Source organism: Calonectris borealis, chromosome 8 (genome assembly GCF_964195595.1).
Source record: "Calonectris borealis chromosome 8, bCalBor7.hap1.2, whole genome shotgun sequence".
Lineage (NCBI taxonomy): Eukaryota > Metazoa > Chordata > Aves > Procellariiformes > Procellariidae > Calonectris > Calonectris borealis.
The window spans coordinates 14,272,618-14,344,706 of record NC_134319.1 but is presented as its reverse complement, the minus strand read 5'-3'; the positions used below and the strand labels follow the sequence as shown (position 1 = coordinate 14,344,706).

The 72,089-nt window shown below is 40.2% G+C and overlaps 1 protein-coding gene and 1 non-coding gene across 2 annotated transcripts; one reads left to right on the top strand and one right to left on the bottom strand.

Moving 5' to 3' along the window:
- The first annotated feature begins 24,333 nt into the window (after window positions 1–24,333).
- On the top strand, window positions 24,334–24,418 carry LOC142085314 (small nucleolar RNA SNORD45). Its single transcript, XR_012674617.1, has one exon. It is a non-coding gene; the product is annotated as a small nucleolar RNA SNORD45 (small nucleolar RNA).
- Window positions 24,419–39,351: 14,933 nt separating this feature from the next.
- On the bottom strand, window positions 39,352–58,706 carry PTGFR (prostaglandin F receptor). Its single transcript, XM_075157052.1, has 2 exons — window positions 57,884–58,706; window positions 39,352–39,957 (listed from the first exon to the last, which is right to left on the bottom strand). Exons 1-2 carry the CDS (start codon window positions 58,670–58,672, stop codon window positions 39,652–39,654), a joined length of 1,095 nt encoding a protein of 364 aa, XP_075013153.1. The 5' UTR covers window positions 58,673–58,706; the 3' UTR covers window positions 39,352–39,651.
- Between the last annotated feature and the right edge of the window lie 13,383 nt (window positions 58,707–72,089).

Genomic DNA, 72,089 nt, shown 5'->3' with positions numbered 1-72,089 from the left:
CTTTAAAATCCATTATTTTTCCTTTAAAATCCATTATTTTTTCTTTAAAAGAAAAAGTTACTTTTAAACTTCAGTTTAATCCGAGCTGAGATGCAGTTTTCAATGGGGAAGTGGGATAACCTGAAAGAACAAGTTGTTTAGGGAACTTATTACATGATTTTCAACCTGTTTAAGACATGAGTTTCAACAATAAATTAAATTCCATTCCCAGGAACTTTGATTAAAAAATAAAATCCCAGAAATCTTTAGGACAGCCTCTGCCATTGCTGGCAGCTTTCAGCATCCCAGCTCCCACAGCTTTCTTCTATTGCTGAAATAAGACCATGAGTTATCCAAAATGATTGTCTAATGCTGGCAGCTAGAGCTAATGTTTCTTTAAAGCTACTTGAATGATACAAGACACTGTATCATATTGCACACATCAATATTTTGCAGATTATTTCTTTTAATGCTGATGCTTTTGTCACAGTCTTCTATTGACAGAATAATATATATCAACACAGAATCTCTCTATACCAACAGAGAATCACAGTACAAGGGAGAATCAGAAAGGAAGGAGGCTGGAGAATGTCCTGAATGTATGCCCTGCACCAAAGTATTTACCTACAAGTAAATAGGGAGAAACCAGGGCATAGTATAGTACCCTGTCATCCCTGATCAACGTTAAATGAAAACACTTTTTGACTAATCCATTATTCTTAATACACTATCTCTCCTTACTCTTGTGATAGTACAAATTGAGAGTAATGCCACTAAAATTAATAAAAGTACATAAACAAAAACTAGCATAAGTTGGTGAAAATCAGAATGAAAATTGAGTAACTTGACTGAATCTTCAGTGCAGTTGAGCCTGTGAAAATACTATATAACATCAATTACTATTGCCTTGTTCTGCTACAATTACTGTGTTTTCCTGAGAAAAATATCACAGCTTTTCATAAACATTAAAATGTGTTAGAATTACAGTCTGTCTTTTAAAAATCCACATCTTCATAATTTTGCTTGTCCAATTGGCCACTTTGAAACAATACTTTGTGAACACCCTTAAGGTCAGCTCTTGTAAAATGGCTTGCTATTCAGAGAATTCTCCTAGAAAATTATTTGCAGTGTTGTTCCCATATTCACTTCTCTGGAGAAACGTATTTTATATACATGCATGTGTATGTATATTTATATACACATCCTCATACTCTGGCTTTGTATCATGGTCCTTTGTGGCTCGTGTCCATGGAAATGAACAGTTGCACTCATTCCTGCAACATCCATCACAGGAATCCTTCTTGTTGCTGTGAACAAATAAACCAGCAGCAGCTCCCGGTTATTCTGCACTGGCAGAGGTGTGGGAAGCAGCTGACAGCAGCGGTTACACAATTTACGCTCTCCCTGTACAGGGGCCGTGAAAGCCTCCTCAGCACCTGTAGCACAGGCACTGCTGGAGTACCTTAGACTCAGATTTGAGGGTTTTGAACAAAATCAGGAACAAATTTTGGCGCTTGTTGAAACAATTTGCTCCACTAAGCCCCACAAAGGTGGTGCTCAGGGGAGGGCAGGGGGAAACGTGCCATGGTAGAAAGGGATGGGTCCAGAGCACACAGAGCACCCTCCAGAAATGTTCTTCTGAGACAGCCCTCCCTCAGAGCTGCCAGTCAGGAGCCCTTGACTATCGCATATTAACATTGATAGTGCAAAAAAGCCTGCACCAAGTGTAAGCTTATGGCATGTGAAGAGTCCAGATTAAAACCTTGGAGATATCTGCATCTTTCTATGAAAAAGTAGCTGCTTTTTCAATATTCCTGCAGCATCTGTACTTATCAGTTATTTCCCTAATCTGTGCCTTAAAAACATAGCCATACAACTTCACTGTAGCTCTAACACCATTTTCTATTTCACTGAGCATCAGCCTTTTATTGCTCCAGCGAATCTATTGTTCTGAAGTGCTATCAGAGGTGCTGCCTGGTGACAGACCAGTTCTGCTCCTGCTTTGATGCTACCAGGCCGTCAGAACAGATTACGCACTTTTCTGGGAGCATAATTTGACCTGCTGAACACTTATTACTGGTAATGAAATAGAAGTAAAGAACATGATTTGACTTCCAAGGCCAAAAATGAATTTGCTAGGCTGGCAGTTACAGGAAAAAAAAAAATCTTTTCATTTATATACTGAAGATGTTTGCCTTTAGTTCCTGGCACACAATTTGAATAGACCCCTGAAACACATTTGAGATTGAAATTAGTCTGTAATGTAGATCAAATATGGGAGGCAAGGAACCTTCTGGTTTCAATATTTCAAAGATATCCTTCCTAAATTGCAATAAATGTCCTTACTCTCTTTCCAGACTAACCCTCAGGGTTCTCGCATTAACCTATTTAGCCTCCCCTCAGACAGTGAGTAGACAAAAGGCACCATTTTTTTGTGAATGTTTGATTCAACAAACTTCTTGGGCAATATCTCCTTTGCCAAGCATTTGGGAAAGGTGAGAGTAAAACCCTGTAGAGCTCAGAGTCCAAGGACAACACACTCTACTACATCACAGCAGGTCTTCCTAGGGCATGCTAAGCATTTCTTCATTGGGGTTGAGGGAATCAAAGTATCCCTGCACATCACCATGCAATTTTGATTGCCAGTATTGAGAAGTGAGAAGATGAACCAGCCCAATTTCAGCAGTGAAGAAAACACGCCAAAATTGGGCTCAGGATGACTTCTTGGATACTCTGAATTGGTGTGGCTAAAAAAGTGGGGCTGTGGCCACGATCCTTGAAACTCATTCCTAGTGTTACATCTGTTTGACATGGTTGTGTGAGGTCCCTGAGACCTATTTATATAAAAGGGCACTATTTGCTCATCTCTGAAGACTGAACGCAAAAATTAATTGACAGGAATCAGGGAAAGATTAATGGAAAATATTATTCCCCTTGCTAAACACAAGGTTTAGTTTCAGACTGCTTTTTGTTCTGTCCAATAACTTCACAGTCAAGAAAACTGAAAGAAACTGAACTTCAACACGACATCGGAGAGTCACAGCATACTAAAAATCAAAAAAAAAAAAAGAGAGAGATAACATTATTAATTCTATTAGGAAAGCTTAGTGGAAATCCCAATACTGCCATGTTTTACTGTGCTGGGATTCAGTATTCACAGTAAAATACACAGCACTTTACTGTATGATTCCTCTTTAGAAAGGAAGCTTCTCACTTGTTTGAAAATATGACTTAGTTACGCCAGAAAGTCAAAAAACACTTTGAAGATCCGATAGCTTGAAACATGCAGCTGCTATTTCCAGGTCTGACTTCCTTATAGTTAGAGACCAGAGTTTTAAAGAGAAATGTTTGGGGGTCAATATTTGGAGAAGCACATGCCTCTGCTCCCAGCTGACTTTTCAAGTATATGCTGTACCATTCCTCACAGCTAAACAGCTGCCCAAGAAGGATCATCATTACATCTATTTAATCACTGCTTTCAAAAACACGTACTTTCCAGATATCTTATGGAACGAAGAATTTCAGGACGTTATAAGTTCTCAAAGTCTCTTTCAGTACTTTCATTTATACCACTAAATGCTAATTCCATAGATTCCTTCCTGAACTTCCCGAACTACCTAATAGCAAACCTTTTTATAAGGGGTAGTCTAGCTAAACTGCAGCCTTGGACCCAGTTCCTCCTCACCTCCTCAAGGATTTGTGGATTTTCTAGTGACAGAAAACAGCTGTCTTCAGAACAGAACTAGAGTTTTTAGGGCATTTCCCTACTGAGAGCTCACAGGAACATTGGACAAGAGACTCATTCAACTATCTATTACCTAGAACAAGAGACAACTGTATCGACCTATTTAAACACAGAGGTCTTAACCCTTGTACTAAACTATGTGACCTACACATTTACCCAGAGCAATGCTGGATACCAGAGCAATCTAGCTGGCATCTTGCTTCCAGTGCCAACACTGCTTTTACCACCTGGCACTGAAACCGTGTAAGAGGTAGCAACCTGTTTTGCAGAAACTATCTGTTTTCTGGCCACACGGGCAGTTCAACAATTTAATTTATAGCATAAAATCTCAGGGCTTAAAATGAAACTTTGTCTAATTCTGGGTGGAGGGTTTTAGTTTCATTCCCTTTTTGAATTATTTCTATATAAAACAGTAAGTTGAAATTTTGATGACGCCGCTTGCTTTTGCCCTAACCCCTCACGTAAACTATCTTTTGGAAGAGTGTTCAAGTAGAGCAGCAGTTCCTCACTTGCATGGGGTGTTTTAGGCATTACTTTTCCTTTGTGCACTGACCAGTGAGAGTTACAACGCCAGTCCCAGCAAGCTGCTTTTCCTCTTTATCTTCATTTTCCTAGTTGTACTTTTTTGTGGTGAGTTCCCTGATGTCGACCAATGTGTCGCCCATCACACGTGGGGGGAAATCATCCCTCCTCCCTGCTCAGTGTACATTTTAGCACTATATTAAGTTCTGTTAGCTTCTCGCTCAGAGATAATACAAAAAGCCCATTCACCCTTTCTTCCTCAAGGTACAGAGAGGAAGTGTTTCATGAGCACATCTCAGCCCCAAACATTTTCAAGATGACAGGGGAGTTTATGGTTCCTTTTTTCTCATTTAAACGTTTTTAAGAAGGGCCGTAGGTCACATCCACATTAACATCTTTTTCTTTGGAAATGCTCTGGTTCTTACAGGAGGCACAATGGCTCATATGACTTAATTCTACCTCAAAAAGTACTAACAAGTAAATGATCACAGAATACCTGAATAGCTTTTCAGTGATCAAACTGAGTCTTTTACGAGACAGGGTCTAACTTATGCAGCTTTCTTTTGTGTGTGAAAAATCCCATTCTTCTTTGTTCATTTAACAGGGAAAGTCACCAGTCCCAGGTTGTTACTGAGGCTGTTATTACATGCTTTAGGTTTAGAGCAGTGCTCTTAATACTGTGAAACTGAACTACCTCAAAAAGCCTTCCCATTTTCCTAGGAAGGGCCAAACAAATTATGGGGGGAAAAGGAGAAAAGAAAAAAAAGTATGGTTGGCCAGTGACAAGAATATCATTCACTATGGATTTTAAGTTTTGACATTTATTGATGTCAAATCCCTTTTCCTAAAAGAGAGAGATTCCTTATAAGACAGGTTTATATAATCCACATGGTAATTTGTTCATATAGAGCAGAAGAGATCCACATTTAAGGGCCTGCTCTGCTCTTTAGGACTGGAATCTCATTCTTTCATAAACTACATAGCTGTCCCCATTAGAGGAACATTGGCATCTCTTTCTGCTCTCTAAAAATTATGGACTATTCCTATCAAGCCTTTCCATGGAAAATATTCTCAAATATTTATTTGTGTACATGTAAAGTGAGGCTATATAAGACAAAAAATATTCCAAATAGCAAAAACTTAATTTAAAAAAAAAGGGGAAGGAGTCGGAGAGGAGAGACAGGTTTCTTGGCTTGCTGAACACTTTTAATTGAAAATTTGGCAAAAACAAGAACAACAACAAAAAAGTACATCTCCAGATGAATCTGCTCTTCCTAAATCTTGTTTGGGGGTGAGCCAACATGAAAGGGAAATTAGGAAAGCAATATGACTACACATTTCCCACAATACAGGTCACAATAAAATTCAATGAGTTTCCTGATATTAGATGCTCAGTCCCATTCCTCACTGCATCCTGATGATGTAAAAGCCCTCCCAGGAGGAAAAATGTACAGAAAGAAAACTGTTTCCACAGAACCCTGCCCACTGCTAGAAAGAGCATCTAAAACCAAAGAACTCCAAAACCGACATGAGAAAATAAAATTTGTGTGTTTTACTTTTGAAACTCACACCTTTTTTCTTCTCAGATATATCCTGTGAGGTTGAAAGAATAGAGATATCTCAAAAAATATATATTATTAACATTTTTTTTCAATTAAGTTCTGTATCTGAAGTTGTTCTGTCATGTTTTCCTTTATGGCAACATAGAAGGGGTGTACAAACATTTCTAAGGTGTAATCATTTGCCTCAGTTTCTCTGTAGGAGATATATTATCATAGCATAGTTTAGGAGAACTGTATGCATTAACGCAAATCTTCAGTAACTTAGTAGAAATAGACATATTTAATCCAAATATGCTATATGCAGCTTCCATATACACCAGTACTTATACAGCTAAAATGTGTGTTAAAACAATTTTAGATGTGTAAATTTAGCCAGCAGAAATAAGCTCTGAATAGACTATTCAGCTGGGCTAGATTCTTTTTTTCAGGAAGTAAAATAACTGCACTGAAATCTTTACAGACATGTGTACAACCAGTATACATTATACAAAAAAAAAAGAAAAAAAAAATCACATCCTAGTGGGTTTTACTCTTAAAGTATTATACGGCAGTGTCCTATTATTTGATCCATTTAACCCTCTTTATGATGTTAATTTCTGACAGTGAAAAAGACAACAATATTAGGATGCTCTTCAGTGAATCAAAATTATAACAAGATCCCACTGAAACTGAAGTCACCAGAGTTCAAACATGAAATAGAATGTATGGTTATATTGAGAAGTACTTCAAAATTTGTCACAATAATCTGGTATTGATGACTAATTGGTGACTATACAGCAGCAGTACTGGTGAACTATTTATCAGTGATGAACTGATTCAATACTGATTGTTCCTTTACAGGAAAACATCCCTTATTTGAGTCCTGAGTACTAATTTTTCATCACGCCATTTGAGGCTACACAGCTATGAAAATCCAACCCTTTTCTGAGGACTGTCCCAAGCCACAGATTCATCACAGAAATCCCAACTTTGGTGACCATCTGAAAGTTGAGTATTAAAGTGTTTAGGCTAAAATACATTAGTCCCAAGTCCTGCACCACAGAAATCAAACAGCATTTTACCAATGACGTCAAAATTTCCGTCCTTGAGGATAATCAGAATTCGACTGTGCAAGGCGCTGAGCAACCTGATCTAAGGTTAGACCTACTTAGACTGGTGGTTGGGATCAAATGACCTCCTGAGGTCTCTTCCTACCTAAATTATTCTGTGATTCCCTAGAAAAAAATCAGTAGGTAAAATGAAAAACTGCAGAAGCAGAACATGAGAGGTTTTCACAGCGACTACAACAGAATTGTGGAATAATATTGCTAGAAACAAGTTTTTGAAGTGAAGAGACAGAGATAACAGCTGAAAAATATTTTGTTGAAGAGTTACTTAAGAGTTACTTAAAATGGTCAAGTGAGTCTTTCAAGGCACATGATAGCACAGACTTTATAGACGTAAATCCCCTGCCTTTTCCAGCATTTTAAAAGACCTGTTTGAATGTTCCACTTTTTCCCTTTCCACAGATATGGGAGAAAGGACTGCTCAGATTATCTGAGTGGGTTAACTTCTTCCTTATTTTTTTTGTTTTAATCAAACAGCAAAACATTTAAAGAGTACATCATGAACGCTTTGAGCTCAGGTTGAGTTGAAAGCACCAGGACACACTAAGTACTTCTCATCTTAGCTGAGCACTAGGATGTCTGCAAAAATTCAAGGGCTGAATTGAAAACTCAAAGTTTACAAGGAAATGGTAAGGAAAGTGCATGGAAACTTCTGGTTCAAATATGTCAGACTTGGCATTTCCACTGACAAGTACAACAAACAGCAATTCTGTAAAATGCACTTCTTCACAGGGCAACACCTGCAAGCCTCAAAGCAGAAAACATTAAACGGTTACCAGCATGAAATATTGAGCTCTAAAGCACATAGTTAGGGATAACTTTATGTGTCAGTATAAGAGGAACATTTTTTCAGGAATTGCCAGTGAGAAATTTTACTCATGAAAAAAAAAAAAAAATCTGTTGAAGACTTAGATGTGAACTGAAAGAAAAGAATTGGCAGTAATTGGGAAATTAAATTGTATTGTGGAATTTCTGATTATAGAGACAGGCTGAAAATTGGATTTTTCTAAATAAATCCTGCTCTTCTGGAACAAAAAAGTTTGAACTGAGAATATTGGATAAAAGAGAGAAGAACTTTACTTTCACCTTTCCTTTCTAGCAAGCTACTTTTGCTCTTTTGTGTCAAAGTAGTTTCATGGCTCATTAGAAGGTTTAAACCGGTTGATTTTTTCATGCTCTATTCTGCGTCAGTGAGATTTGGTGTTCAGACACTGATCCTGATGCAGAATCTGATTACCAAGGCAAGGGAAGCAAAGGTTAAAACACTTGAGATGTATGAAAGTTGGGTTCAGCCTTCAAAATTTTCTTTCATTTGCAACTATAGGCACAGTTTCCTGAACACTGTGATGGATGTTTACTGCCAAGAAATATTTTCAAACTTTTGATCCCTAGCGAGTCTAAGAGCAGCAGATCAGTTTGCTTCTACAGTACAGTACAAGGCAAGAGGACATTGTGGTGAAAAATTTAAAAAGCTGGAGATAGTGCTGCACCAACTGTCTGAACCAGCATCTTCTCTACCATCTGCCTTGTACCTGGGAAACCACTATGGTTGCACCAGTGAAGAGAATATTACAAACATCTCTCAAGCGCATGTCCATTAAACACAGCTCTTTTACCTCTCTATTAGCTTGATCAAACAAGAGAACATGAGAGTTGTAACTCCAACAGCCTCGTTTTTTCTGTTTTCTGAGAAATAGGTCTTTCCCAGGGCATGTTAGTATATCGAGAGTCACAGCTCCCGACACATTTGAACTAACAGCCCTTTACCACCACTCCTTCCTGCAAACGCCTTTGGCTCAGCATCAGTGTGAGGGAATGGGATATGAACAGGACTCATGCCACTTGCAAGACCAAATCTTGCCATCTGTTAGACATACAATACCAACGTTTGAGAAAGAGGAAAAAAAGAATACATTGATTTTAAGAACTCACAACGAAGGACAGGCCAAAGAAAAAAGCCCAACTTGTTTTAGATGTAAACTACAGTCACTGAAAGACAATAAATATTAATGTTTCTTGACCTCTTCTCATTATTTTTCTGTGCTGTACTACATTGCTGAAGTACCAGCCTCAGCCTAAGAACAGTCACAGAATCATTGTTGGACTGGCACTTCTGGGTGAAAAGCCATTTGGAGGAGAATAAACACCAAAACATGAAATAAATCATTCAATAAAGAACTAGGAAGTTGGAAAAAGGTAACAGATGAACCCACCTGAAATGTTCTTTGAGAAAAATTACTATTCTGGAAAGATCCCTTCTTAACAGTATCCAAAGGTTCCAAAGTAGCACAACCAAATAACACTGGCCATTAAAAAAAAAAATTGTAACTATTAGTTATAATTCATTGTAAATAAATAGGTACAGCAATAAGGATTCATAGTAATGCTATTATTGCTATCAAAGAAAGCAGGTGGTTAATGGGTTCAATAACTGTTTGGAGCATCCTGTGGTTTGGAAATGCTCACTGCTACGTTTAGAAGCTAATCACATAGAGCTGCCAAAACAAAGTCTAGAAGAGAGGTCAGCAGCACCTTGCTCTCTCAGGCTCCAGCAAACCATCACTGAAGTACCTGAGCAGCAGAACCAGAAACAGTAAAAGCCTCAGCTATACCAAATATGAAGTAGAAGCAATCACAGCCAAAAGGGAGAAAGAGCAACTCCATGACTTTGAATTTTGGTTACAGTGGCAACTGTGACCGAAATGGAAAATGAAACACACAGAAATAAGGACGAGATCTGTGCCTTGGATGTTCCCCACGAGGCAGGACAGATTCTCACAGCAGATCCATACTCATCTGTGTGAGGGGGCTGGGTGCTCCCCACTTCTGCAGCCTCCTCACACACAGCCCTGACTTCAGAGACAGCTAAACAAATCCCTCTCTCGCTTCAGTCCCACACACCTTATTAGCTGAAACTCCTGATTAACTTGGATTTTAACTTGGATGCCAGATTGTAGCCGGGAGCTCAGACACATTCTCTGTTTGCTCGCTTGGAGAGAGGAACAGTAACATCTCAAGTCACGCCAGCTATTTGCCCTGTGAATATAAAGAAGTCCTTATACCTGCTTAAATATAGCAAGTTACAGTCATCTGTTATGACTTTGACATGACTCTAGAGCCCTTCAGAATGAAAAAACAGAATACTGAAGAAAATCCAAACGGCCTTCCCTTGACCAAGGATAAAAACATCACTATGAAATGAAATGATCATCTGATACTACAATGCCACCACTTTTAATCATCATACACTTCAAGCAGGTTTCTAAAAACATTTTCAGGTTAAAAGGGAGTTCCCTATCCAAGTAACAAAAGAGACTGCACTGGCTTATGAGTTCACTAGACATACAGATGTTAGAAAGCAGGAAAATTACATATGCCGTTTCTAAAGATCAAGTTTGGCGATATCACCCAAAAGAGAGCATGTTCCCAAAGCAAATACAGATCAAAGCCGTTCCAGCAGGATCCTAAAGTCAGAGTTCATGGCAATACATTTGTTTACTCTTGGTCCCTTACACTTTTTGCCACATCTTGCTATCAGCTCCTGAACACAACATAAGAACTACGGCATTCCCCTGCTTCCATTGCGGGGAGTATCCCAAACCCTTCAGCAATATAATAGGCAATCCCAGTACTACATTGGTTATTTTCTCCACCTTACTCTTAAGGGATTTTACACAAACAAAGAGAGAGACAGAATCCGTAGGCACAGTCTTTGGCCTTACCTATAGCTGAATGTGTGTTTATAGACTGCTGCTCCGTGTGAAGTACAGAGAAGGGTCAACTCACTGAAAAATATCATGTTAGCCATTGGGCCCAGCTACTGAACAGAGGATATAAAGAAGTCACCAAGAGAGCAGGAGAGAAGTGATCTGTGCCTGTCCATACTGTGTGACTCATAAGTGAGATTATTTTATCAGTTTTTCCTTAAAAATTGCACATGCATTCAAACGCATTTATAAACAGCAGATTCCCACTCAAATTTATGCAAGAAATGTCACATACCTTGTTTGAATTAAGTAGTCAGAAAAAAACAATGCAATTCCTTCATAAACTCTTTTTTTTGGAGGAACAGTCACATCAGAGTGGGGGAGAGCTCCCCCTGTGCCCTGCGTTCCACAGTGGCTCAGCTGACTTCAGAAGAACTGAGAGATGTTGCAATACGCAGCCTGTCCCCCAAGGAAGAAGTTTTCTGCTTCAGATCCTGTGTGGACCATTACACCAACTACCACCAAAACCGAAGGTTTAGCACTCTCCTCCACACTCCTGTGGAAATCCTATTATGTTGCTTTCTGAGCATGACATGCAAGTATATCATAGCACGCATAGTTGTGTAAAAAAAATAAATAAACTTTAAAAAAGACATCTCTGCAGAAATTAAAGTTAACATTTCCTGACTCTATTGTGTTAATTTTTGAGGTCATATTTTGATAAGGTGTGTTTGCAGTTCCGCTTATGTGTATTTAAGAAAGGATAAGAAAAATACAAATTATCATATTTACTCTGAGAGTAAATCCCCTCCGATAGGGGATTCAACAGCTGATGAAGATGCAGGGGTTGTGGGGGTTATTGGTTTTCTTTTGATTCCTTTAAGATCGTCCTAAGGCTCTGCACAGATGCCCGGAAACTGTTTCTGCTACATCTTTTTATATAAATGACAGCACAGCAGAGAACTGGGGAATGTTCTGTTATCCTCCTTCCTGAGGATGCACATCAAACAAGAGAGCTTTCCTGTTCAAAATGTATTTCTCAATTTTCAGAATTAAAAACATCTGGGTTTCCCATGTCAATCCATGACATCTTGAAACTATTCTGAAATAAATGAAAGATCATTTTTCCACAGCTGAATACTCTGACCAAGGCTGAAGAGTAATTTTACAGTAATTGGAAACAAAACATTATTGATTGTAAAAAAAGAATTCAAAATGGAATTTTTTATTAAGTCAAAGCGTTTTTCAGCAGCAATACACGACATTAGTTTAGTTTCAGTAATGTTTTCAGAAAAGGTCAGCCATCTCAGTGCAATTGGACTATTTCTGCCCAGGGCACAGGACTGGGCCCCAGTAGAACTGTGTCCTATTTCCCATTTACTATTACTGACCTTCACCACATCAGTTTCCCTCTGTGGACCAGGGATGCCGACTTGCACAGGGCTTTGTGATAAGCAGGTGAAAAGCCCTTTATCACCTCTTAGTCTAATCCTTGCTAATTAATGACAGAATAATTGGTTTGGTCTTATTGCTCATTAGGTTTTGATGTGTTCAATTACTTTATCCTAAAGGCTTTATTGAATAGAGCACTTCCATCAGATGAATTTCCAGCCAATGAATAATACAAGTAAGTGTTTTCTTACAGCCATTTAAAGCTTGTATATAAGGCTGTATAACACAGGCTTCACAAATATAGTCTGAAGAACCAGAAAGCCTAATTTAATCTGCATCCAGTTAGTTCTTTCAGAGATGAGATGTGTGAACCTCGTTATCTCAATTCATTGGCAGAGTGGAGGTGTCTCCTGCCATGATAAATCCTATCTTCCATTTCCCAAGCCAGTAATAAAGCATAGAATTCAGTAAATGAGCCTAGTTTCTTTACTGTGAGTCCTTTGAATCCTTCTTGAAACTCTACTGTTTTAAAATTTTCCTCCTGCATAAATGATCTTAAATCAATGTTATGCAAAGATATAGGAATTTACTTCCCAACATGTAATAGAAAAAAACCTGTCAGCTATAGAAACTGTTATTTTACCAATAAATTAATAGCTTTTTTCCCAAAAAAAATTATTTAAAACTACTAATTTTTTCTCCTGCTCTAATCCTGAGGAAGAAAATATAAAAAGTGAAAAATGGTATCTTCCAGCCAAATGTCCTTTCTGAAATTATTCTCTATTCACTATTTTTAAGTGGGCATCGGATATGACTCATGGCATTAAGATATACTGTTTGTCAGAGACTTTAAGGAACAAGAGATATTTAATTTCTGTTCGGCTTGAGACTACACGTACAGGGATTTGTGTATGAGAAATAGGCTGCTCCTTTGGTTCTAAGTAAGCAAGATATATTCAAATGATGGTATGGTAGCCAGGGCCGGGAAGAGCCAATTTTCAATTCCAAATAAATGCTGTGCTTCCTTCTAACGCTTTTGCTTTGTCCACCTCCCCACGTCAGTCAGCATATGGCCACCGCAGAAGCCAGAGCACCAGACCTCTCTCGATTCCTGCCCTCCCACCACAGCCTTGACGTGGCTTTCTTCTCTTCCCTAGTCCTTCCCCCCTGCCTCAGCTCATAATTGGTAAGGACAGAACTAACTGGCAAGGCGAAAGCACACAATTTTATTTATACTGGGTCCTTTGATGCCCTCTGATTCTCAGCAATTAATAGGTTTATCCTCTTCTCATATTTTACTCTATTTTTCATTACTACAACAGTTAGACACCAGAACACCCTATACTGTTTTTTGTGTTTGTTCCCTACTTACCTTCCTGGCAGTTCAAGTAGACTGCTAGCAGTCCTGGAAATTTTCTCCAAATAATTTTTTTGTCTATGTAATCCTGAATTTCTTCCAATTCTTTTTAATTCATAGCGAAGAGAAAAGATTCCTCCACGTTCTTGGAGACATTTTGAAGGAACTTTCACTCATTTTAGAAGTATCTACTATAACAGATTGAATCACTGCCAGGCCAGAGCATTGACATCAAAGATTAAAAAACAAAAGAACTCATGCTTTTTTCATAATTAGAAGGAAGCAGGTGTTTCCATTGTTTCAGGACATTACTTCAGCGCAGCACCATATTGCCCCATATTAGCTATTACAGCATTACCATAAACACTGTAACTATCCATCATGTCTATTAGAAATAACAAATACACTAGTAACTAATTAATTATAGTCAATATATTATTAATTATAAGACATAATGCATAGGAATTATGTCCAAATGAAAGCCACATACTACTAAAGAAAAAAGTAACCTGCTGTGAACACTAAGACCCAGAGTGCACACTAATGCTCAGGGAAACACGTGAACCTGGATCAGAGCAGAGTGAGAGCGAGAACTGACCATCAAGCTCCCACCTTTGGAATGAGGAAGACAGTATCTGACCAGTGAGTGTGTGTATTAAACACAAATATGAGGTATCAAACTACTAAAAGCCCACTCTGTCTTCTGTATCAATGTAATACATATGTTACTTTTTTTTTCTCCTGCTCTGATCCTGAGGAAGAGAATATAAAATGTGAAAAATTAAATATATATATATATATATATATATAAAAAAAAGAGTTGTAACATCTTTTTCCTCCTTCTTCTGTGGCTGTCCTTTGGTTGTGAAGCACAATACCTTCATACTTTCTACTGTAACACCTAAGAAGAAGGGGAAATGAAAATGAAGCAGGGAAGAGGTGAGTGAGAGAACAGTATGAAAGAGGAGAAAGGAGAGAATGAGAGAAGGGATAAAGTTAAACAGAGAGAAAAAAATAGTTTGTCTTGATGTTTTTATCACTGCAGTTTCATTTCATTCCGGTCCCTAGCATAACTGAGAGAGATACTAGCTGTGGAGAGGAAGAGGGAGGATAGCATGTTCGCAGCTGATTGGAAGAAGTATTAGCCAGTTTTAGTCTACAAAGAGGAGCAAATATGTTTACTGAATCAGCCACACCGAACACATGAAATTTGCTGTTGAGAAAAGGCACACAGTGAAACTACTGGCATAGAGAAACTCTCAAGAGAGATCTATGAAAGTGCTTGCACAAAATATAAATCCTATCACCATAACAAAGCAAGCAAAGGGCAATTGTTCCAAACACCTGCGTTCCGCTCATCAATTTGCTGGTCACACCCTCGTGATTCAATTTTGTTAGAAACCTGATGATTTCCATGACAGCCTTTCATTAAGCAGTAAGACCTCCACACCCAGACGTGTTATATTCATGCATTAGAAAACATACGGCACAAATTTGTAATTTGAGTTTTGTGTTCTTTGCCATTGCTATTAGAGGCCACCTTTCTCCTCTAACCTCAGAAGGAGGCAAGACAGACTCAGTAATTTCCTGTTGGGCTTGCCCAACTTAGTTATGGTTTTACTAATTTATTTTGTCATGTAAACACCTTCACAGATGTGCCTGACGACCTCCGCTAGTTCCATTATACGCCTTTTCTCAATAGGAGATTACTTCTGCTGAGGATGGCTTGCTCGGGGTGAACCTTTGCTCCTTTTTGCCTGGAGCACTCAGAGATGTTGAGGTTGGTATAAATTCGTATCTTAAAGGCCAAGTTCTCCCCCCATCTGTCAACCCATGTCACCCCATCTCCTCTGCACACTGAGCAAAAACAAAATCACAGGCAGAAAACAGAACAGAAGAAGTAGCAGAAAACTGAAACAGCAATAATAAAGGGACATCATTCATGGAGTAGCCAAAGTTCAATGAAGTGAAAGGGAAGTTGTAAGTTCACTTCTTAGATGGGACAGTGATTTGGAAAAAGAGATAGGACTAAACTCCACCTTCTGTCCCTGTTAGACCACCAGGCAATTGGATCTCATCTTGTCATGACGAGCAAACATGGCAAAAGAGCTGATAAATAAAGCTGCTTATTTATTCATAAAAATAAAGGATGGCTTGTGATCCATCTGATCAAATTGCCATACAGTATGCATTGGTTATTAGAGATTGCAACTAGAATGCAATATTTTAATTCATTTACATAAAGCTTCTGTGAGAAGGGAAATTGAGAGCTACCTTTTCCTGCAGAATGACCATTACCATTTATTTAGATAAATATTGACAAATTAATATAATCAAAAGACTGTCTTTACGTCAGGCACCATTCAATAGATTTGAGAATGGCATGTGTCATCTTGCTGAAGGGATGAGCCAGATGTTCAGCTTCTCTGTTCAGAGAACTTACTGAATAAATATTGATAAAAGGAAGTGGCATGAGGCAGCTGGGACCGGTTATGAAGAAGATTTTGTTGCTTAAGTGATACAGGAACTTAAAGACCCTTTGAAGCAAACCTCCATCCGACCTGTGTGAAACTATGGAAGAACATATCGCAGTAGGCAAAAGCAAACTAAGACTTTTCTTTTAAAAAAGTCCCAGCAGCATTAACATACCAGGAAATATGGGGACAGCAAAAGCAGAGATTGTATCAGCCAGCAATGGGAGTGAACGAGAAGACAAGCAGAAGGTAGCTTTATTTCTGGATATTGCTAGTTCTGGAACAGTTTTCAGTAAGCCTTGGTCTGGTTAGACAGACAAGTAACTACAGGACTGTATACTGGCATATGACATCTACCACACTCAAAATTACAAGAGAATTTTAGACAAAGTATAAAAAGGAAGTAGAGTCTGTGACTATCTTAAAAGTAAAGAGTTAGTCTTTGTGGAGCTGAGCTCTTTCAGACTGTATTACAGTTTGAGTCTACAGATGTTCAGAACTAGAAAACTTAGGAATTACTTGTTGCCAAGCAAAACTTAGTCGAGTTTGAAGGCTGAATGGTATCCTGACACCAAGGACAAGAAAAAATTCAAAATAATGTGGGAGATAAAGACAAAAATGTGAACTTCAATCTTCAAAACTGTAAAACAAAACAGACGGGTAAAATATCACTAAACAAACCCCTGTATTTGGGGAAAGATGCAAAAACCTCAAAGGATTCTATTGCTTTGCAAGAATTTGGGAATATCAACAGAGTTTTCACAGCATAAACAGAAAGGATAACAAGAGTAACAGTAACTCCAAGGAATTTTTCAGAGAACTGGTGAATAATATTACAGCAGAAGATAAATGTACTACAGCTGAAAGGCAGTACAACATTTAAATTTAAAGGCATACATTTTTGGCTTCATATTAAGTGGCCTCAAATGCTCAAGCCAAAGGAATATTCCAAAGTGCTAGAAAGTTTCCATATCATGTCTGACCTTTGCACATTTCTACCACCTCTGGTTATCTGGAATTCATAACGTTGTTCCTGCACAATAAATATAAACAATTAAGTTGTCCACCGATGCATTCTAGCAGATGTTTTTTTAAACCACTTTAAAGCCTCAGTTAAAAACAGATTCAAACCTGGAAGACACTACAACGAAGTACTTGCCAGATCTGATAGCACACCATCATGTAGTGGCATGAATTTAAGCAGTTTTTAGCAAATTATGATTTGAGACATGTGTTACTCCAGTTCTCTGACAGAATTAGTTGAACCATCTTTATTAATGTGTTAAAGTACACAGCTTTACAAACTGCAAGAACTACAAAGCTTTGTGCTAAAACAAACAATGTCATTGGCTAAGGCCTTATTTAACCAAAAAATTAAAACAGGAATGCACTGTTTGAGAAGTCTGGTCACATGACTGAGAAAATGCAAATACAGAGGAAAAGGAATGCAAAAATAAAATTCAAATGATGGAAGTCCGCACTTTAAGCTAGCAATACTGGATATATAATATAGCAAACACTGTCAACACAGACGGTAGCATAAGGTCCAGATAGACACAAGTAGCTCAAAATTAGTTTTATTCCCAGAACTGAGAAAGAAGGAAGGAATGGATACTGGTTTGGAGGTGGTGATCTCAGATGAGAACAAACATACAGCATACTTAAACAACTGAGTAGAACAACTAGTGGATTTATCTTCGCCTGACAGCTCTGAGGCTGTTTTAGGAACATCACAGTTCCTTCCACAAGGCAAGGCATCATAGACTGTAACAGTACATTAACTGGTAATTTAGGTAATGGAATGCTTGTAAGAATTTGAAATTGTGCCTTTAACTGTTGCTAGCATTATGCATACCTAGAAAACAAAGAAAGATGTGAGGAATCGCTTCTTTAAAGAACTGCTGGTGGGGAGCTGTGGGGCTGGCTATGGTGGGAGAACACGCACACTAGCAAAAGTACTAGAACACAGTGCAAGTGCATACTGTTTCTGAGTTACTACTGAACATCATCCACCAGCATTACTCATTAGAAAAGGTGCAAGAGAGGAAAATAAACTAAATTTTTAAGACATTTACTTCTGTGAAGAATTTTTACTCGTAACATCTGCAAGGAAAATAAATACCACTTGAAAAAAAGAAACAGAAGTCTGAAACTATTCCTTCTAATGTCATGTAGCGCCTTTAAATTCACAAATGGTTTAGAAGGGTAAAAGTACACTCGGGAGTTCCAAGTGAAATGTTTTGGCATGTTTCATATTCTTCAAACTAGAAAATGTGATGTCTTTGCTTGTGGGGAGCTATTGGCTTTACAAACACATATTGCATGTCTTACCTACTTACGGACCTCGTTATCCTTAAAAGAGGAAAAGTATTGAAAGTCAGTAACACTACATGGTCTTTCTTAACTCCTATTGCCAATATGCAGAAATGTCAGACCCCATACCACATGAATTATACAGGAATCCATGGAGATCATAATTCTTTGGTTTGTTTCATATTTACTTTTCATTCTGGTTCTTCATTGTCCTTAAGTAAATTAAAGACACTATACTTATTTTCCCTCTTCTCCTCCCTTACAATCTTATGTTAAAAATCCATGATAAAACTGTTTCTTTTAAGAACATCAACAATTAAAGTTCCTTATTTGTAGATAGGAAATTAAAAGCTATTTGTACAGCATTATATGTACACTGACAGATCAATGTAATGGACCACATTGGCCCAATATTTTCTAATACATCTACTAATATATTCCTTGACCTTTAAACTCATGCTTAAAAATGTAAACTACCTAGTTTGTGAACAAAATCAGGCAGGTATCTCCCAGGTGATAAAATTTCCATGTGCTGTTGCATGTGCAATTATTAGGGGATACCTGAATATGCTTCAGAGAGGAACCTTTTATACTTTATTTCACAAATTATTATAGGGATTACATTGAAATTCAGCTGCAGAGCATTTCCAAATGCCTATATTTTGGACCAAAACACCTGTACTGCACATATCACAAAGAACATACACATTCAAGAAATTAGAGAGAGAAATAAAAATAAGAAAAGGCATGTGACATTTCCGAGTCAGATTTGCCTAATAATATCTGTGACTGGAATTATCCTCTAAAATGTCAAACTTGAAGAGGTACACAGTCAGCAAAGTTTTAAGTATTACATGACCACCCACACCCTACCTATTTTGTACTTGTCAGGCACATTATTATTCAGATACTATACAAAGACAACATTATATTGGGTACATAGTTTGCAGGCTATGCAGAAGAATCCCAAAATAAAATTAGGTCAAAGGAATTTCACATTTGATTTTCCCATTCTTTTTCAAAAAGGAAGAAGAAAGTACTTCCTTACAGCTGCCCTGGTACAGCTCTGTTTACATATTATGTCAAGTTTCCAAACCTCCCTTCATTTGCTTTGTTGACACAGTGTCCAGTAAAATATTCAGGATCATTAAACGGTCCTAAATATTTTTTCTGTTTTGTTTTACATAAACATGTGGTTGGTTGGTTTTATTTAATTCAGAACTTTTCAGTCATCTTAAAAATGATATGATGTGCTTAAGGCATGCAAGGATAATTTCATGAAGAGGGATTTTCCTGTTTTACACATTAAACCTGTAGATCAGATGGAAAGTATGACCAACAGTTTGTTTTCTTGTTCTGCTCTAGACCCTTTCAGGACTTTGGAAAAAGAGGCTGATTTTCTCTTTTTAAATATCTGAGACAGAGAGCACATCTCCAGCTGTTCCTGGCATCACCCAGGCAGACTTCGGCGGCTGCTCCTCTCCACGTGAGGAATTTTACCACTGAACCAAAACGAACAAGAAGAACCGAGGGCCCCGCAAGAGCGGCGATTCATGATTCCATCTTTCTGCATGGATAACAAGTTTCCACCCCCTCTCTACAGTTATCCGTCAGGCTCTGGCTTCATAAGCCCTTGTGTCTTCCTTGCACAGAGCTGGGCTTTAAGCACCCTGTCATAATTTCAAAACCTAACAGATGTAGTGATTAGTTTGTACTGACTCCATCTGTTCAGCTATGAACTTCTTCCTGCCAGGCTTGTAAATGCGATGGAAAAGAAAATTACTCTCAATTGTTTTGGGTTTTGGGTTTGGTTTTTTTTTTTCATCTGTACAGTCTCCTCGAAGCTGAAATACAAAACAACAAAAAAACCCAAAAGACAAAAACCCAAAGGAAACAGACATAGCAAAATTATTGCCATCTAGATCAAATAAATCTAAGGAGATAATCCCCTTATGATAGTCTTGTGATGTAGAATTTGAAAGGGAAAAGAGTGTAAGCCATTAGTGGATGAAAGCTATAACAAATATATAGTAAGTAAAATAGATCAACCAAAAGATATCATCTCTCGTAAACGTATGCGCTAAGTAATTTTTTTCTGTGCTTCCTTGTCTTTAGACAGCATCCTTTAGATTTCATAAACAAAGTTCTGACATTGATGAAAGAAAAGTAATTATTAGTGTGACAAGTCCATTACTAAGTCAGCTCAGTTAATGTCTAGCTCATAGGAATTCCACCCCTACTTTCTCACTCAGCCGGAAGAACTTTAAAATGTGTTAATAAATCTGACTAAATCTCTTTAAATAACTGATCAAGTCTTATAATTTTAGAAACTCTAATAAAAGTACTATTGAAAATCATTAATAATTCTATAGCCTTATGAGCATAAACCAATTTCAGTCACAACATGAAGTATATTTCAGGAATGTACTTCGTAATACCTTTTTCAGTATAACACTAATAAAACTTACATAGCTCATCGTATAAGCAGAAGTGTCTGATGCAAAGTGTCCTGTCTGGTGATCTTGATTATACACCAAGCCCCAAAAGCCCCAGGTACATGCAGAGGGAAAGAAGAGCAGCAGCTTAGGTTTAAAGCTCTTCTCCACAGGGTAAACAATATGGGAGCAGGGATCATTTTACTGGAGCAGGGCAGGAAGGAAACCCAGCACACAGGCTCGCTGCAGAGTACTTGCATAATTTTGAGAAGCATTTTTCTCTGCCCTATGGGCAGAGACTGAATACTGGCCTGCACAGCATCAGCATGGTCCATGCACTTAACGGGGCGGACAGGAAATGGAGTGGTGTTTGCCAGTAGTTTTATACACCTCTGCTTTCTGTTGCTAGGCAGGGTGCAGTCCTGCCCAAGAATTGCATCTGTCTGCTCTCGGAAATTGTCGTATTTGTCCTTACAGAGGGGCAAAGACTTTCAGGATTCTCCTGAAAGACTACATAGAGATCCAAAAATGGATTTCAGTCATACAGATCCAATGTCGCAATCCTGAAAAACTCTTCACTTCACAAGCACCTCATTACTCCATGGACACCCAGAAGCATCTCAACTTTGGCAGAAAGATCTCTTTGGTCTCCAGGTGATGGATGAAGCTGATCAAGTTTCAAAGCTCAGGCATTTTTCTACCCATGACCCTCTCTGATATCCTATGCAATTTTATAGTATGCTCAATACAGAGGTACAGGATCAAACTCCATGCAAGTACCAGTGGCTGCTTCAACTCTCTTGATACAACTTGAAGGAAGAGCTGCTTCTTCACTTAGCCCATATTCCATTACACAAACACCTCCATAGTGCAACCTTCACCTAAGGTGAGGGAAACCCATCTTCATTCCCTTCTCTGCCTGAGCAGACCCAAACATTTGGTGATATGGGTGCTCTTCAGGAAGGTGGGAAAATAAAGTTGGGAGCCTCGCAAACAAAGCAGAATGAATTCTAGGTCCTCCATATCTGAAAGAAAGCTCTCAACTATTTAACAATTACAGTCTAATATACTAAATACTTCCTAGTTTGAAGGCAGCTCCATCTTTTCTCCCACTGCATTTTAGAAGAGTAACTGCTCAAAAGTCTGGATAAAGCTGGGAGCATCGATCTTCTAAAGAGAGGCCTGACAGGAGAAAAGTCCCTTTTCTCTTCTTCCTGCTGTGGAAAGCACCTGTGCTTAAAGGAGGGATGGGCTGAGTACATGCTCTGCCCTTGGCAGGTGAACTCCCTTTAAGGTCCTGTGGGATCCCAGTGGAGAGCTGGACACACCAGTGCCCTGCTAGTTGGTCCTATTGTCTGATGCCACCTCCCACAACTTTAAAAGCAAACCAGTGTCATCTGATTAGAGGTAGCTAGAAATTTATCACATTAGAAAATATTGATTCAGAAAGAAAAAAAAAGAAAAAAAGCAATAATTTTAATAAAGTATTTTCAGGAAAAAAACAGTTGAAATCATGATCCCTCCTATGTCAAAAATAGGCAACGCACATCCAAACACAGCTCCTAGTGCAAGTTATTTGTATATGGGCTTACCTGTAAAAGAACGCTTATCTGAAGGAATTACACAATTAGACGCAATGATTCAAAATGAATCAAAGTTCCAATAAGACAAAGGCTTGGTTTTCAGCTGCAGCATTTTAAGGTTCTTTTTTCTTTTTTTTCTGATAGTAAACAGCAAAACGGAAAGCAAACAACTTCATTTAGAAATAACAATAACAAAATAATAAAGATCAGCATGCAGGGAAGAATAAACATATTATCATGTTTTCCTGTGTTTTTAAACTGACTTAGAACACTTCAATGCATTGCAACACTATGGGCAATTATTTTAGTGTGGTGGTAACAAGGGTAAAATATCACATTTTCCCATGTGATTGCCTAATTATAGCTGAGTAATATGATGGTCAATATTGCACACAATTAAATGATGAATTAGGTAAATTTAAATCAGTGCAGAGTTAAAACAACCTTCTAAGATGAACTTACAACATAAGTAATAAAAGTATTTCAGATGAGGATAATAATATGTCAGGCTAAAATGACGAAAATAATGATCCTTTTCACAGAGGATAAAATGCTTTGTTCTTCCCTCTGCACCAATAAAAGTACCAGTGTGACTTTTGTACTGAATAGATGTATTTTATTTACACAGATTATTTTCACATAATTAATTGTTACACATAGAATTTGTTCCTTCTCTTGATATACAAGCCATTTTAATAATTATAAATGGAAGTACAAGGCTTGGAGCCTTCTTCAATTCTTATAAATTAAAACCTTTATGCTGTGTTATACATACATATGTGTGCGTGCACATCTGTTTGTGTACAGACATACTGCTAGCAGAAAAATAATGTGTAAATAATTTGACTCCTTCACTACTTCAATATTGCTGTGATGTTTTCACATTGTATATTCGTTATTATTATTTGGTGTATGATCCCAAGCAAGCATGTATTTCTGTGATAAAAATATGAACATCTACAAATAGTTAAACAGATAGGATTAGTTTGTTGCTAGCAGTTACGAGACTAACAGTATCTTATGTAAAAACAGATAAAGTTACAGGGGTTTTAGTTTGAAACAATACTGTTGTTTCTAAAATTAAAGATTCCTATATATTCCTAAATTTTTCTGTATATATGATCTGACTAAACTTGAATACTGTAGAAGTAAGAAACAGAGGAATCGGGAAAATGCATTATTTTTAAAGAGCTAATAAATATTTCCTCTCCAACAAAAAATGTTAGAAGTTTTATGAGTTTTCATAGTTTTTTTGTGCTCAAAAGTAAGTTTTATTTCCAAAAAACAAATTGCACTTTTGACTTAAAATTTTTTTCTCCTAAAAGATAGAAACCAGCTTACCTCTTCATCATAACTGCATCAGTAGAGCAACTCAGTGATGGAGACTCTCCTGTTAGGTGCTACCATTTTTCAGGGTTGTAAGAAAAGATTTTTACACCACAGTCTGCAAGTTCGGACTTCCAGCAAGCAGCACTCCAAGGGCCAGAACCTGTGTGCAGCTCTTTAACCTCTGCCCCACACCACTTCCTTTCCCACACGACACCACTGTGCTTTCTCCCACAACCTGTCCCTTTCACAGGACCTCCATATACTGTTCCCTTCATCAAAGGCACGAATGTGTTGCAATTCCAGAGAAATTCAGAATGGATACAGTCCAAAGAAAGACTATCTACTTTCTGGCTGGTGAACACCTTCTCAATTTATTTCTGATGGGATTTCATATTAATCAAGTGTGGGGAGATAAGACCTGAACACCTGGCTTAGTTGTTCCTTCTGTGAGGAAACTGTAAACATCAAGATGTAAAAGCTCACTGTTAGGAATGCTGCTTGCGGTTACCCTGAGGTGTGGCCTAATGAGTACCAGCTGATTCAAGAGCCAAAACAGGTGAAGGGAATTGTGAGCAGACATGTGATCGTTGCTAGAAGGAAGATTTAAGGGAGGCAACGGAGAGTGACAGAGATCAGAAGCTATGGAGAGAAATGGAGGAGTGAAGCAACGGAGAGAGACAGAAGGCTGAGGCAATGGTGAGAGAGACTGTGGGACTGCTCTGTTATGATAGAGGCTCCAGAGGGTCTGTGCTATCTTACACCACAAATGGTGACCCAGGTGGGACTGAAAGAGGAAAGGCTCCAGTATTGCTGTGCTTCTATATGTGAGGGTCAGTGATGAGTGCTGGCATGTATTATCTGATGTAGAGTTGATGTGTATCATCACTGTAGCTCCAGAATTACTCTGAGACCCACCTAGATGAGCTGCCCCAGGGAAGTTATATGAATTTTATACATCAGTTATGGGACAGTTGGCGTCTCAGTCACAGAAGCTTCAACCTGAAATGTTTCAATGTATTTTTGAAGGTAACAAGGTAATGGAGAACAGGAAAGGTCTCTGTATTAGAAGTGTTAAGTTTGTATCTCTGTAGTGTTAAGCTTGTATCTCTGTATTAGAAATGTTAAGTGGTAAGATAGGCTTAGTAAGTTAAGATTTGTATTAGAAGTGTTAAGTTAAGCTCTGTATTATATTTTGGAGAATGACTAAGCTCATATTGGGATGTGTCATTACTCTGGGAACGCACTCCCACTCCGACCCTTTAAGTCACTCCGACAATCAAGGTCTTTATGAAGGCAAGCTTCTCTCTTTCACATACAACTAATAAAAAACCTTCATTAAAGATATGAAGGTTTCAAAGTTAAGCACTCAGAAGTTAGGAAATGCCTAAATTAGTGTTCCCTTTGCAGCCAAAATTTATACTGCATGTACATATGCACCACAAAACAATCCTTAGCTATTTTTCCCACCAGCTGTGAGCCAAATAACGTATCATTCCCCAGTCCCATCTCCACAGACAGCTGAACTGCTTCAGCTGAATTTTTCCCAAAAAGACTCCCTTCAGGAAGCCATCCAATGTGACTTTTTCAATCAAAAGGTTAATGTTTCAAGCTTCAGCAAATGCAACTGGTCGTACTTTGAGTTCTCACGGAGTCTCACAGATGGCCCCATAGACGAGGCCACCACATCTTTGCAAACATGGATATAGACAATGAACATCCTTTGTGAGGATTCAAGGACACAGAATTCATTAGAAAAGGGTCCAACCATTGCGCAACTCACCTACCCTCCTCTGCCATACAGGGAGCAGGAAAGGGATGGGACAGGAGACTATGAACATTACACTTGGGCCACAAAGTTATTTCAGGACTGAGACTGCATTGTATGAATCTGATCCATGCAGCTGCTTGTGGCACCAGCTTGAATGACTATTACCCTACCTGACTGTTTTGAGATCCACCTCAGATGCTATGAATCCCCATTCAGTTGTGCTGACCTGTCCCACGGTGTCCTATTTCCTGCCTGATCTCAAGATAAAATACATGTATCTGCTCAGCAAGTCTGGCTGCCACTATTTTATAATCTGTGCTTCTGCTTGCTTTTTACTTCCAGGTTGGGCATTCAACATTATACTACTGTTTCATATTCATAGCAAACTAATAATCAAAGACAAGCAGGTTTCTTCAGCCATTTAAACTAGGAACATGATCTAAATTCCTGCCCCACATAACACAGTCTAACAAGAGGTCTGTATTAGATTACATGAAAAGGACTTGCAAGCAAATCTTATCTCTCTTGCATTTATTAAATCTACTACTAAGTAATATGATTTTGTATCATTTATATGACACGACTTTGATATGTGATTACATATAACTCTAGCATTTTAATTCCACTAGAATATAGAACCAAATTGGCCAATTTCACTGTATACTTATTTCTTTCACGTTCATTTGAACCATGTGCATTTATTATGAGCCAATTTCCTGAATGAATGCAAGGGCATCTCTTGAATTCCATTACAACATGCATGCCTGCCTTGCAAAGCTTCACACTGCACTGACACTGTTTCTGGTACTCCTGCTACATTATTTGAAGTTAGATAAGGTATCACTCCACTGCACACTGGAGCGTAAAGTGTTGGCATATCCTTAAATTGTTTGGGGTGGTTTTCTTTTCCCATTAAATGGTTTTTATTTCCATCATCACTGTGAGAACAGAATCAAATCCAAGACTGAATCTTTCTGCAGATTTAATCATGCTTGCCTTGTTTTAATTGCAATTTAAAAGCATATTAATACCTATCTACATACCCATCTTTATTGTACCAGCTCAAATGAAGTAATTTCTTGCCTTCAACAAATTATTTCAAAGCAGATTAAAAAAGTATAAGTCGTTGCTTTAGAAAGCACAGCTGTGGCTGAGGTGCATGTACGCTGATGGCCGCAATTAGACAGCATTTTGCTAATGACATCCAGATAAAGGATTCTCTTCTAGCTCCTTATGGTTTCCACAATTTGAACTCTGAACTTTTATAAACTGCTGTTACACAAACTGGGCTCTCCCTCCCAAGAAACCACAACTTAAGCAACGCAAATACAGGTCTGAAGTATATTCAACAGTTTCACCTTCAAGGCATGAGAAATAAATATTGCTCTATTCACCGAAGAACCTTACTGCGTAGCACACAATTGCTACAGCTTGTGACGGTAAGAAGGAGGCTAGCTTGCTTTGATGGAAGTTGGATGTCAAAGGTGTTATCTGGCCTTTGGAGCCTTAGAAATACAGCCCTCCATTCTCTGAGGTATTTGCATTTCAGCTATAAAAGTTCATAGGGCTTTTTGTAGCTAAGCTTGAATCATATTTTAAAAAAAATGAAAACCATGTGAACTTCTTTGTCTATTTTTACTGCTGTACCATTAAACTTCTGTAGATTGGCATAAGTGGGTTTACTTACATATAACTGAAAGCAGATCCCTTTATCTTCTCACCAAGAATAATGACATTAAGCTGAAGTGATCATCATTAAGAGAGATGTCCGTGGCTTCAGTGCCCAAATATATTCCTGAACGTTCAAGAGAATCAAAAGTCCCGTTTCTTTGCACATTAAAAAAAAAAAAAAAGGTAAAGGAAAAAAAAAAAGCATGGTATCAACACAGGGAACAGCACTTGAATTTCCACACCAAATAATTAGTGGAAAAATAAACTGTATTTCAGCTATCTTTGACTTCTAAAGTGTAGCGGGAAGTTGGACTTCACGTAAATCTTTATCACACCTTTCAAGTTATCTCAGGAAATGTTTCTGTTAAAATATAATACAAATAAATGAGAACTAGGTGTGAGGAAGATGAAATAGTTCAAAGGAATTCTCACTAGTGCCTTCTGAACTCTGTGTCTCATTCCACATCTATGGAGAATCCCAAGATCCCACAAGGGAAAAACCAAAGTGGATAGTTAGGGAACGTCCTGCACTTGGCATTTTACCTTGAGTGTTACAATGATGCAATGAACAGGTTATATGACCATTAAAAACAGTAATAAATGAAACTTTTTCAGCTTCTAGTGAACACAGATACTTATTATGTACTACTCATTTGTGACTGAATTGCAATTCAGTCATAATAATGTTACTAACATTATTTCAAAAATAACCAGACTTTTGTTTTCCATAAAAATGTTCATTTTCATTATTTTTCAAATTCTCTTAAGGCTGCCTAAAAAGCTCTTCATTCTGTCGTGCTTTTTCTAAGCACTCCACAATCCCAGCTTTTTCCTTCTGCTTAGAGTGCTATAACACTTTTAACTAGATGGATAAAAGCTAGTTATGTTTATCACCCAAAGAGTTTTGAATAAATGGGAAAGATATGCAGTCTGGAGAAACGAAGCTGGCTGGAAGCTTTGGGTGTTGGCATAACAACAATGTCTAGTTTTGACACTGAAGAAGGCATCTGTGTTTCTTTGTTGGGTGAAAAACAATAAAGCCTTCTGATGGGCTAATTTATAGCCTTACGATATTTTTAAAGAACCAAGTAGCTGTTTTTATGTTTTGTCATGATGTCTCAAGAAGACATTTGTCAGGTTAGTCCTTTAATACATCAGGGATTTTGCTTACATATTAATAAATTTAGAGTAACTGCAAAGATTTTGATAAATATTTGTCAGGTCTTTGTGGCTATAGGCAATTTTTAAACATAAAAATTATGTTACATATAAATAAATTGAGTTCTATCCAGTCAAACCAACTGAGCAGAGTCAAACAAAGGGGCAGAGCTTCAAACTGCAAATGTACATTTTTAATGGCACACAAAGAAAGAGTCAGAAAAGTGTGGAGCCTGTGCACTGTGACAACATTTTTCCTGCAACCCCCACATTGTTTTGGTAAATAGTTTGTTAAATAGTGGCATCTTGCCTCACACAGAGGCACACACACAGAGTTATTAGCTAACAGTGAACAAGTTTTGCATTAATTTATGTATCTGAGGGAATGGGGGAGGGAGCTATTTATTCATCTTCCCCAGATAAGTAGAAACTTTCCTCATAACCATAGCTGGAATGGAATCCCACCTAGTAAGGATGAGTTCTTCTCAAGCAAGTTGAAGAATTCACCCTGACCCTCCTTTCCTCTTGATGGCAGAACTTGAACATACTGTCTTCAGCACAAGTGACTTTACTGAGCATCGTTCTTTTAACCCTACTCACACATCCATTTTTCTCTTAGGCAGGCCATGTGGTTGTGGACATTAAAGTAGGACTAGCAGACACATTGCACTCATGAAAAACTGCAACATGAATCATCACTGCTTAGTAGCAGTGGAATCATTCACTGCAGCTCACAGTAAGAATAACTCATCCCCAAATCTGAACAGACGACTCTAAACTAGTAGCAGAGATTAAGACAATTTGAAAAGACATTGGAGAATCAACTTTAGAGTAACCACTATCATTTCTCATTTTCTTTGCAAGCAGTAAGAAATTATTGTTAATACTGGGGGGTGGGGGTGGGGGAGGGGGAGGAATTAGCAAGCGCATAATAGTCATTAAATCAGTAACCCAGTCCTAAGTTCCCCTCATGTTCTCACTGTTGTTCCTTGCAGAGAAAGCAGGTAAGATGCAGCAAAGCTGGTCTGATTCCCCTGGCCAAGCAGAACCTCATGGTGAGGGAATGGGGGCTGCAGGTGCTGTTCGTGTCCCCCCAGCAGAGAGTTAATTCTGTTTGGCATGTGCCATCCAACCAGAAATTTTCTCAAAAAGGCGACAGTTACAACGCCCAATCTTATACTCGTTGATTTGCACAGCACACAGGCTGAGAGGGTGGCAGCTCTGAATTTGCAGTGCTAAGAATACAGCGTATTGCGTTATGCTCAGTCCTCTGCCATGTGCATCTGACTGATAGCTGTTCCTGTTCGTTTATTCTGTTGGAACTCAGTCTTTTTGCATCACTCGTAATTTTGAAAGACATTATACATTGATTTTGCTGCTAACTGCTAATGCACAAAACAGTGGAGGAGATGAGTATTTTGTAGTCCTGAAGATAAGCAGTAGAGATGGACAGCTGGGGGAAGGAACTGTGATATAAAAGCATACCAGAATTGTAACAGTGGAAGACCTGATTATTTCTACCATAAATCCCCACCACCAACACAGAAAATACAAAGCAATTAGAAAGGAGAAGAAAGAGGCAGAAAAACTAGAGCAAAGATGAAAAATAGAAATTACAAGAGAGTTTGGCAATAAGAGTGCTGATTAAAGTGCTAGAGGTAGTTTTTCCTCTCTCTATTGGTTTGTTTTCCTAATAGTTTCTTCTGTATTAGGCTAGGATTACAGATTAAGCTATTTTTCCATGTGCATAAAAACAATTTATTCAGTCTCAGTGTGGCCACCATTTGAATTTAATAAATCTGAATTTGAAGGGGCACTGTTACTATATTGGGATTTATAAAACCTGAATCTGTGGTCTCCTCAGAAATGAGTCCCAATTTCATACCAAATGAAATGAAAAACAAAGTTTCTCCTATGCCGGCTAGCAGAACATAACATTAGAAATATCAGCAAAAATCACCCAGCCCTGCTTTGATTTCTCTTCCAACTAACAAAAGTAGCAATACTGCTGTCCACAGAAAATGCTAATGTTCCTTGAATTTATTTAGACTTTTTACTTCTGTGTTCTTGCGTCTCTCTGAGACGGCTACACACTTGGCATGGAATTACTGACCACTTTGCAGGTTGATTTTACTGAGTCGCCCAGGGCAGAAAACCGAAGTGTCTGAAGCACATGAGGAATTCCTCTTCTGCTCCTGCGAGCTGCACCTACCTTCCACGCAACCTCGTCCGAGGCATTTCCTTGCTCTGACTGCACATAGTCAATAAGGCCTGAGGTAAATGGCAAAATTTATAATTAGTTATTGCTTTCAGGTGACCTCAATCTCCCTGAGGAATAAGAGTCCCGAGAAGAGTGCCTTATCGGAGCTGCCCCCTGGGTAGCATGTTCTCACAGAACTGTATTTCAGGCGAAATGTTTCATTATTCAAAAACTAATCTACTACAGGATTAATTTTTTTCTCCTTTATCACAATGAAAAGAATCCATATTCATCTTACCATCCCAGCTTCAGACCAACCTTTCTTCCACCGGCCAGAGTATAAATAAGAGATTTCACCTACTCAAAAATTGCATGGTGGATCTGCTGACGCTGGAGGCTTGCAGGGCTTTCGGCCGCTCCGCCCAGCCTCTCGAGGATGCCTGCACCCCACGGCAGCTGGGCTCAGCAACGTCCCCGCTCCCTAGGGCTTCCACAGGCCAGTCGCGGACACTGCTGAAGCACCACATCCCGACCACAGGAGCATCAGCCAGAAGAACGTGGGGAGCGCTGACAAGTGGGACTTATCTGGGGTCTCTCCGGAGCGACCTGCAGTGTAAAACAGACGGGGAAGCACTGCCGCATCGTCTTGTCTCCTGGTGAGAGCACGATCACGAAGAGTGACTCTTCTGGCTGGGATTCTGCTGGCGTGTGTATGACACAATCATTTAACCCACTTTATACATTTTTCCTTGTCTCCAGCCAACTTTTTTCCTTGTTTGGAGATACAGATTAAGATACAGAGATATGGACTAAACTCATCCATTGAGGCCATGGTATTGGATTCTGTCAAAAGCTATTTTGAAATCCAAGAAGGCTACATCTGTAACTTCCCCATCTGTTCTTTGCATAATTTCCCTGAAAATAAATATACCAGACAACATCACACTTGAGATTTTTACCTTTTATGAAGTTATACTGGCTTGGTTTTGTCACCCAGGATTTTTCTAAATGTTTTGTGATCTCACTTATAATTAACATATCCAAGATCCAAGCGTCCCACTAGCACTGAGGTCAGACTGAGACTTACAATAGTCTAACATCATTCTTTATTTTATTTTATTTACACCTCCCAAGCCTTTTCTATGGAAGAAAACAAAAAATGCATGCAAATAACAACTTTGAATATCATTACCAACTCCTAATAATCTATTTAAAATTACTGCTTTATTACATTTCACTGCTGAACATTTACACTGCAAAATGACCGTAATTCGGTATTTCTATGGAAAACATGCGGTGCACAGACACATACACCCCGGGTTGAGTCCCCTGTTATTCACTCCACAGCTCTGAAATTAGGTGGCGTTTCTAATTTTCATAGCTGAGAAAGCGAAATGAACTAAGCAAAACGTGGCAGTGTGTGTGACTGTACAACACTAATCGCTACACCAGCAGAGCCACCGGCACTCACATATAACAAGGCTTTGACTCAGAATGTTATTTTTCTACACATATTACCACCCTAAACTCAGTCCATTTACAGCACAACCTGCTGACCAGAACTAAGCATATTGACCTAGTAGGTGATATTCCATTATTGGGATATCAGTATTACAATAATTCATTTCCTCTTAGCAAAATATCATCCTCTTAAATTTGTTACAGTGAGTTGGATAATTCTTAGTAAAGAAGAGGTATGCAAGTTGGAAGAATCATCCCTGCTTAATTACAGCAAAAAGCGTAGTTCCTGCTTAATGACCTGAACTGTTTTAAAAAGGAAAGTAACTTTATACATGAATGATGCTAACTTTCATGTGACAATTGTCTTCCTTTGTTTCAAAACAGAAATATTTGAAATAAAGTTTACAAAAGTTCAGGGGAGAAATGTGTTTCTCTTACATATATTTGCAGATCATCTAGTGCATTCCTTTCAGATCACTGAAAGCACATAAACTATTTCTTGGGAAATAAGCTATTTCCCAAGAAGACACTGAAGTGAGCAGAAATACACCAGCCAAACATGGCGAAATGTGAACATTTATTTGGGAGTGAAGTGAAGCAGTGAGTGATATTTTGCGAGATTCACTTGCGTCAAGTTGCAAGTTATTCGGTAGAAGGAAGTAATTTAAAAATATATCAGTATTTCTTCAAGCACTGAATGATTTACTATAGCTCTGTCAAATCTTCTAGAACTGAAAACTGTTCCATCAAAGTCAATGTGAACTTTGCCAATGAATTCAAGAGGAACAGGCTCGCAGTAAGCATACCAAATAAAATGCAATATTAAACCTTGCAGACACTTTAAAAATCACTTTACTGGTTCTGCTGTACTGAACCAATAAAACACCACAGCCGAAGAATGATAGTCTCTCACTAAAGTGGATTAATGGTTTCTTGGAAGAGAAGATGACTGAAAAGATATGTATGAAGACTGATATTTCTGTATAAAACTGTAAACACTTCTTACATGCATGAGACTAGTTTATTCAGCTTTGAAGGCTAAATCATCCAAACCACTATCCTTCCTTCTGGCCATCAGCTCCTGCTCACACACAATAGATGGCTCACCCGAAGCGCAGGTGCCGAGGAGACGTTGGTGTGACACACGAAGCATACCCCTGAGCGCAGCTATGATGCTTTGATTTGGCACTCTTCAGACAGCGATAGATAATTAAAACTGGTGGTTTCTCTTACACAGTTTATTTTAGAAATTGTTTTTAATTAAATAATTTTACTTTAAAAGTGAGTGCATTTTTTTTCTTGTGGAATTTTCTACATTACCTAAGATTCCTTGCTATTTGCACAACGTGAGACCTTGTATGATATTTGTGTAAAAGCAGGAGGCAGAGGATCACTGAAATAGTAAGATGTTATTTATATCTTGTCGGATTCAGACACCTTAGACTTCTTAAATAAAGTGGCAGAGGAATTTTTTCTGGTTATTTTCTAAAGCTCTCAGTGAGAAGAAAACTTTTTTTTTATTCCCCCAAAACTTTTACTATTGCCTTTCCATAAGCTATTAGTCTGCGAGTTTCTGATTCTATGGACTGTAGTACAGCAGTAAAAATTATCTCCTGGTTAAATGTATTTGCAGAGAAGCGTATAATATATGGGAGCATTTGGAGGAGATAAATCTGAAGGAGATATTTTATTTTACATCATATAAAACTTTATATTGCCACCACATTCTCTTAAAAAAAAATCACCCCTTCTCTTCTGGGAGATGATGTAAAACCATAAATAAGAAATTTTAATGTGCTCTGTTAAGTTTTAAGAGCCAGGATATGCAATCAAAGAGGGTATTTGGTTTGGATTGTTTAAAGCTGAAATTAAAGGGGATCTCCCACAGTAGCAGGCAACATGGGCTGGAAGAAGGGTGACTACAACGAACTTCAGCCATCAGAAGTTTATGGAGTGCACCAAAGATTTTGCCAGAAGGCATAAATCTGTTGACAGAGTAAGCCCAGCCACTAGAAATCCTGTTTCACCAGCCACAAATACAGATGAGAGAACAAAGTCTACTGATGACAAGCCTGACTTGGGACATATGGCTGAGAATTTGTGCAAGAAACATGAAATAATTTAGGTTAGAAGTGATCCTGGAGGTCATCATCTCCAACCCCCTGTTCAGAGCAAGGCAAGCTTTGATGGTGGGTATCACCTTGTGCTTTTGAAACTCGGTGGTACAGCTGCCTGGAGCTTATCACCATGGAAAGAGAAATCTTGCCCACCGCAGAGGGGCTGATAACAGCCAAGATGGAACAAACAAGGGCCTCAGATATTGTCTCCACTGCAATGGAAAAATACCAGAGAAAGAAAAGGGAAAACAACGGAGGAGGTCACATGACCCACATACCAGACGAATGCATCAAGTTCAAGGTCTCATACTCACAAAGGGACTTGGTTGTCATGAGTTAAGCAATAATTGGACCCCGGGGCTCAGCAGGGTTTTCTGTGGAGGGTTGAGCACTCCAGACATGTGTTGCAGAGTCATGATCCTTCCCTGCTGGGGGGTCAGTCACACTGGTTTTTGCAAACCAGAATATCTTCAACACAGATGACGGATGTCAAATTACTGTTTTAGGAAGCAAGAATTGAATTGCTTCAGGCAATCATGGATTAAAGTCCTGCCTTCTTCATCTTCCTCTCGTGACAGTGTTACGTAGACCAAAAGGAGCAGCAGATAGCACATGGTGTTTCAGGCATCTGGGTAACTTAATGGATGAAAATTAAGGCACCCTAGAAAGTACTAGAAGTCACTGCTTGTCAGGGATTATAAAAATCAAAAATTTGAATCCTGAAATGGAATTTAGACTTTATCACTTGTCCAAAAAACATTGCAAAAGTTTCGCTCCAGGCTACCAGGCTGCTTTGGCATGGACTATTATAAATTCTCCTGCTGGAGCCCTCACTTCCACGCAGCTCTGCCTTCAGTGCATCTAAAGCAAAAATAGGACTGAAACATGTAATCCAATGAAGAAATTGTTTCAGATTACAAATATCTGAATTTATAACTGATAATGGAACTTAAAGTATTTTTCTTACGCTGGCTTCAAAAGAAAGTAAATACACACACAAACCTTTGCTGGGAATGGTAGCTATTTGGTAGAGATAGTTTACTGGTAACAATTTTTTGCCTCAAGTATTTTAACTTGTCAACTACTACTGGCAGTAGATTAAAAAAAAGTGAAATGGTTTATCTTTGCAAACTTCTGCAGCAAGTATTTATTTTGCAACCATGGTGCTGAAATTAAACATCTAGACAGATACATGTTTATATTCCTGCAACCACAGGACTTTTTTTTAAAGAATCCATGAATGTGTTGCTAAGAAACAAAGTCCTTAGGATATCTATGTCACTCTTTAACTTATCCTAATTATAAACAAATTTTTTTTAAATTGCATTTGAAATTATATTTTTAATGTTTAACAATTGTCCAGTCACTTTGGACGTCATCTTGTTTACAGGAGGCAGTGGAAAAAAGGGACAAGTGAGGTAAATAGAATTGTTCTTAAAGCATCATCATTTGGAGTTGCTGAAATGTCCACAGGAAGCTTTTTTCCCCACAGGAGGAGGGTCAGATGTATTATGGCAAACAGTTGTGATTGACTAGACATTTGGTATTTTTGTGTTATTAATTCTTCCTGTAACTTGCTGCAAATATGTTTGTTTGTTTTCTTGTTTCTTATGAATAAATTGTACTGAGTAAGACCTAATGTTTTAGGTTTTGCACAATTTTCAGGCTCTCTGATCAGACCTCTCAGTTTCCACCAATAGATATATTCCTCGATTGCACTGCCTGCCCCTTCTAAACATAGAACCTCTAAAAAGTCATCAGACTACAACATTTCTCCAGAGCTGGATAGGATTTTTTCCTATGGTATTTCTCTCCTAAAAAAAAAAAAAATATGGAAAATGGAAGACCTTTCTTTTGGTACTGGAAAGAGCGTGGAGAACAGAGCTGGAAATACTTAGATCTATGTTCTGCTGCCCTGCTAGGGTTGGATCCTTTCTGCACACTCCCTCACTCAGGTCTCAGAAAGAGAAGCCTGCTAATAAGGATTTGTACTCAGCCATAGCGTTTTAAGTTACTTGAGCCAGGAACTGTGGATCATAGATGCATATTGTATCTCTCTGCATAAAAGCAGAGCACCAACTACACTAAGCATCAGACTGCAAATCTGTTTTGATTTGCCAGACTCCATTAAAGTGAAATAAAGCAAGGAAAAGTATGGGTTACTACTTACCAGGGAAGAACAAATAACAGATGATAGAGAAAAACCTGCAACAGTCATTGCCTTTTTCAGCCCTCACAAAAAGAAATTAATTGTGACCTAATTAGTTTAAATAACCAGGAAAACTTGGAAAAGCCTGAAGAAAGAATGAGTTAATGAACCTGTGAGTTACATTTAAGAATCCTATAATGACGAGCAAGTATAGGACCTGCTTACCAGCCTGATCTCCTCCCATCAAGGGCATGGGTTCACAAAACAGCTGAGAAAAATTAACAGCTCCTCAGCAAGGGACGTCTCATAGCCCTTCCCTTTGCTGATGCACTTCCCCCCTTTGCTTCGCCCTTGCAAAATTTCTGGCACTGCAACACAGAGCAACTGGACTCATTATGCCTGTAAACAGCTACTCCCTCTTTTGGCACACTCATATTTTTTGCCATTTTTGCAGGGTCAGTCAACTCACTGTGCATTCAAATGCCAAAACCAGTGCGAGGCACATCTGAAAGGTCCCAACATCTCGTCCTAAAGGATCACCATGGCTACAGAACTGGTCCGTATTGCTGTTCCTGAAATAATTCCTAACACATCAGACTGAAGTAATAAAAATACTTACATACAAATATCTGAAAATAAACACACAAGGTGGACACTTTGCTTCAAGAATCGGATCAAAAAGACCTTGAACCTTGCTGTCCATCTTTGTATCTAGGTAACAAACTACGGATATTTGCCTAATCCCCGTGATGAGCAACTTGTTATGATGCTTTCTTTGCTTCAGCAAGTTGATTTAGCTGAGGCTAGGACCTCGGTTTAGGATAACGTGCTTCCTTATATAGCCTGCCTTTTCTTAAGACCCCAATTAGGTTAAAATATTCTCCCACCCTGAGGATTTCCTCGGTCATTAGTCAGAAATGAGATTCACTTTCTTCCCACCAGAACACTTACTGCCCCTGCCTGCTCTGGGGACACTAATTACTGCCTAGCAGTAAACAGGCAGCTCGTGACTGCTCACATCGTTAGCCAACCTCTGAAGAGATCATCAGCACATTGCTACGCAGACTGCCCTTTTCTCCCTGCCTGGGCAATACTCAGATCCTAGTGTGAAGCTGTCCCATTGGTTTTTTAATAATCTCATATTCCATAAAACACATAATTTGCTAATCATACAACACAGCACATCGCTGGCTCTCCTGTGAGATGAAACACCATGATAATCAGATCACTTTCAGTGGTGACAGATCCTTGGGTGGCTGTATCCTGAGCTGCCTCTGCAAGCTACCACATCACTGGACGAGACAAAATATTAACAAGCAAAACTCACATTTCTTTCAGGATTCATAGTGTATGTGAAACTAATCAGAGTCTGTGTAACACATTGGCAGATATTTGGATAAAAACACTTTAATTCCAAACACCGAACTCTCTCGGCGCCACTTTTATTTGCATTTTCTAGGCGTGGATCCTCAGAACTTGACCTTGTCTGCCTTAGACCACCGACTGCACCGGGCTGCTCACATGAAAATGAAGTGTAGCAACACTGACATCTCCTATCTGAATTCTCGCTGCCTTCCTCCCTGCCTTCACAACTGGCATCACACGTGCGAATGGCAGTGGCTGGCTTGAATCCAGAGTTTTTTGTCATAAGGATTATTTTTAACAACTTCAGATCTCTTTTGTTACGCAAAAATATCATAACTCTCAAGATACAGTTTGATAACTTTAATGAGGCTTTGCAATTTACATTCAATGTGTGTTAGTACACAAAACATAAGAAATCACATATACATATAAACTTTTGTTTGTTTGTTTTACAAGTCAACCAGTATGAACTACACAAGCTACATTTATTCACATAACAAAATGGAACATTGATGAGCTTCATTCACCGATCAAATACCTCAACAATTTACGGACCAACATTTTTTTGCAGCTGCTAAAACAACTATCTGCCATAGAGAACAAATAATTTATGTCAACAGATACACTGGCATCACATTTTATGAAATTAAAAAGCCAAACTGAGCACTGACTGAAAACTTCCAGATTTCAGCAGAACCCACATGAAAGCAACAGTGTGGAGCTTATACCAGCATCAAATCTGTCCATGGTTTATCAGCTCTGTGACTGAGGAAATAAATCACATACAGAAATTCTTCAGGGTAAACGAAGCCATTTCATTCATTATAGGGTTATTTAACCCATTTATTTTTCAACCTTTTTAAAACAAAAAGGAAATATAGCTTTTAAAACACAAAATTGATATATTTAAACCTTTTTATTTTCTGACTTAAACTATTCTCACATACAACTTGTAGTTTGTGAATAGTTTTGGTCCCTCAGACTGTCCTCTTGGTGAATCAGTTTTTAACTACTTTTTCCAAATACAGCAACCATCCACTAATGCAGTTATTTGAAGTAAAGTAGGTAAAAATAACATTAGACATTTCTATCTTAAAACAATCCTTCTGCTACAAAGTCTCTGATACTCTCATTTTTGCTTCTGAACAAAGTACAGTCACAAAAAACAAAGCTTCTTTTAGCAGCATTAAAGGCGAAGGGCCTCCTGTGTAAAGGCCTGGAAACTCTCTGGTACCTTCAAATATACTGAATGCCCTCAGCTCCTCAGGCACAGACCCTGCAAAAACTGAGCGTTTCACAAACACAACCACGCTCCCAGTGCAGTTCCCTGCAGAGGTGCTCATTTGGTCACGCACGTTTTTCATGAGACACGTGTGACCTTTTACAAATGAAGCAGATGTACCTCATGAGCATTTCAGTACATGCGTTAGTGGAACGCTCCACAAAACTTCCTTCAGTTTGGGGGGAAAAAAAAACACTTACTCTTTTTACAGACTAAGCACAGCTTTATGCCTGTTAGTTTCAACAAAATTTGTTGAAAGGATTGAAAACTCACTGATAGATCTGAAAATGTAACTGTAAGCAAGCTGAGCTGATCTGCTTCTGTGTTCCCACAGGGAACCTCATGGTTTGTCCGTGATTTGAAAGGAATGCTTACACTGATGAAGTTTGCAGCTCTCCCAAAAATTCATGGAACAGTAAATAATTAAGAGGTCAAGTCAATGAACCAAGCAAACTGGATCATTTAATAAGCTGGGCACAAGCAAAATGTCTTTTATATATCCAATTGGAAAATTCAATGCCTAGAAGCAAAGAATACCCTTACAGAAAAGAGGGTGGATTTTACCCTGGGAAGTAGTGACTCAGCGAAGGATTTGGGGATATCACTGCTAGATAAAATCTACCCCTTTTAAAAATCACCTTGGAGATCACTTTCACACTTGCATGGGTTCTTAAGAAGCCTGCTAAGGTAAAGGATTTGGTGAGAAGTATTATAAGGAACCCTCTTCACTTTAGTACCCGGAAGGGAGAAATACAGGATGATTTATCATTCTACTACCAGTTTTGGATGTATTCTAAAGGGAATTAAAACATTCAAGTGCATCTTTCAGAGTAGCAATATCAAACCGGTAAGCAACAAGAGCAAACCACTCACAATTTAAAACAAATGGCAAACCACTGAGCCCTGGAATTCATTTTAAGGTATTGCCCGTGTATGAGCATTGCCTCCGTCATCTCTTCGTACACTGTGCTTAACTTCATTGCCCTGTAGAGCTGAGTGGCTGTAAGTTTATTTGTTTGGAACTTACTGGTGACTCAGATATTGCTGCAACCTTCAAAGAATTCTTGATGGAGCTGAGTTCCAACATGTGTAAGTTTATGATGTGCACGCCACAACATCCCCTTGTGATCTTGTACAGGTTTTTAAGTACGGCTTTCCGGAGAAGAATGTACACCCAGGGATCTAAAATCTGATTCCACGTTGCCATTCGGAGAGCGAAAAGTATTGTTTCACAGGTCTCCTTTGAACGACTCTCATTTATCCCAATTCTGGCCATTGTCACCTGAAAATGAAACATTTTAAAATTATACATCGAAAAAATACACCAAGAGAGCATGCAAATGAGTGAAAACGTTTCAACATTATCTCTAATCTTCACAGCTTCACAGCACCAACACATCCCAATTGCAAAGTACATACTTTCAGGCATGTAACATTTATCATCCTAGAAATCCTCTAATGTTTTGCATAGGATGTACATGTGCCTCTGCTGAACCACTTCTGCTGAACCTTGAGCAGAGGATGGCAACCAGCCAGAGAATACCGTCCAAAACCAGGGATTTATTTGAGCAAGGAATAAAAACTTATCCAGAATTTGAGCTAACAATGCATGCCAAGACTGTTCCAGGGATGGATTTTTTCAAGGATAGAGGCCATTGGTAGATCAATACGTTTTTATGAAAGGTATTTTTTTTTTCACATTTTCCAAATTAAAGTCTGCATAAGGGATACAGCACCTTGATTTTGTCAAAAAGATTCACATGTTTTAAGCTGCAACAGAACACAATTTATTGACACCAGAGGGTTTAGAGGTTTCTAGGAAAATTTAAGCCATGGTGACAAAAGCCACCAATACTCCTCCTCTTGCCAATGGAGACACAGAGCGTTTCATTCACCTGTGGAGGTGCTGCACATGGACAGACCTCCACCAGCAAGAACACTGCCAAAGCCAATAGTTTCACATGGGTGGAGGCATTAGTCTTCCAGTATAGCTCAGCAGGACTGCTTCTGGCAGAGGATACCCAAGAGCTACACCAGCCCAGTAAGTTGTGGCTGGCCTTCCCACTTTGCAGAGCTGCAACCTAGGCTTTGAAACACCAGCCCTAGTGAAACACGCCGCTGGGGCTCCTGCCCCGCAGAGCTCTCCTTTACGGGCTTTCTGCCACTGAGGTTTTGTAACCTGAGTTCCTGTGTGAGGAAAGCCTGACTCTGCAAAGCCAGAAATCTGCCAGAAGACAGTAAATTATCTCTCTCTATTATTAATCTTAAAAGCACATGAAGACTTTTTTCGTAGAAGGATGAAACCCTGGAAGGCTTTCAGTTCCAAAGTCTTTAAAGCGATACAGTTATTTAACTAAGAAATGGGATATTTTACAACTGATGCTACGAGTACACTGATTTATTGGGCAATGAGCGGTAGGGTCAATCTGTCTGAGTGCAGAGGGTCATATTTTCACAAAGATACATTGTAAAAAAAAAAAAAATCTGAAAGATAATGAACGAAGAGAGAAAACTACTGCTCAAGATTCCAGCAAACCTATTTTACTCCTTTTTAAATGCTTCTCTGTATTCCTAGACCCTACCTATAGCTTGCAGGTCACCACATCTGAGTATAAACTTGAGCAGAACAGAGTGAACGCATAAAAGGAGACTGTACTTGCTTGATTAAGCATTTGATCAAGCGTTTCTGTATGGACATCTATGGGAGCAGTGAAGAGAGCCCATAGGAACATTCCTAAGGAAGCTGGTAAGACTGGCAGAAGCACAGCTGGGAACCGGTGCGAGGAGGAGGAAGAATGTCTGAGCACCGAGCCAACACAAACACTTACAAGTCAGTTCCCTGAATCTGCTTTTCGCCCCACAACCGTGGGTGCATTCCTCTCTGACATCAGCAGCCCACCCAAACTTGGACAACTCCTTTGGCTTCTACACAGGATGTTTTCTCAGGACAGTCCTACATTTTATTTATTAGAGGTCCAATACCACAAGCCAAACTCAGATGGAATACTCCTCACTCATGCAAGTAGGACTGGGCAGCAAATGACAGCACAACAGAGTTCATAGACCAACGTCCTTATCGGATATACCACATGCTTGACTTAATACAGACATATAGCTTCCTAATCTGCTTCTTGATGTACTTAAGAATTCCATTTGTTGTTCTTCTCTGGCATTCTGCAAAGTTAATAAATGCTAAATCCAATGCAATTTCATGCCCAGAAGAGGAGGCAGCAGATGTTGCCATCTAGGAAAAGTAGCTCCATCCAGACTTTGTAAAACGATATTATTCTCTCACATTTTACCTAGCAAACTTGTGAGATTCCTTGCCATTTAGTAATAATCACATCTAAGTGAATCCATTCCTTTCCTGTTCAGCTTGCTGGCTCAACATATTGATTTTTGATTTACATAAAGTAAATTAGGACAACAAGGAAATTTGATACATAATTTTATGGATTCTGATACTTGGAGAAGCTTCATCCAGAACATTTAAGTTACCTCTTCTAAATAGTGGGCATACAAAAAATAATATAACTGAACTCACAGGTAGCTAGTAGAGCTTATGTACATAGCTAAATGCTTAAGCAACTCAGCTGTGAATCCCTGTATTGGAAATAATAAGATAAAATCTACATTCTCTACAAATTTTGTTCCATAAAATAAGCATTTTCTAGCCATATTACTTATATTACTTGGGAGTGTTATGCAGAAATGAAACAATGTTTCCTTTCTCGTATCACTAAAACCAACATAAAATGATACCCCAACTTTTTGAAGTTCTGAGAGGCTGAGATTTCCATCTAGGCCTGGACTAAGACAGAGAATCTCAGTCCAAACCCAAGCACGAGCATTTTTATCCTAAAACACTTGTGGCAGAGCAGCGGTAGTGACAGACATGTTACCATCACATTGCCTCTGGGTATGAAGTAAGAGAGCTTCTCACTCCTCCAGAGAGCCTGCACTGTACTGGCAACTCTTCCATGTCTTCTGAGAAGACACGTGAGAAGACTGCAGGCAACTGAAGCCAACTGCATGCAAAAAGAGGACAAAGAGGAGACCATGTCCTGGCTACTGGAGCTTTTCTAAGGTCATCTGGTGATTTCTAGAACAAGACCCTAAACTCCAGCAGAAGAGGGGTAGAATGGAGTAAGACCAATATAAATTATTATTTCTATCACATTTTCATAGTCTTTTTTTTAACTTAAATTTAAATTCTTAAAATACTATTCCAAAGTCAGTTTGAAATTATAAATTATAAAAAGGCCTAATATGCTACCAGCTGTTTAATAAAGGATATCATTGAAGCAAAACATGCAGGCAGTCTGTATTTGCTCCCCAGGTGCGAGAAAGTCGTGTCACTGAACTGGCACAAGTCACCGGCTCAGAAACTGCAGCCAGCACTTCCCGCAGTGCTAAGCTGACTTCTGAGAGCAGGACCTCCTCCTCTACAGGCACTGAAAGGACACTTCTTTTCTTCTTATTTGACTGATACTGTTCAATAATTAGTTCAAAGTTAAGAAATCAATTCAAAGACTGACTTTTTTTTTCCTTCCATCAGGTAAGTATGATGAAGGAATTCTGTCCTCTGTAGCCAACAGTACACAAGTGGGGAAGTGGGAAGAGGCAATGTGATTGCATGATATCTAGCTGCCTTTGATCTCCACAACTGAATTTAATATTCATGCAGATTCAGCAGCATGACTCAAAAAATTAATCCCCAACTGGTAAATAATAAACGTAACTCATGACATTTTCTAACATATTTAGAAATGTAAAAATCCAAGTAGCATTTTGCTGAGTTATACAATGTTTATATGAACACAGCTGTAGTATGTCTCCCTGGTGTGCAAAAACTGAAAGTATCACATGACGTAACCAATACAATTCAAACTTTCTTTAGGAAAGTAACTATAAAAGCATAACTGTAAAAGTGACTTTTTAAACCAAGGCTGCCTGCTTGTAAGATATAAAGTTACTCTGACTCATATTAGTCCTTGTTGGTTTAAGGAAAGACCTGAGAATTCCCTGTCCCTAAAATTAAATGCAGAGAAATCAAATTTCTGTCAAGCAAGGACTTGACACAATACATTAAACTTCTCCATCCTTTTTTTTCCAATTTTAGGCTTCACTAAAACCAAAGCTCACTTTGCAAGATCCAGAAAGTCTGATGGAAAAATTTTAAAAACATTTTGAAATTGTTGACTTCTACAATTTCGCATCTCGCAGATAGCATCAGAGAACTGCCATTTCCCTTAGGAACAAAGCTTAGTGCAACAAACTGAAAAAAAATCGCTCCAAAGCTTCACACCACTTTCCAAATCTAAACAGCATGTCTTTAATTTCCCTTCCAATTGGATCTCAATTATATGAGAACAACTAATAAGCTAAATGGCAGTGCTGCTTAGTCACATTCCTGTTAATACTCAAGGACAGCCAGTCAAAACAAGAAGCAGACTTTACAGCTAGTTAGGAAATAAGGCAAACTGTAGTACTACTTTGATGCATTTCAGCACATAGGTTCTAAATCCAGGTCCTATCCTTGACTTCAGGAAACTGGATGAAAAACAGTCACCAAGAGATTGGCATGGAAAGCAGAGCAGACAGGCCAATTTTGTTATGTGCAAACAAATATCAGAAATTCTCTGCCTCTGTAGTTCAGCCTTCAGGCTCCATTTCCCTGTGGGAACCTTGCAGACCCTCCCAAACCTCTTCCTCTTCCTTTGGATTTCATTACAAACAGTTCTGAGCATTTCCATTAATGGAAGAAAGTCCATGGTTTTTTTCAGCATTTGCAGAATACTCATATTTTGTCACTAATGCCTATGTCGAATCAGAGGTGCATATCCTCTTCTCCTAAACCACACAGGACTCAAGGTGGTATTCTACTGACTATGTCCCACTCCATAGAAATAAAAAATATATAATTATTTTGAATTTCCAGAAGTATTTGGAACTTCCATTATTCACGTGTGTCACAAAGAAGCTGCAGTTTGCTATAGGCAAGAGCTGATAGAAGATGATACTTTGTAGTACTCTATAAACACAAACTTTTACAAAAAATTGGCAAAAGAGAGGGAGAGAGGAATCAAAATGTATCTATCTTTACATTTTATGTACCATTTTATATCTCCTAAGAACAGCCATTAGAAAAGAAACACTGGCAGCAAATTGCCTGTATCATTGCTATATAGATATTGGAGTATATAAACTAAGCATTTGTTGCAACAAGGCTGAGTATGCTTCATTTTATTTTTTATGTGATTCTATATAAGTCAGTTTAAAAGCAAGGGCTTCCAAGAAAAATATGTAGTGCACCACTTCTGCCATCAAAATGTTAGTACACACACTGTACTACTTATGCCACACAATGCTTTTTATGTTATAGATCTGCAACATGTTTTTCCCCTAATGTTTTCCTTTCCCTTTTTAAAAGAAAAACATGAACCATACCTTCAACTTTTATATACCAGATGATTATTTGGCCTAGCAAGTAAATTTTAACTGAGCATAGTGATTTTATAAAAAATGTGTATTTAAAAAGGAATTGGAGAAGACAAGATGCGTTAGCAAGTTTTCCTCCACATTAAAGTCCAGAAGATACTTTTAAGGGGATACGTAATACTTCATTGTGTAAAATTTTGCAGGATCAGCTCTTGACAAGTAGCAGCAAATTCTCCCATGTACACTTCTGTGAAAAAGTAATAATGCCGCTAAAAATTAACAATGGATCCACTGGCTCGCTATTCAGTTGGGGAAAAATCTACTTCCCGAAATCAAGTTCTAGTCCAAAACAGGTAAATCAAGGATGGTAGCTACTACCTGCCATGATATGCATCCTTAAACATGCAAGTTTACTTATTATCCCGTTAAAGCAGCTAGTCTGAGAAAGACCTTTCCCCTATCAGGATCGCAGTCTCTCTCGGGAAACACAGAACCCAAATGAGAATCAGACAGAAAATATTTGAATGACCAGAGGTAGCTGAGGTTGCAAAAACATTTAGCCTCCATGTGCTCCGTATTTACCCCCCTTAAAATGGAGCTGCGTAAACCTTTTGCAGGTATTGTAAAGCTAAAGGCACTCAGAGCTCAGAGGTGTTCCCAAAGCATCACTGCTGTGATAAACGTCAAAAAAGTATAGAGAAAACAGGAAAACACAACATTCTGCATGAAGCCAATGCACATATTTTCTAAGATTCCTTCTCAGACGCAGTGGATTTTGTGATCAGGCGATTCCTCACCGGCCGATGATACTGCTTCATGAACGTGGTACTCTTCAGAGTACACGTGCCTTTTCTCATGTTGGCAAGATCAAAGCCTTGAAACAGTATGTCCAAGCACCCCTCGGAGTCGGTAGGGCAGATCTCACACCAGCTGAACGCCTAGGAAAGGACTGCAGCACAGCAGCATACATGAGACACTGCAGCCATGACATTAAACTAAGGTTCTGTGGGTGTTTGCCACCCAGCAGCTCAGCTCCGTCTGCCCTTGCCATATGACCCCTCCTCGCCGAGGCCGTTCAGTTCTTCCGAGCTTTCTGCTCTCCTCGTGCAGGCTCAGGTCTGCAGAGGACTCTCACTCTGTTGCACTCCATTACTGTGCCATTAGAGTCAAGTGTGACATTTTCACCATCTGTGTTTTTACAGCTTTATGCAAAATATTTATGGATGGCAACACACTTTCCGAACAAACATTTGGAAACGTCATTTGAAATGAGATTTTTATGTATGCAAGAATTTGTCAAAATTACTGAAAAAAATGTAAAGTGCCACAATGTTATACTCACTATTTACATTTTATTAACTGCCCTTGGCATTATCGTGCTCTATATAAGGCAGGAATGCAATTATGAAGTAAGCCTCATAAACAGAAGGATTTTTTTGTGTGCATAAACTCGCAAACATTAACTGAAAGTGAAGCTTTTATTTGCTGTCAACTTTCCCCATAGACACTACCTGTTTGCATCTGTTTTGCAGTAACATAAATTCAGGTTGGGCTTGAAAGAAGCATTCCAGGTCACCTCTCTCTCTTTCTCCAAAAGAATCCAGATATTTCTAACTTGGATTGACAGCCCCTTTTCCTTCTTTCCTTTCCTCCCCCTCAAAATTAGAATACTTTGGTTTAATAGCTGGCAATGTAATTATTCTCACAGCTTAATTGATTAACCCATTTGAAAGCAAAGCAAAATGGATACGGACAGAGAAGGTTTTAGCATTGAAAACGGTAGATGACTCACTTCATAATGAAAAGACATAGTGTCCATACCAAAGTCAAATAAACAACCTGTTTCCTGAGCTACACGTTTTAAAGTTACAAGAAAGCCTGCTTCCATAGAACGAAGAATGTATTGCTGCCTAACAACAAGGCCTATAACAAAAATCTCTTGTACAAAAAAAAATTAATTTTACAAATAAAATTAAAATATTCTTTACCCAGCAATGCTGAGCAAGACTTTACAGGACAATTGCTAGACCTATCGGGACCAGAAAACAATAGAGTATTTCTAATACTGCATAATAAGGACCATCGTGACAAACACAAACAAATGAAATAATTAAGTATTTAGAGATGTAAGGACTATACGTATTCAGGATCCATTTATTCTTCCATTAGGGTCAGTTGGGTAAAGCTTCAAACCCTGGAAATGGCCTATTACTTCTCTTCTATTGCTTTGCTTTTTCAGGTTTTCGCACTCATTTGGAAAACAATAACATTTTTATTCATTAAGTAAATATTCTTATTGATTTAGGAGCAACAGAACTTCTCTCACTAATACCCTACAAATACCCAAAGAAAGAATCACAAATAACACATAATACTGGGAAGAGAACTGTCTGAATACAGAAAAAAAGAGACAGTATACAGAGAACCTGAAAAGATCCGTAATTCTAGAATGAATTCAGCATTTAATTACTGTTATGCACAGGACCAAATCAATAGCTTAGAAGCGAACTGTCTTTTCAAACATCACCACGTTCATGCTTACTGAAGTCATCCTCCACTGTATTTACTTGTCTGAGGAGAGATACAATATAGATTCAGCAACCAGAGGCAAATCTTCCACTTACATCTTTGAGAGCAAGAAAATGTTCTTCTATAGGGAATGCAGGATCTGCCAGTACTTACCTGGCCATTTTTTTAATTCTCTCAGATTTGTTACTTTTGTCTAAGAATCCAAGAATTAGGCTGAATTCTCTGAGGGTTCCTTGGACAGGTCACTCCCTGATTTCAGAGGGATGGCACATACATGCAGGCTTTCAGGGCAAATACCACCGAACCCAGGGATATCCATACATATTAAAAGAAGGGAGAAGAATTTCACAGTGAGTCAGTCATGATATATAATGGCCATTTCACCTCTTCCAGAACTCAGGAATGCAGATGGCTTTGATGTGTGACCAAGCCTGCAAGACCTCAAGTTACAACAGGTCTAAAAAAGTAAAGAACCTACCCTATTGTCTACCAATGGAGTCAGACCTTCAGTGTAATAGTCTGAGAAATTATGGTGTTTATTACATGGGTGTAAGGGGAAAAAGAAGAAAAGAAAAAAAATGTTAATTTGTAATTATATGTATGTATGTTTATGTTTACCACGTACGCAACATACACAGTGGAGGAAAATGAGATCTTTTTCATGATGGACTGGAGTACTGGTTACCTAATGACTTGGCACTATCTGATTTGCAGGATTTGCAAATCTGGCTGGAGGCAAAGGAAGAAGAGATGTGTTCCTTTCATGTTATTTTAAAAAAAAATCACCTTTAAAAGTGACTTATTCTATATATCATTCTGGAGAAGTACACTAAGAAACCATGAACAAAAATATCAGGGCTAATGAACTAGCAATATATTTACCAAGTTGGAATATATAATTTGCAATTATTTTTTTCTTTAATGTTGGCAAATAAATTAAAAGGGACTGCTGTGCAGCTGGACCATCTTTTAGGTGGAGGAGGGAAGAGAAAAATCAGTTCTCCATTTAAGAGTGATTTATTTCTTACTACTTCTGCAAACCCACGGTCCTGGTAAAAAGTGGATTCAATTTTATTTCAAATTCACTAATGAACTGTAAATCCTAAAACAAATTGCTGTCACTCACATGGATCCTCACCTCCTTCCTGCTTCACCCGCTGTTTTAAAACTCTTCCACGCAATGAGGCAGAGGGGAATGCAGCTGGCCACGTCCCCGCCAGCACAAGAGTCTTCCTCCCCACATCCTCACGTCCCGACGTTGGCCATTACCTGGGTGACGCCGTTGCTCACAGACAGACTCACTACATCCTTTACGTCCTCCCTCACTCCTCTAACTTTGGGGTGGCCGTGCAGCCCACGCACAGCCGGCTTACGCAGGGTTCAAGGCACCGGAGGCAGCTGGCAGCACACAGGTCCGGGACAGCAAGTAGGGCACCAGCTGGAGATCAGTCATTAACTTCCATTTCTCCAATGACAAAGTAATCTTCGGTTTCTGCAAGTTTAGTATCAAGGCCTAATTTTCTTTAAAAAGAAACTCAGTTCAGGACATCCCTTACACAAAGACTCATCTTCAGGAAATCATGCAGAAACACAACTCCAATGCCATTCAAACCCACGCTTCGGCACGCACCTCTGAATGAGGTCTTCGCACAGCTCATTAAAAAGAGTGGCTACGAAAGAGGTTATGAGGTGCTCTCCACTCCCTGCTCTGTCTGCAGCAGGTAAGAGCAATCCTTCAGCAAGAGACAGTATATTACCTACAATGCGGCTCAGGTTCATTCAGCCACTCAGATACTTCGCCTCATCCAACATGAGAATGAATCCGAAAGAATGAATCACAATTACTAAAACTTCACTGTAACTCCTGGTGTAAACCCCTTCTGCAACGTTCTGCTACCTGACCATTACTATTTCTAGAGAACTCATGATGGGATCGTGCTCCTGTTCTGCTAGGCACTGTGCACGCACACAGTGAACAGGCACCTTCCTTCCTCGGGGAGCTTGTAACCCGAATTGCAATTCAGCAATTTCTGACTACTTTAATGTAAAATTTAACTCTTAAAAGCATGTGAAATAAGAACTATTGCTCTGTTCTAAATCTAAATAGCATATTTCCCAGAAAAGGATCCAAATAATGAGTGCTCTCAGACATGAACTGATTCGACACTGCTATTGAGACAAGCAACTTCTGCTAGAAAGCATTTATAATCACCATGCAAAACCTAAGATTGTGAACTAACACCATAATAACATAATAAATATCTCACAGAATATATGAATGCATAGCACACACTGATGTCTGTCATGTTAAACCTGGTGAGGATGGAGGAGTTTCTGGAGTTGTTCCATGTGAGTGTATTTGTCCCAGAGATTTTTCAGCAACAAGTTTACCATTTAAAGACTTCAGATAATCAGGAAGAAGAGCTTTCCTAAAATAACCATCTAAAAATGGTTATGCCGTGTATGACATTTTCCAAAAATGGCTATGCCATTTATGATATTTTCAAGCAAGAAAGGCCTGAATAAGTGTAATACCTAGGAAACAGGAAGAACTCACTTCTATCAAACAAAATTGGAATGTATATCAAATTGACTCACTTTTTTAATATCAGGCACAGAAGGCAAAAGCTTTACCAAATGAATAAATAAGGGGAGGTTGTGAATGGAAATTTATCTGGCTGAAGATTTCAGAATTTGATTTTTTGAGATGGTAACTTCAAAATTGCAAAAAATCAAAATTTTTTATGAAAGTCACTGACATCTCTTTGGAATTAAATATTGTGTTTCAATTTATAGATATTTATGGTTTAATTATGTATATATAATATAAATTTAAAAATCAGCAGCAAGCAATTTTGAAAGAAAAATAGAACCACGTTGTTTTGAAAATGCAATGTTCTCACAGGACTGGAAACCTGCCTTCCCTACTTTTTCTCTCCAAAACAAACCTCATTGCATTCTGACGGCACTTTTTCAGAAAAAGGCTTTATGTAAGTTTTTCCAAACAGCACAAGTAAACATAGATAACAAAAACTATAATTATGCTTCTCCAAAAACCCTCTGGTAAAGGACAATCTGTCAATCTCAGCTCTTCTTCCTTCCCTCGTTCATACCCTTACTGTAGGACAGTATGCTGACCACTGTCCATTTCTTCTCCAGAACTTCTTTCCTGTTGAGAGAGATTCTCAGCTGCTCAACTCCCTGACTTCTGTGAGAGGGAGGTAAACACTTGAATTACAAATATAGCCACAATTAATATAGAGTTTCTAAGCACTCTATGATAAACTACACCCTGGCCCACACTTAAAAACATTTTTTTAGAATTATTGATGTTTCTCAGAAAGGCTAAGACCTCTAAGATCTCTACAAACTGTAAAAGACGAAAATAGGAACAGACCAATTCTGAACACTGAAACAGTACCTTTGAAATTCAGTATCATTTTAGGTGGGTATACTTTAAAACAATCCTCATTCCATTTCTCACCTAACCTGGTGGAAATTTGCCAGCTGTGCCTCTTAAGAATCCAAAATAAAAGAAAGATCTCTACAACCAATACTATAAAAAAGGCATGAACATCTTATCCAAGGGTTTCTAGTATCATAGAAACACATTAGAGTAAGTGGATTGAATTTTTAAATTCATTGTATTAAGCTTTGTTATTCTCTCTCTGCACACACCTACAATTTCTTTCCAGGGAATATTTTCATGGCAAAAGCAAACTCAAATTGCCTGAGTTGCTGCTTAAATGTTATTCCACAGGAAACAGCGAAGCTAAAAAGACACTTCTGTCTTGACACTAACAAAAACTTCAATCAAAATGAGTGTTCTTTTTCATCTTAACCTCTAAAATCAGCAATTTATTCCAAAATATTTTTTGGGCTATAATATTAGGAATGATACTAACATTTCAGTGATTTAACCTTGAGTATCAGAAGCTTATTCAGAGGAATTCAAGTAGGAATAGTGATTGAATTTGCACAGTGTTAAAGGATGTATTGAAAAACTTGGCAAGCAATTAGAAGGCCATGGTATGAGGGAGAGTGAGAGCCCTTTTTCTAGTGCAGCTTGAAAGACAAGCAAACTGATTGAGAGTTTTTTCTTTCCAGAGGAGCTCAGGGAGCATTTTATTCAGTCCTGATCTGACCTCTTCTGACACAGCAAGGCCTGGAAGAGAATTAACACCCTACCATTGACAATAACCATTATGGTATTGATGCTTCGAACTATAGATAAATAGGCATATCTAGCAGGCCTTCTGCTAGCAAAAAGCTTTTTTCTTTTCCCTATGAAACTGGTTCATTTATTAAAACCGCTGTGGCAGAAGTGGGCTCCTGAGATGGGCTTTCACCCGGCCTACGAGATGCAGTGACAACATCCAACGGGTATTCCCATGGAGGTCCTGCAGCAGGTCACCTCTCCTGTGCTCGTCAGCCTGCCGCAGGCAGGGTGTGAAATGTAGCCCAGACCCAACTCGAACCACATCTTCTTTACTCTGACAGCACGTCCCGTCTTTGTATGGTGTCAACAGACAACCATTCTAGCACAACATGACAAGAATTCAATGACAAAAGCCAGCACAAACATAGTAATTATCATTGATTATCTTCTTAAAAATCTGAATCTTGAAAAAGTTAGACAAAGTGTGGTTTTCCCCTGTGAAAGTAACTTTTACAATGGCATTGAAAGCTGCAAGGTTAGCTAAACACATTTAGGAGTACCTCTCTCAGTCTTCAGGAACAGATGACTGGAAATTGAAAGTCTAATTTATTCTTTTTCAAAAGAAAAGATCGCTCTCCTTGTTGACAGTGCCTATGCAGGCACAACGAGCTCACAGAGGCTGCAGCTTTGACTAACAACGTGTTTTGCCAGTGGCTCTGTAAGAGAATACGCTTCTGCAGAACAGCCACCCGTGAGATCTGGGGTGGCCGTACTGTACGTGGTGACAAGGGCCTCACTGGCAAAGCGCGGACCTGCATCTTGGGACATCTTGTGTCTGCTTTTCCTCAGCTGCATTTTTCAATTATGAAAATCACCAGCCAGAGAGCACAAGAGAAGGGACAAATTTTTAAGTAACTACTTTGTTGTAGGGACAATACAACCAGCAATATTTGAAGGCATACAAACATCAATAAAGCAATGAGCTCATATAAGTGATGCCCATTGGACATATAAGCATAAGGTAGTACAACAGAAATTTAAACTTGTTAAATTGTTAAAGCTTGTTAAAGAACACAGAAAACAGGAATGGAGGAAGATGCTTCAAGGGTAACAGGGGTATGAACTCCTGGCAAAGTGTCACTGTGCAAGTATATACATGACTACACATACAAAAATACTAAAGTAGGATGCACGGAGGACGGCCTTGTACAACAAAATGCCTTATATTGTGTGCAACTACATGGCCTAGAATTTAGTTAGTGTAAAACATGCAACCCACTGACCTCCTTCAGCACATACCAGCCATGAGCCTGTCTCAGCACCTGAAATACCTGGTGGAGCAGCCAGGGAGGGGTGGGCTGAGGTAAGAGCACTGCCACCAAGAGCATCCCTGTTAGCACAGCACTGCCCTTCTCACCTCCTCCCGCAGCATATTCACTGAAAGGACCACTCAGACCGGCTCCAGCAGCTTCTAGGTTGGAGTGATTCAGCAAACTGTAAGCTAAATGCAGCCCTAGGTGCACAAAAACCAACCATCAAGCCTCGTTGCATGAGACAATCTGAGGACAAGAAGAAGTCAGAGCGAGTTCAGAGAGACACAATTAGCATAACAAATTGGAAAGGGAAGAGATGACCTGAGAGGAGACTGCTAGAAATTAATCTAGGCAGTAAAAAAAGCAACTGAATAAGAGCTGATTTAATCATATGAAATAAATAGCTGAGATCTTTAAAAAGAAAAACAGAAAGAGCGGCTATTTTCTGCAGTAGAGGGGAGGTAAAACTGGAATGAAAGTAATCAGATAACTGCATGGAAAAAGATCTTAACAAGAATAATTAAAATGTAAAAGTATTTTTCTCAGGCTAAGACTGTGTTCCACACGCGAAAAAGATTATACATTTCTCCAGATCATAATTTGTTCCCATAGATAAATTCACTCTGAAATAAACCCCTCCTGTCCATAATTACAGGGAGTTCACTTTGCTACTCCAAAAACAAAATTTAAAATGTTTTTATCCCTTGAGCCCCACAGAATTTGACGTACTGAAGTCAAAATCTGCTCATACAAACACAGCTCCAAGAACAAGCTGTTTCATGACAGGCCAGACGTCAAGTCACAGCCAAAAACCAGCTTTATATAACAATCTATTTCATCAGAGATGCTTGTCACAAAATGCTCCAGCCCAACTATTTGTTTTGGGAATCCAACCCCTAGGGACCAAATTTACCCAACAAAATTCACATATCCCTAGCAAAGGGCTAAGACTCTAGCAAGGATGAAAAAAGATGACTTACTACACAGAGAAGTTGATGTTACTATCTTTGGAACATATTTTCCTGGAATTACCCATCACAAAGCAAAATTATTCAGAATATCAGAACAAATATGCCTCTGCAAATCATTGACTACATAGATTATCAGAAAACTCATGAATTTCACTTGTTGCTTTTTTTGTGATTTCCCTCCTGCTCTCAACTCCTCAAAAGGAGATAAATGTTCCCCCACAAGGGAAGAAGCAGGGAGCACCCCTCATTCTGGTTCTCCATTAAGGAAAGATTCCCACACAGTGGCAGAAAACTTGAAAAAGCTGCTCATTTTTGAGGAACAAATGAGATGGAGATTCAGGAAGGAAATCAGAAGGAAGAAACGAAATCAGAAGGACGTTCCTGTCCAACAGCCCCAGGCAGAGCCCCACATGAGCCACGCCATGGGCTCTGCTGCTGAAAAATGCTCCAGATCTCCAGGAGTCTTAAAATAGAGGTGGTGATTGATTATAATATTATATATTACTATATATAATATGAAATGTTAGATATATACACATATACACAGATAGATAAAGGCACCAAAACAGTTCACTACCACTGAGCAGGTGCGGAAGTCAAGTACAGTTCCACACCAGACACCATAAAGGACAATCCAGAGTCTTGTGTCTCTAATGTCATCTAAAGGTGATTTTAGCACAGGATAGTGACTGAATATATAACTCCACTTGGGAAAAAAAAAAAATTAAAATCTAATAGTGAAGTAAATCTGCAGTTGGATTACAGTATTGGATTGACTTGATTTTGGTAGCCATGCACATATGACAATTGATGTAACACCAGACTAGATTAAAAACAGAAGAAAAATAAACAAAGCAAACCCCCCATCAGATGGAGAATCACACCAAATAAATCCAAACTCTTGTATCTGCAAACCACAAGTGGCATAAACTGCATTGCCTTCCTCTGTTTTCTCTTCCAAAGGTTTCTTTGGTTTATAATCGCTTTGGTTTATATAGAGGCAATTCACTCTCACATAACATTTTTTTCCGTATACTCTTTGGGATAGAGAACATGGGTAAAATCCGCAATTCAAAGATTGACACTGACTTCTAGACTTTGCTTTGAGAAAAAGTTAAAAAAGCAAATGAATGCAAAACAAGCATGTATTTAGCTACTTTGCCAAATAATTTCACCTATGAACACCTGCTCATATTTATTTCAAGAAATACATATCTTGGTATATGCGGATTAAATTATAGAATCTAAACAATTCATTTCACAAATTAAAAGCCCTGAGAGGTTTCAGATAAATCGGATGAGTAGATTTGGATCAACAATTCTTCGTAAATCATATGCTTTGATAAACCCTGGATCTCTTTATTGTAGCACTTGAGCAGTGCATTCCTGGCAAAGCTTTATCCCACTGAGTCTGTATGCCCCACTGCAGTCCAACAAAGCTTGCTAAATTAACGCTGCGCTTATATCAAACAAAGAGTTGGTAATTCAGAGAATTAACTTTGATGACAACTCTATTGTCAAGCCAAGAAAGGTAATACCTACCAAGGACCCCGTCCTTCGCATTCCCCAGACTATTGAACTCTGGCTAAAACACTACTTGTTCACTTCCTCGAAACTTTGTTTCAAGAACTAAATCCTACCTTACACTAACTTTTTTTTTAACTTCTCGTTTCTAACACAAATTTGTCAATACTGCAGAACTATTTTCCATACTGCCAGGCTAATTTTGGTGATAGTTTGGCTCATCTCATTTCAAAAGAGATCCAGAAGCAAAGCGTCGCAAGTCTGGAATGCACAGAGGGCACCGGCAGATTTGCCACCCAATGAACCAGAATTGCTTGTGTATCACCTCCCTCTGCAACGCAGTCCCCAAAACTACCAAGAACAAAATTAAGCAAGAAGTCATTCACTGGTCTATATCACCAGCTGATGAAAACATCAAACTCTGAAAAGACTCTGAAAAAAAATTTGCTGCTGGAATAATAATTCATTGTCAACTACAACTTAGATGAAGTTACATACTTTAACAAAAGTAGTGTTGTGATTTCATTAAAGATTGTCAAGATTTTAAAAATTATGGGTTTATAATTAATAAAAATTGAAAGGTTTAACAAAATTACCAACACTGAAAATGAACCACAGTAGTTGCAATTTAGTGTTCCTTCACATGTTGAATAAAGTATCTCTTGAATTAAAAAAGTCTATAGCTCTTTTGAGACCCAAGGGCTTTTTAAAAATCAAATTAATTCCAACCTTTAAGAACAGTTATTTTATCTGAAAATAAGTGTCACCAGAGGATAATATACTGGCTTTTTTCATGAGAAGTAAAGCCATCATTTGAGTTGCTTTTCTTGAAAACCGTTCTGAGGCTTGCCCCAGACAAACCTCAGGAGGTGTCTGGAAGTAACTGGAGGTAAGTTCACTACAAAAGCTTGCTTCTGACAACTTTGTTTATGCTCTATACGCAACAGCCAGGTCATTGACAAAAGCCAAATTGAATTTAAACTATGCTGTAGAGCAAGTCTAGAAAAATCGACAGAGAAGCAGGGCAAAATCCTGTGTGTGTTGAACAAAAGTGAAAGAGTTTTTGTGCATTTCAGTAATGCAGAGATTTATATCCAGACTCTCTCCTTGAAGTCTGCGATACTAGATTAATTAAATGCTACCTGCCTACCTAGCTGCAGCAAGGCTAATATCAGTATCCAATTCAGAACTAGTTCAGGTAACTCCATACTATACCATAGGCAGTGAGTGGATGAGATGTAGCTGGATCTGATTCAGATCTCAGATTTAAATTTCTATATTTGTAAGCTCAAACTGAACTTGCTCCTCATTCACATCAGTGGAAAACTATCGGACCTTGTTTCTAGAAAACAAATTAAGATTTCCTACTACTTGTGACTTAACCTCTCTCACCCTAGTAAGAAAATAAATTTTCTTCAGGTTTACTGCAGTAAAAAAAGTCACAGTTAGTATCAGCTTTATAATGCCATCATACAACAGGAGCCGTCAAATTCTCTCACATATCATAATCCCAATTCCTTTGACCCTGCTAGAGCACACGCTAACATGAGCAACACTTACCGTTTGGGAAGAGTCACAGCAGTTACCAGCAAGCAGTCCCAAGTTACAGCCGGGACAGCTGAGAAAGCGCACCGACTGCACAGAGCAGCTTTGCTAGTCATCTGTCCAGATTACAAACCCAGCTTGGTCAAGTCTAAACTAAATTTTTATTTTAACCCACTGCCAACCACTGGTTTTTAATACGAATCTAAAGCAAAGCCCTTAATACCCTGCTAATGGAGTGGAGGATTTTTTACGTTCTTAACTGTTATCTTCCGTAAACCAGTTCACAAGTAGCAGCAAACAGTAATAATAACAACGAACAGACTACCATAAATAAAAAATTATATGAACCACAGTACAGACTAAACAGACTTGCCACTCCAAGATTTCACTGAATTTTTGGACAAGCTCAATATTTGCTCTGATTTATTCTAGCCACCATTCTGCTACCACTGTCTGCTTCACAGAACTAGAAATAAAGTCCTCACAGTCCCTACACATTTTGCTTACTCAATCTATTTTGCTTACGATCAGAAGTGGAGAGTAATTACCATTTTTGTTATAGATGCATAGGTAAATACATTATGGGCAATATGCTGTAAAATTAATACATTGAAGAGTGAATGGAGCTGTTATCACAGCTAAAGCACCTTAAAACCTGGAGATAAAAAAGTATAACTTTTATACAGTGATGTGCATTAAAAATTGGCAAACACATTAGGGTCTTACCAGGAATGGACTCCAGCAAATGCAAGAAACACACATTATAGCCAAGAGCTGAATGATCATTTCAAAATGATGAGATCTGCCTTGTCTTTGTTGACTTTTAAATTTGACTCTTAAGAGGGTAATTCCTGTGACAGCATTGCACAAGAATGAAATAGCAAGGGCCAGTAACCCAAGGCAAGAAAAAAGTAAGAGATAAAATCTGTCTTCCCAGTCCTCAACATGTTCTGTTTTATAGAAGCACCAGGTCCTCGATGCTTGAATTTGATAGGCTCTAAACCTAAGAATAGGCAGCAAAGCTATAAGAACAGCAAACACACATACCATAGTCAACATCATTTTCACATGTTTAGAAGTCATTTTTGTAGAGTGAAATATTGGCTGAGTGACTCCAATGCACCGTTCAACAGCCATCACACTGCCCAGGAAAAGCGGGCACAAACCAAAGAAAACCATGCAGATGCCAAAAACACTACAAAGAATGTTGGACTGGTTAAATCGAATCCAGTCTTTATCTGATGCATACACAAACACTGCAATGGCTCCGTTGATGAGGTGGCCGAAGAGATCTGTGACGACCAAACCACTAGCAAGAAGCAAAAAGGAGGCTTTTGATTTCTGTCTAAATCTCTGATACGCCTTCATGAGAATTGCTATTGCAAGACTGTTGGATAAAATTCCCACCGTCATGAAGATTATTGAAAAGAAAACTGAAATCTTCTTCTCTGTGTGGCAGGTTGTGTTTTTCAAGATTCCAAATCCAGCCAGCCCTGGTGATTTTGAACTGTTCATGGTTAGGAAAGGAGAGGCAGCCCTCAAAACATTTCAGCAGTCTTGCAATCAAAAGGCATCTGCAATATTAAAAACAAATACACACACACTGTAAAAAGCATACCACTGTTCAAATGACATTTGAAACAGAAATTCCATAATATTAGTCTGTGGTACAAATCTAATTTTCTGGTTTTCTGAGTGATATGATATGGCATCATATTTTAAGCGCATCAGTCACAGGATAAAACAATTACCTGCATGCATTATACAACGCAGATATAGCATACAGTATCTTTAGAGTCTCTGCACATATAAGATATACAGATAACATATAAAATATTTAATACTCATGTACCTATAATCAGAGAAACTATCCAAAACATTCTGGCGGTTAAACTACATATATAAACAAATGTTTTTGCAACATACTCCTAGAATGAAAGTATTTATCAGCACAACCACAGTCAAAAGTGAAATACTCAAACTGGAATGTTTTGAGATGATAATCACACTCCATTTTTCTCCTCACTGTTAAGCATTTATTTTCAAAACAATGTCCTAACATCTTCCAAGTAATTCTCCTCTCACAATTCAATGTTTTAAAGTTTTAACATAACCAACACGGAAGTCTCCAACCCCGCGGTTCCCTCACTGAAGTACAAGCTTGTATTTCAGACGCTCCCTTATTCAGAAGCCAATTCTGCAAGTTACTTTAGACTTTATCTCCCATCTCTACTCTCAGGACATTCCTGCTGGCAAAAACTTCCCATGCAGAAAAAAGAGCAGGCTTTACTAATGCACCACACAAAGAGGCGGTGAAGTCTCTCGATGACTGAGCTAGATCACAAGCCGGGCATGCCCCCGCCAAAGGCATTTCCAGCACTCGGGACTGCTGGACGGGAGCGCAGCCGGCAAACTCCCCAGCGGAGCACCTTCCCCTCCCGCCTCCCTCAGGCGCGACCTCCGCGGCCGCGCGAGCCCCGGGCAGCACCGCCCGAGCCGGCGGAGCGCGCCCGCGGCAGCGCCGCTCCCCGCCCGCCCCGCCCGCCCCGCAGCGCCCTTAAGTGCCCGCCGCTGCCGCTGCCGCCGCCGGGGGCGGGGCGAGCCCGCCACGCCGGGCACAAGTGCCACCGGCCGCTGCCGGTACCGGCCCCGACCCGCCCGGCTCCGCGCCCTGTCCCCGTGCCTTCGCACCCCGCAGGGCTCCCACCGCCCAGCCCCGCCGGCGCGCACCGCTCCTTCCCCGTCCCGGTCCCGGTGCCGGTGCCGGTCCTGGTGCCGCTGCCGGTCCCGGTGCCGCCCCGCCGCCGCTCACCTCCGCTTCGCTCCGCGGCGCCGGGGAGAGGCGCGGCGGCGCAGCGCGCTGCCCCGCCGGCCGCCGCCGCCCGGCCCGCCGCCACCGCCCGCCCGGCGCCGCCCGCCTCCCGCCCTCCCTCCGCCTTCTCTCCCGGCCTCCCGCCCTCCCTCCCCGCCCGCCGCCCCCGGCCCGGGGCCCGGCCACCCTCCAGCGCCGGGGCGGTCGCGCTGCCCGGTCCCGTCTCCCCGCGCGGGCGATGCCGTCGCGCCACGGGGGTCGCTGCTGCTGCCCCCCCCGCGCTGTGCGGGGCGACCGGGGGTCTCCGAGTGCGCTCGGGGAGGCGGCACCTGCCCCCCCACCCCTAGCCCCAGCGTCCCTTTGCCGGGCCCTTCTGGAGGGGCTGCGGGGCAGCCCCGGGGGCGCCCGGCTCTGTCCCAAGGAGGTGGAAACCCTGCGCTCGGGAGCAGGGAGAGGTGCGGGGAGCTCGTCCCGCGCTCACCAGCGCGGAGCCTCCTGCCTGGCTGTGCCGGGGTGCAGAGAGAGGTCTCCGGCAAGGAGGGCCAGGCTGCCTTGTCACATCACAGCGCCAGGCGACAAGGCCACCCCAGCCAGGAAGGATGAGTTCTTGCCCGCGGTGCTGCAGCCACGGCAGTAGCAGCTCATGGGGCAACGAAGAGACCACGTCTGTCCTCAGCCACAGCCTCGTCCCTTCACTTTCCACGCGCTTCTGCCCAACCACCCTCTTCACCAGCACACAGGGAGCTCAGGAAGGGGTAGCTCCCAGGAATACTGCCAGGGGATGCAGCTGTGCACATCACTAGACACACACCCCTTGCACTTACCGGGTCACGTAGAGCTAACAGTGCTCCTTGGACCGATTCTCCACTGGAGCAATGTGACGAGGACACGGCCAGACAAGAGGCTAATGATACTACGGATAAGGCTGGAGATCCAAAGGCTCTTCGTTTCCCATCACCTACTCAGTCTGTTACAACTTGAAATTATAGATAACTTTTAAGTTCTCTCATCCATCAATGTCCCGGACTACCAAACAGGCCTGAATGGGAATTTTTATTAAAAACTCTTAGTACAGAAATAAGCCAAAATATAAAATCAAGGTCAAAATATGAAATCAAACTGTAAATTATTACAGAATTTGTCATGGGCAAGAATGATGGAGAACTTGTATTTGTTTCCATTGAGAAACAGCCTTGAGTTGTACTATTCCCAGCTCTACAAGGCAATTATTTAAAAATTAGAATTCTCAAACATGTTACAGTTTTTACTTGCCTTCATGTCTTGAATACTATGGATACAATTTGCCTCTCCCTAATCCACCAGTGAGATAATACAGGCCAGCTAAATCCATTCTTTCAAATAGTACCTCAAGTCACATACATGAACAGTTAAAAGCACCATGCAATGGCCTTCTTCCTGAAAATGCATGTCAGATTTTGGCACCTTATCACGCAATGAGCAAAAAGGGTCAATGTGGTCTCATTGGGACCTATAAATTCCCAGAAATTCTTTTTTTAAGACAACAATAAAGTATAAAAACAAAATACATTATTGCCCATTAAAGTTCAGAGGAAAAGAGTTTATTTTATGTTTCCCTGCCCAGAAATAAATGGAAATGGAGATCTCAAACTACAAACAACTTGCACCGTGCCCTTCTTTCTTAGCCAGATTTCTTCACCCATCCCTCCTGAAATGGGGGAGAATTCTGTTTGAAAAGAAGTTGGTACTTCAAGACCCTGCAGTCTGGGAGGTAGAAGCTAAAATGCCATTATCAGGTAGATCAAGCCAAAGAGAAGAACAGAAAAACCTCAAGACAGATGTTTCAGTGTGCTTGTAAAACTGTGGTTAGAGCAAGGAAGGAAAATGCAGGCTTGTAGAGTGCATCCTGAGAAAAGCAGTGGTCTACCAAAAGGAGGGAGAGTGACATTTCAATTGCTGCAGAGATGGGGAAAGGAGAGCGAGAAATAGTGTTAGGAAAGTAAATATATGAATTTCCATCTCTCTTTTCAGACAACAGGCATAGAAGCGTGCTCCTGCACCTGTACAGCTTGAAAAGCACAAAGTGCCACATCACAGTTTTGTACTGCTAGCACAGCAGCAGGCATGTTAAGCATCGACATAAGTGGGACAGGTATGTTTGCAGCTCAGCCCTGGACACAGTTGCGTGCTCCTGATAGAAGAATAACTGAAATAATGGCTTCTCTGGAATGGGGTGATTTTATGGGATTATGGCTAAATAGGATGGTGACTTCAGAAGGTGTTGGAGGCGTGAAAACTGGCAATGACACCAGCACAACTAAGTTTTTCATACTGACTGATGGTCAGCTCTTTTCATTTCCTATTACTAATGAAAACAGAAGGAGTGATCAAAATTGTCCCACACAGCCTCTGCTGGCTGGGGAGCCACTGCTTTCTCAAGAGGGAGCAGTCTCTTCACAGGTCGTACACCTGAGCCGGAGCTGCAGGAAGGGAGGGGAAGGATTAATGTCATCTTCATCAGGGCAGTGGCTTTTCCTCTCATCAACAGTTTGCCATTCAAGCAATATGGAGCTGGGCTTGATAGAGTCCCGTATATAACTGAAAACAAACGCTATAGGTGCAGGAGTCACATGGGAGTGTTTCTTAGAGGCTGTGTTGCTCTGGCTGTTCAGAGGCTGCAACAGACTGAAGAACTGAAGTAGTGCCATTAGCCTGGCTCACTGACTTCAGCATTTCTGAATGTGTTCTGGATCCTCTGTTTGTTGTAGAACCTGGACTCCTGGATATTCCAAGAATCAAGAAGATAAATACTCTTTTTGCCCCAAGTTTCAACCTTCCAATGAAGGAATCGGCATTCCCTGCTCATGTTCAGTGGGTTTAAGTTCAGAAGCATTGGTATAACATATGTGCAGGGATAAAAAGACAGTCTGCATCTCCATGTGCTGTGATAATTGCAATCCACCCATTGGTTACCACACTCCAAACAGTGGGAGGAAAATGTAAAAAAACTCTTCTGGATGGGGAAGCATGTTGCTGGTTAGCAAATGAAGTGTACAGTAATCAAATCCTCAAAGCCTCCTGCTACAAATCCAGAAGTATACTCAAGTGTCGCACTAATTTTTCACTAAAGACCAACTCCAGACAACCTTGCTGTAAATAAACAGGTAGACATTTCAGTAGCAGCATCAAAGGTGGCAGACTGCAAATAAAAACAAGATCTCTTCCTCTTTTGTCACCTTCTCTTAAATTTCTTGTGAGTTGTCAATGGCAGTTACTATATACTTTTATTACATTATTCACAGTTCTTGCTGCAAAACATTGGAAACCTTCTTTTCTTTGTACATGACAACAATAAATGTCATCTTTCCAACTAATCACATTTAGTGAAATATCAGAGATATAAAAGTCTTTATATTTAGGAGACAAAAGTAGTAAATCAAAATAACTATAGGTGGAAATTAATAAAATAGGATCACATTTGGGGCACCTCGGTCAAATAAAACTGCCAGTGAAAATCCTTCAGTTAAATGCCACATTGTTCGGCCTGAAATTGTTTGAGACAAAAAAGACTTCTGAGGGCACAGCCACTGACAGCCAGTCCTACAGCACCCATTGCCATGAAGGGTTAGAGTTACTGTCTGCCAGTTCTTTGAAATTAGCAGCCCTCCAGGACTTCCTTCTCCTCTGGAATTAGTGTTATCCCTGCCACACCCATGAAGCAACTTCCGTCAAAGATCTAGCTATACAAGATGAATGAGGTATTCAAAGGAAAAAGCAGATATTCAGATGAAGGTAAGAAAGGAGATTTAGAGTAGATGGGATTTACATCAGGCAATATTGTACATTTTTTGATGCATACACACCGTTCTAAATATTGTATGGCTGAGGAAAAAAATGAAATCAATGCAAATTATGAGTTTCAAGAGGCCAATAAACAATACTGAGAGGTGAGTTGGGCAGAGGCTTGTTCTGTTCTGAAGCTAGCAATAGGCAGACAGCAGAAACATGGAGATGAAAAATTACAGTCTTGAAAGTCTGAGTCACTCCTTAAGAACACTAGCATTACTAATTCTAGTATTTTTACTGGCATTATTTAGCATTCTCATTATTAGAAAATGAGGAATCATTTACGTGACTGTCTGGAGGTTGTTAACTTGGCTTTACAGCAGATTTTCAAAGAGATTGTGATTTTAAATCACATATAAGTGAAGGATAATTTGCAATATCATTTCATAAAACAGTTAAGACTGATCAAGGCTGATTTTGCTTTAGAAATTAATTACATCTCATGTCTAGAAAATGTAGGCAGAAAATGAGGTCAGTAATATGGTAGGTGACGATGTACATAGTAAAATGGCAATAAGTGCACAATAAAGGATGTCACCAATTCTTAAGCATTTGAAGGCTCATATAAATTTAACAAATAAAGCTTTCTTAAAAGCATTATGTGACTGCTGTGTCCCCTTTCAGAATCAGATATAGTTTCTGATTTAGGTCCTAGCTTGATAGTGTTAAGACAAAACTGTAAGCTTCTGCCCAGGCTAGAAAGTAGACGTTTTATAAGAACACGTGCACTATCATATTGGTGTGCAGTTAGACAGACCTGAAGCAAGTAATGGAAGTTGCAATACGTCTCCTCAAAGATCTGGTCTCAGGATCCTGGGTTTGCTTGATTCTTGAGGAGGGTGGATAAAATACATACTTCCAGTACCCTGGCATATTCAAAATATTCATTTTAAAATATGTTAAAACACTTCTCCGATTAAAAAAGGTATGGTTCAGCAGAATGCGCTGAACAGCTCATCCATGGCTTTGTCATTCAGATAACTGCCACTCTGACCTTCATGCCTCACGATGAAGTAGTTCATAAAGCAGTCCCAAATTCTGGCATAACTACTGCCTGAATTGGGACACTGGCCAATGCAGTTAAAGGAGGAAATAACTAGGTAGTTAAATATAAATTAATGGTGTTCTGTAACAAGCCCCAAATCAGTTCAGGAGGTTAAAAACACCAACATGCCAGTAGGCATTCACTATCAGAGTGGAATAAAAACAAGGAAGGTCATCAGGAATCATAACAACAAACATGCATCCTTCTGCTGAGATTTCCACCTGCTGATACCTAAAAAGGGACTGTTTGCTCTTACTGGAAGTACAGCTGTGGATAATGGTGTTTTATTTTCTAAACATCCCTATCAGCAAGGAAGTTCAATTCTTTGCTTCTTGATAATGAGACATGCCTCCTGGCAAATGAGGTAAGAGTTGCTGTAGACAGAACAAAGCGGAAATATTCACAGTTTCCCTGACAAAGTTTGAAGCGGGGGGGAGGGGAAACGCAGAGGTTTGCCATAATTTGTGACATTCATATTTGCATTTTATTTAAATATTTAAATAAAAATTTAAATACTGTTTTTTAATACCGACTACAGAATAATCTGAGGATGTTCTTCCTATAAATTCACAAATTTGCAAGCATTCCCTTCAAGAATTTCTAGGAAGCTTCATGTAGCAATTCTGTACCCATTTGACGGGCTTTAATGAGTAATAGATTTAACAGTCAGAAATACATTTTTTAAAGTTCAGTGTGACATTTCAGAATTGAGGATTGCCTCCTCTACGATTACATAAAGTACCTATTTTCTGTGCTACAATAGACCCAAATCTTTAAATGGCCAGAGGAGACACATGTCGCCACTACTGACATGAATCTTGCCTGTTCAGGCTGGGGTAATTTGTAGTGAGCGGGCTTAATCAAGACTGGAAGTACTGTTCTACCCATAACAATAACTTTCTTTTGTTCATTTTAAATATGTGGGACAAAATGTTCTCTCTTATGACTCACCTCTTTAATATTCTGACACATAAGAACAAACAATCTGCAAAGTGATACTAAATGCTGAGCCGTATCAACTCCTTTTCTCTTCTTCCCTTCTCCAGAACGGAGACACTGCAAAACCAAGTCAGAAGAAATCTTTCATCAAGTATGCTTTTCAATCATTCTGCTCAAGTAGAATTAAATAAAGAAATAATTTCCTTCAAATTGTCCTAACCTATTATATTTATGCCATGTGACATAATAGCCAAAGTAAGTCCATTACATGAATGAATCTCATTAAGGTCTGCTGTATGCCTTCAAGTCATGTGGTATTATTTATTTGGTTTCTTTGCCTGTACACATTTAAGGATTTAATATGTAAAGATTTGATAGATTAAACACCTCTAAAGGATATTTTGAAACCTAAGAGTCGCCGCGGCGAGCAGCTCTGGTGCTGGCACGATGGGGCCACAGGGGGGTTCCCCGGACCGGGGGGACCTCAGGGGAGCCGGCAGCCGCCAGCAGCGCGCAGCTCGTGCCACAGCGGCTGACGAGACCTGGGCGGGGCCAGGAGCAACGGCGGCCACGCCCCCCACGCCTACAAAAGCAGCCCCCGGAGCGCTGCGGGCAAGCGGGGCGCTGGGGCTCCGCCGGCGCCACCGGGCAGGAAGCCATGGCCTCCCTACGCCCTGCACCCACCGCGGCTGGCGCAGCGCCCCAACAGAGCTCCGGCGGGAGCACGCTGCACCGGGTGCCGGGCTGCAGCTGTGCCCCGCTCTTAGGCCAGTACGGGCCGGCAGCAGCCAGCACAGCTGTGGGAGCTGCGCCCGGGCAGAGGAACTGCTCTCCTTGGTGACAGAGCTCCGGGAGGAGCCGAGTAGGCTGAGGAGCATCAGGGAGAGCGGGAGAGAGGGAGACCTACCTTCCCTAGGTAGGCAGGATGCATGACACGGAGGATTCCCGATCCTCTCTCCACCTGGCTGAACACAGTGACTTAAGGGACAGGGGGCAATGGTGACAAGTTCCTGCCCGACGCAGCAGGCGCGTCTCCTCTGTGACCGTGCCACCTCCCCAGGTGCCCCTGCATAATAGGTACGAGGCTCTGCAAGTGGAACCGAACAATAACGAGGACGATGGTTCATCTAGCTTGGCGGTGTTGCCGAGGTCAAGTCGGCCTATGCCCTGCATCAAAACTGCTCTCATGAAGAAAAAAAGATGGGTCATTGCCATAGGAGACTTCCTTCTGAGGGGAAGAGAAGGCCCAATACGCAGACCGGACCCACTTCTTAGGGAAGTCTGCTGCCTCCCTGGGGCCCGGGTTAAAGATGTGAAGAAAAAACTTCCCACCCTGGTGTGGCCCTCAGATCATTATCCATTACTGATTTTTCAGGTGGGCAGCAATGAAGTTGTAACTGGAAGTCCAAGGGCCATCAAGAGACTTCAGGGCCTCGGGACAACTAGTTGAGGGATCAGGAGCACAAATAGTGTTCTCCTCTGTCCTTCTGGTTGCACGGAAGAGCCAGCGGATCAATACCTGGCTCCGAGCCTGGTGTCACCGGCAGAATTTTGGGTTTTTTGATCATGGGTCGGTCCACACAACACCAGGCCTGCTAGTGACAGACGGGGTACACCTGTCTCAAAGGGGGAAAAGGATCTTTGCACAGGAGTTAGCAGGGCTCATTGAAAAAGCTTCAAACTAGATTTGAAGGGGGAAAGAGAGAAAACCAGGCTCACTAGAGATAAGCCTGGGGGCGACACGCCAATGTTGGAGGGATGGTATGCTAGCGAGGTCTTTTGGTCTGCCATCTTAGTGGAGACAGGGGATGGAGATCCAGGCATCAGCAAAGACACAAGGGTTATGGATGTGTTAGAAACCACAGAAGCGCCTGAGAATGGTCATGTAGGAATTAGGGTTTCTTCCCCCCAAAAAGTGATGGGATCAATAGCCCAACTGAAGTGCATCTACACCAATGCACGCAGCATGGACAACAAACAGCAGGAGCTGGAAGCCATTGTGCAGCAGGAAAACTACAATATAGTTGCCATGACGGAAACATGGTGGGATGACTCGCACAACTGGAGTGCTGCAATGGGTGGCTATAAACTCTTCAGAAGGGATAGGCAAGGAAGGAGAGGCGGTGGGGTAGCCCTGTGTGTTGGGGAGTGTTTTGATTGTATAAAGCTTAACGATGGTGACAATAGGGTTGAGTGTTTATGGGTAAGAATCAGGGGGAAAGCCAACAAGGCAGATACCATGGTGGGAGTCTGTTATAGACCACCCAACCAGGATGAAGAGGCAGACAAAATATTCTATAAGCAGCTGGGAGAAGTCTCACAATCGTTAGCCCTTGTTCTCGTGGGGGACTTCAACTTACCAGATGTCTGCTGGAAATACAATACAGAGAGAGGAAACTGCCTAGGAGGTTCCTGGAGTGTGTGGAAGATAACTTCCTAACACAGCTGGTAAGGGAGCCAACTAGGGAAGGTGCCCCGCTGGACCTGTTGTTTGTGAACAGAGAAGGACTTGTGGGTGATGTGATGGTTGGACGCCGTCTTGGGCACAGCAATCACAAAATGATAGAGTTTTTGATTCTTGGAGAAGTAAGGAGGGGGGTCAGCAGAGCTGCTACCTTGGACTTCCAGAGGGGAAACTTTGGCTTGTTTAGGACACTGGTTAACAGAGTCCCTTGGGAGGCTGTCCTGAAGGGCAAAGGAGTCCAGGAAGGCTGGACATTCTTCAAGAAGGAAATCTTAAAGGCACAGGAGCTGGCCCTCCCCATGTGCCAAAAGACAAACCAGTGGAGAAGACGACCAGCCTGGCTGACCAGAGAGCTTTGGCTAGAACTCAGGAAAAAAAGGAGAGTTTATGACCTTTGGAAGAAGGGTCAGGTAACTCAGGAGGACTACAAAAATGTCATGAGGTTATGTAGGGAGAAAATTAGAAGGGCCAAAGCCCAGCTAGAACTTAATCTGGCTACTGCCGTAAAAGACAATAAAAAATATTTCTATAAATACATTAGCAACAAAAGGAGGGCTAAGGAGAATCTCCATCCTTTATTGGATGTGGGGGGAAACATAGTGACAAAGGATGAAGAAAATGCTGAGGTACTTAATGCCTTCTTTGCCTCAGTCTTTAATAGTAAGACCAGTTGTTCTCTGGGTACCCAACCCCCTGAGCTGGAAGACAGCTGGAAGAGCAGAATGAAATTCCCATAATCCAAAGGGAAATGGTTAGCAACCTGCTACACCCTTTAGACACACACAAGTCTATGGGGCCGGATGGGATCCACCCAAGGGTACTACTGAAGGAGCTGGCAGAAGTGCTCACCAAGCCACTTTCCATCATTTATCAGCAGTCCTGGCTAACCGAGGAGGTCCCAGTTGACTGGCAGTTAGCAAATGTGACGCCCATCTACAAGAAGGGCCAGAAGGAGGATCCGGGGGAGCTACAGGCCTATCAGTCTGACTCAGTGTCAGAGAAGGTTATGGAGCAGATCGTCTTGAGTGCCATCATGTGGCACATACAGGACAACCAGGTGATCAGGCCCAGTCAGCATGGGTTTATGAAAGGCAGGTCCTGCTTGACTAACCTGGTCTCCTTCTATGACAAGGTGACCCACTTAGTGGATGAGGGAAAGGCTGTGGATGTTGTCTACCTAGACTTTAGTAAAGCCTTTGACACCGTTTCCCACAGCATTCTCCTGGAGAAACTGGCTGCTCATGGCTTGGACGGGCCTACTCTTTGCTGCGCTGGGTAAAAAACTGGCTGGGTGGCCGGGCCCAGAGAGTTGTGGTGAATGGAGTTAAATCCAGTTGGCGGCCGGTCATGAGCGGTGTTCCCCAGGGCTCAGTTTTGGGGCCAATTGTGTTCAATATCTTTATCCACAATCTGGATGAGGGGATCGAGTGCTCCCTCAGTAAGTTTGCAGACGACACCAAGTTGGGTGGGAGTGTTGATCTGCTGGAGGGTAGGAAGGCTCTGCAGAGGGACCTGGACAGGCTGGATCGATGGGCTGAGGCCAACTCTATGAGGTTCAACAAGGCCAAGTGCTGCGTCCTGCACTTGGGTCACAACAACCCCATGCAACGCTACAGGCTTGGGGAAGAGTGGCTGGAAAGCTGCCCAGAGGAAAAGGACCTGGGGGTGTTGGTCGACAGCCGTCTGAATATGATGGCCAGGTGGCCAAAAAGGCCAATGGCATCCTGGCCTGTATTAGAAACAGTGTGGCCAGCAGGACTAGGGAAGTGATTGTCCCCCTGTTCTCAGCACTGGTGAGGCCGCACCTCGAATCCTGTGTTCAGTTTTGGGCCCCTCACTACAAGAAGGACATTGAGGTGCTGGAGCGTGTCCAGAGAAGGGCAACGAAGCCGGTGTAGGGTCTAGAGCACAAGTCTTATAAGGAGCGGCTGAGGGAGGTGGGAGAAAGGAGGCTCAGGGAGACCTTATAGCTCTCTACAACTACCTGAAAGGAGGTTGTAGTGAGGTGGGTGTTGGTCTCTTCTCCCAAGTAACAAGCGATAGGACAAGAGGAAATGGTCTCAAGTTGCGCCAGGGGAGGTTTAGATTGGATATTAGGAGAAATTTCTTCACCGAAAGGGTTGTCAAGCATTGGCACAGGCTGCCCAGGGAAGTGGTTGAGTCACCATCCCTGGAGGTATTTAAAAGACGTGTAGATGTGGTGGTTAGGGACATGGTTTAGTGGTGTACTTGGCCATGCTAGGTTAACAGTTGGACTTGATGATCTTAAAGGTCTTTTCCAACCTAAACAATTCTAGGATTCTAGGATTCTTTTGTTCTATTGGTTGCAAACAGAATTTCCACAGTGAGTTCAAAGAAATAATTTACTTAAAATCAATGACCCATAGTTCACCGAGTTCATTACAAGTTCTAGTAGTCATGCCGTATTACCTCACCACTCAGTTTCTGGTCTAACCGACAGGTATGGAACTATCTCTTCAGACTTTATCAGTTTCACAGACAAAAAAAAAAACCATATTCTCTCAATACTTCAATAAATAGTTACAGAATTAAAACAGCAAACATTAATGCACTAGTTATGATCAGTGGTTTTAAAGAGACGGTCTTCATTTCTCTTTAATCATGTGATTTGTTTGGGAGGTGTGGTCTATGTATTACTTTTAATTGTGGCTCAAAAGAAGGATGAAATGCTATTAAATGGAACAACTTTCCATTTAAGGAATATGGTAAAGGATGATGTTATTGATAAAGGTAAATCGTCAAATTAGTTACTCATTCGGGAGACTTCTAATTAAGAAGTTATTTAAGAAGAGAGGCAAATCACATTTAAAATACTATTTTATGATTTCATGTATTTTTCTTTACAAGGGGGAATTCTAAACCATTTTTGTGGCCCGTTAACATTGGCAGAAGGGTGGAAGGAAAATCTAACGATTTATTGCTAGGTGGGCTCAGTGGCCTGCAGCACTTTCACAGAGGTTTTAGCAGCCTCAACCCCGCAGAAGGCACAGCTGAAGGTCATAAAAGGCCTGTATGACTCCTCCAGAGCTATGGTCATACCCCCACACCTACTTGCATGTGAAGTAGTTTACATATTACAGCCTATGTAATACTCCATCTGAATCTCATTACTCGTTGCTACTGCAGAGAAGCTGAAGGGTTTGAGGGAGAAAATAGGGGAGGGATGGAGGTAACAGGAGAAAGCTTGTCAGCGTTACGATGGTCTTATTTCACAGCCAGGGCATAGTCAGGATGGTATGAACAGTCACAGGACTGACCCTGCTCCTGAAGGGTTTACAATCTACATAAATAAATAGAAGAAGCTGAAGCAATCTTCTCCCCAGAAACATAAAAGCAACCCTTGTCGAGTGTCATCTTCCAGCATGCCATGCTGGGCACTGACAAGTATTTCTTTCAGGCAATTAAGATGAAATATCATGCTTTCCGTTTCAGATGCATCTATTCCAATTCATACAAGAATACAAAGACATTTGAAACTGATAACTCACCAAAGAAATGAAAAACGTGATCCGTTGTTTCTTGTGAGCAGATACTGATAGGACAATCAAAGCTGTGACTGAGTGAAATTCTTCCTTTCTGTTTAATAACCTGTAATTAATGCTGCTGTTTGCAAAACATGCGTGCTTTTCCAGACTCCGGTTCTGTTACAAAATCACAGTCAGATTAATATTAGTTGCTCCCGATTATCGAAAGTATCAGGAAACAGAACACAGCTGCATTTAAGAACAAAACCAAAAGTATCTCTTTAACGCAGAACCCTTTTGCATTTGCAAATGTGAAGGGGGACAAACTGATGGAGTTCTGTGGTTTAATAATTTCATCACTT

What these genes read in the sequence shown, in the direction of transcription:
- PTGFR (XM_075157052.1), bottom strand. Translation starts at nt 58,672, where the DNA reads ATGAACAGTTCAAAATCACCAGGGCTGGCTGGATTTGGAATCTTGAAA. An exon ending in TTTGCTGGAGTCCATTCCTG is followed by an intron (nt 39,958 to 57,883) that starts GTAAGACCCTAA and finishes TTTCATTTTCAG; the next exon opens with GTGACAATGGCCAGAATTGG.